This window comes from Emys orbicularis, chromosome 1 (assembly GCF_028017835.1).
Source record: "Emys orbicularis isolate rEmyOrb1 chromosome 1, rEmyOrb1.hap1, whole genome shotgun sequence".
In the NCBI taxonomy this organism is placed as follows: domain Eukaryota; kingdom Metazoa; phylum Chordata; order Testudines; family Emydidae; genus Emys; species Emys orbicularis.
The window spans coordinates 67019240-67085850 of NC_088683.1; the positions used below are offsets into that span (position 1 = coordinate 67019240).

General features: G+C 42.9%; 2 protein-coding genes across 3 annotated transcripts; both read right to left on the minus strand.

Annotated features, from left to right (window-relative positions):
- Window positions 1-31316: 31316 nt before the first annotated feature.
- LLPH (LLP homolog, long-term synaptic facilitation factor) lies at window positions 31317-33868 on the minus strand. 2 transcript variants are annotated; one of them, XM_065415019.1, is made up of 3 exons: window positions 33774-33868; window positions 33083-33273; window positions 31317-32236 (listed from the first exon to the last, which is right to left on the minus strand). In XM_065415019.1, the coding sequence occupies exons 2-3, from the start codon at window positions 33258-33260 to the stop codon at window positions 32073-32075; spliced, it is 342 nt and encodes a 113-aa protein (XP_065271091.1). In that variant the 5' UTR covers window positions 33261-33273; window positions 33774-33868; the 3' UTR covers window positions 31317-32072. The 2 variants fall into 2 exon arrangements, with proteins under 2 accessions (XP_065271091.1, XP_065271087.1); XM_065415015.1 differs by having other exon boundaries at window positions 33080-33273.
- Window positions 33869-35122: 1254 nt separating this feature from the next.
- Window positions 35123-46335, minus strand: TMBIM4 (transmembrane BAX inhibitor motif containing 4). The gene is made up of 7 exons (XM_065404833.1): window positions 46144-46335; window positions 44644-44752; window positions 42320-42425; window positions 39315-39348; window positions 38550-38667; window positions 38001-38046; window positions 35123-36466 (listed from the first exon to the last, which is right to left on the minus strand). The coding sequence occupies exons 1-7, from the start codon at window positions 46244-46246 to the stop codon at window positions 36260-36262; spliced, it is 723 nt and encodes a 240-aa protein (XP_065260905.1). The 5' UTR covers window positions 46247-46335; the 3' UTR covers window positions 35123-36259.
- Window positions 46336-66611: the final 20276 nt, after the last annotated feature.

Sequence of the window (66611 nt, forward strand, 5' to 3'; positions counted from 1 at the left end):
AGGGGAGGAGGAGGAGGAGGCAGAGGCGGGGACAAGCCGAGGAGGAGCGGCCCACTCGGGCCCCATGTTCCGCCCGTCCTCTGCAGCCAGGGCAGGGCCGCGCTACCGGCTCCCGCAGCAGCCACCCCTCCCACCCCCCAGGTGGGAGGCGATAGCACGGCCCTGCCCCGGCTGCAGAGGACAGGCGGAACATGGGGCCCGAGTGGGCCGCTCCTCCTCGGCTTGTCCCTGCTGCCCCCTCGGCAGTGGCCCATCCGGGCCCCATGTTCCGCCCGTCCTCTGCAGTCGGGGCAGGGCCGCGCTACCGGCTCCCGCCTTGTGGGGGGTGCCCGCTGCCCGCGGGAGAGCGGCAGGGACACGCTCCCCACTTAGCCAGGACCCAAGCCCCGGGATGGGGACTGGAGGACTGGGCGCTGCAGCACCCTCCACACCCCTAGTTCCCATGCTATGACGTATATTAATAGTTATATCAACCAATGAAAATGCACCTTTCTTCAGAAACTAACTGAAGTAAAAATGGAAAAGTTGATTAAAATCGATGATTTAAACCAGGCTTTCCTCTTGGTGAGCTAAACCATGATTTAAATTGCCTTGCTTTAAAAATCAATCCACCCTGATTCCAAGCTACCAGTGGCAAGCCAGCCCTGTGTGCTTCAGAGGTTTTCAAGCTTATGGTGACAGAGCAACACATCTATGAGTGGAGTGGGCTGGTGTCCTACAGAAGAGGGCCAAAAGAATACATCCTTTCCTGAAATGTGACTACCTATCTGGAATTCCTACCACCAGAAAAGTTTGCTGCTATCAGAGTCAAAATTTATGGTGGAATCAACAGGATGCTGTGTTAGTGACCACCTGGATTACTGACTCTCTACAGCTTACAATACAGCCTGCTCTGACTACACCTACCTATAGACTACATGCAAATGCACACGATAATAGAGATTCTCAAAGAACTGCATGGCCAGCCCCCATTCATCCAGCACATTTCTAGACTGCATACAAACCTCAGCCATATTTTGGACATTGATTTTGTTACCCATGCACTACACTGAAACTAGCCGAGAGGTTCAGCAGCCTAGTAGCCATGAGAAAACCCTCAAGTAAACTGAGGATCTGCATTGATCCAAAATCACTGACTAGAGCATTGGACAACCTACCTTATGAGAGTACACTCAAGGAGCTTGGCTTCTTTAGCCTAAACAAAAGAAGGCTGAGGGGAGATATGATTGCTCTCTATCAATACATCAGAGGGATAAATATCAGAGAGGGAGAGGAATTATTTAAGTGCCAACGTGGACACGAGAACAAATGGCTATAAACTGGCCATCAACAAGTTTAGGCTTGAAATTAGACGAAGGTTTCTAACCATCAGAAGAGTGAAGTTCTGGAACAGTCTTCCAAGGGGAACAGTAGGAGCAAAATACCTAACTGGCTTCAAGACTGACTTTGATAAATTTATGGAAGGGGTGGTACAATGAGACTGCCTACAATGGCATGTAGCTGATCTGTGACTGTAAGCAGCAAATATCTCCAACGGCCGGTGATGGGACACTAGGTGGGGAGAACTCTGAGTTACTACAGATAATTCATTCCCAGGTATCTGGCTGGTGGGTCTTGCCCACATGCTCAGGGTCTAACTGATATTTGGGTCAGGAAGAAATTTTCATTGTGTCAGATTGGCAGAGACCTGTGGGGGTTTTTGTATTCCTCTGCAGCATGGGGCATGATTCACTTGCAGATTTAAACTAGTGTAAATGGTGGATTCTCTGTAACTTGAAGGCTTTAAATCCTGATTTGAGGACTTCAGTAACTCAGCCAGAGGTTAGGGGTCTATTACAGGAGTGGCTGGGTGAGGTTCTGTGGCCTACAGTGTGCAGGCAGGCAGACTAGATCATCATGACAGTCCAGTCTATGAGGCTTTGTCTTCACTACCCGCCGATCCGGCGGGTAGCAATCGGTTTTTCGGGGATCGACTTACCGCGTCTAGTGAAGACGCGGTAAAATCGATCCCTGATCCCTCTGCCGTCGACTCCGGAAATCCACCTCGGCAGGAGGCGGCAGCGGAGTCGGCGGCAGCGCGGCAGCGTTCGACTTTCCCGCGTCCTCACCGCTAGGTAAGCCGACCTAAAATACGCAACTTCAGCTACGGTATTCACGTAGCTGAAGTTGCGTATCTTAGGTCGGAACCCCGCTGCAGTGTAGACCTAGCCTCAGTCTAAGTCACTCCCAGTGACTTCAATACCAGTGATTGAGGCCCTACTACCTGATTTATGCAGAACAAAAGTATTCATTGTTTGTGATGTCAAGAATAAGTTCTGGCATATTGAGCTAGATGAGCCATCCAGTCACCTGACAATATTTGCCACACCTTTTGGCAGGTATCGCTGGGTACAAATACCTAAGGGCATCAGCCCAGCCCCAGAGGTGCTCTGGTGCAAACTGAATCAGGCACTAGAGAAACTCCCAGGCAACAAGACTGTAGCTGATGACATTATTATTGTAGGAGAAGGCAAGATTAAGGAAGATGCAATCCAGAACCATGATACCAAACTGTGACAACTATTCCACAGGTGCCAGGAGTGAATCTTAGGCTGAATGCAGAAAAGCAGAAGATTGTAGGGGAACTGAGGTCCCCTATGCGACGCTGTAGAAAAGGAAAGATTACCATGTTTTCACTAACGTATCACCACGGATGTATCACCACTGCTGCACAATTGAGATAAATCTTATACAGTGTATGCCTTGTAAGGTATCACTGGAAAAGTTATAATCTGCTAAATATTATTATCCTGTTTAAATGTGTGTATCATCTTTGTATATGAAGTTGTGACACTTTGCTGTATGCTTTTTACTAAACATATTATGTTCCTGGGTAACACCCACAAGATATATTTACATCAAGACTAGCCAGCTATATGTCAATGGGCCATTAAGGAGAATCAACTTATCCAATGGGCCCCTCCTGAGAATGCCTCAGAAAGCATATGGTCAGTGGAGGCCCAGTGACTCAGCAGGGCACGTAGAACATGTGATCCCTGACTCCATGTTTGAGACAGTAACTTTCCATGCACATGGACAGGGAGGTATAAATTGGAGACTGTGATATCATCTCCCGGCCTCTTTCCTGCTCCACATCTCTGGACTGTGATTTCTAACAAAGGTAGCTTTGAACAATGGACTGAGGACTCCAATCTTTTGGATGTACTGAGAGACTTGTTACAAACTAGCAGATTTAACATCACTGCTATTATCCTGATCGGCTGACTCTGGAATCAACTGTAATGTATATGATTTGCTTTAATCATTTAACAACTCTCTTCTTTTCTTTTTTTTTAATTAATAAATCTTTAGTTAGTTTATTAAAGATTGGCTGCAGCATGGTATTTGGTGAGAGCTGGAAGTACATATTGACCCGAGGTGAGTGTCTGGTTCTTTGGAACTGAAAGAACCAAATATATGTGATTTCTGCTTTTAATAATCATTTATCACAGAAGTCTGGTTTGTCTGAGTGGTGTGTGAGGGGTTAGGGGGTTAGGGGGCCTGAAGGGGACTGTCCGTGGCCACATAATAACTAGTATAGTATTTTGGAAGCACACATTTGTTACTGGTTTGGTGAAATATTGTGATAGAATATACCACCAGTTTGGGGCACATGCCCTGTATTCTGGCAGTCTGACCTGAGATTGGTGCTCTTAGCTGTGTCCCACAGTAGGCAGCATCACACCCGACATTGGATGTCTTTTGACTTCTGAGGGATTCCAGTCAAACTCTGACAAACTGAGAGGCAATAAAGAAATGGGCAGACCGTAGGTGGGGTGATCTAATGGTCAGAACAGGAGTTTGACCTAGTGGTCGGAGCAGAATCAGAGGGCAGACCCAGAGTCATAGTCAGGAGACAAGTTAATGGTCAGAGTCAGGAGTCAAGAGTTCAGAGGAAGGTAGGGACTAGGGCTGGAGAGGGAGAAGGCATGGATTGGAGCAAAGCCAGTACAGGAGGCAGGCCTGGTGCAGCTGTGGGCATGGAATGCATTGAGCAGCTACAAGGCTTAAATGGTGATCTCTTGGGCCTTCCGTCCAATCAGGAAACACAGTCACTTAGTGAGGGTTTATTCGCCCCCGTTGAGCTCATTGGGTTGCTAGCCCACAGTTAGCTGAGGTCCTGACACAGACCAAAGGATGTGAAGGGAGTCCAGCAATCTCCAGGGACGCCCAATCATCTTCCCAAATTCTGCACACGTATCAGAAACCTCTGAACCCTGGAGACTGTTAACACACAATGAGGCATTTTAAAAGTAAAGAAAATAATAAGTGAAGCACCAGGCCTAAAGTACCACAGTACCCACAGAGCATCTAGACCTACAGGGCAATGCCTCAGAAGAAGGCTTAGCAGCAGCACTGATACACCTAGCATTCTCTAGTAGAGCCCTGACAGACACAGAAAGAGGATATGCTCAAATAGAAGAGGAGCTACTGACTATGCTCTTTGAATGGAAAGATTCCATCAATTCACTCTGGGCATGAGGTGGACGTGCAGTCTGACCATGAGCCAATAGAAAGCATCCTGAAGAAGCCACTGCTGAGTGCACCCAAAAAAACACAATGCATGTTATTGAGACTGTTATTGATGGGACAACAATGGAACAGGGAAGCAGATGTGGGGAGTTAGGTTGGAAGCAATTCAGCTACAAGGATAGAGCCGTGCACAGAATTTAAGAATGTTCCATTTGTTCAACTCAACCTGCAGTCAGCTTTACTCCTTGCTGATGAAACATGCTGGTAGCGTCTGAGGAGTAAGTTCTGTGAAGTGCAGCAGCTGGCAGCGTGAGCCACAGAACTCGGTCTGAAGGCCCCAGAAGCCTTGCATTTTGTGGACACTAAGCTAGCCTAGCAATGGCCCTATGGAAGGAAGCATTTGAGCTGTACACAGACCAGGCCATGCAGGAGGATGCCAGCCAGCAGGAAAGTAAAACTATTATTTGACCTTAGTGGGAAACAATGCACAAAGGCCTGGATCCTCTGAAACTCACCACTGCCTAAGCCTCCCAGCATCCTTAGGAGCCATGGGGACCCACAGCTCCCAAAAGCAGAACACAACTGTGGAATGACACAGAATTTTCACTGGAGACCAATCCAAAGGGGAGGGGACAGACCCCTATGCTACTGCCTTACTCACATTGGATGCTACTTGCTATTTTAGGGACTTGACAGACTCCCTAATTCAGGATAGGAGAGTCTGCAGCACTTGGGATCACTACCTCAGGGAGTGGCTGCCTCAGGAAGGTGATCTGACACTGGATATTTAGACATGGGGCGTGCAGCAGAAGCCTGAAGAGAAAGGATGAAAGCTCTAGGAGGCACAGCAACCCCAGTAGTACATGCAGTGAGACAACATCAAAGGTCAATAAGTGGCCAGGATTCCACACCCACGGTGAGATGCATTTACTATGGGAGATACCATGAGTCGGTAAAGAAGAAGTGCCCCGCAGTAGGACTTGCAAGAGGGGGATGGTACATCACACAGTGGGGAGACATCATAACTCTCTCCTTGAGTTTGAAAGCTTATCAGGCTCAGGCTCTCAGGACAGGAAAGCAATTAGGAACAATACCAACCTCAGTGCAAGCAACAATGTTAATAGGGAAATGCCCTGTGTGATTTCAGCTGGGTAGTGGGGTCTCCTGCAATTTGATTCCTTGGGTTAAATTGGACTGGAACACATGCATTACAAACATCAGGTACAATCTACCTAATGCAGCCTGTAGGAAAATGTGATCTCATAGTAACTAACCTGAAAAATAACAGATGTTACCAACGGAAGTTTGTAATAGTGGATGGTGACCACCAAATAACTCTCTGGGGGAATTCAGCCACAGAAGCCACGGATCTGATCAGGGTGCAGTGTCAGAATTTTACAGCTGCAGCACAAGAAGCAAAAGGGGAACAGTGGAGACAATTTTAAAAGCATAGGGGGATGTTTTCAAAGGTGACAAGTGCTTCAAAGGAAAGCTTCAAAGCTTCCACTCCCACAGTGGAACTGTGTGCTTCCCACAAAAGAAAATTCCAGTGGTGCTACATAATCCAGCATGCAAGGAGCTCAAAAGTCTGTAGAGCAGGAGAATCATGCCACCTGTAGAGGCCAGTACAGCCTGGGTAAACAGCATGGTGGTGGTAAAGAAGCTATCAGCTAAATTGTGCATCTGCATAGATCCAAAGCCACTGAACCAGGCATTGAAAAAATGCCACTAACCACTTCCCACAAGTGATGATATCTTGCCAGAACTTTCCAAAGCCAGAATTGTAGTCTGTGATCTGAGGAAATGAGTTTTGGCACATAAGCCCTGGATAAAGAGTCCAACATGCTGACAACTATTGCAGCATCATTTGTTCTACACGGATGTCTGCACATGCCGATGGGCATAAGCCCAGTGCCAGAGGTCTTCCAAAGAAGACTCACCCAAGTACTGGAGAGACTCCTTGGGGTGAAAATAATTGTAGATGATATCTTCATTATAGGTGAAGAGAGCAATGATACAGATGCTGAACGAGATTGTGATAGAAAACTACAAGCTTTTCTACAGCAATACAGGAACAAGAATATAAAACTCAATGCAGAAAAAAATGTGACTCAAACAGCATGAGGTGACATACATTGGACATCTGCACACAGCTCAGGTCCCAACAAGACCCCAACAAGATCAAGGCAGTCAGAGAAATGCCAGCTCCACTGGATGTGAAAGGGGTAGAGTGTTTCAGAGGACTGATACATTTTCTGTCCAAGTTCTGCCCACAGCTACCTGCAATAGCAGAACCCATACATCAGCTCACAAGGCAGGATGTTGAGTGGGACTGGGCAGGTCCCCAACAGCAAGCATTTGACATGCTGAAACAAAAGATAACAGATGCCCCTATCCTGAAGTACTACCAACCAAATGAGCCACAGACACTCTAGTGCAGTGGTTCCCAAACTTTAACAACCTGTGAACCCCTTTCACTAAAATGTCAAGTCTTGTGAACCCCCTCTTAAAAATAATATTTCCAGGGATTTTCTCCTTTACCTGAGTATAAATTATAAAAGCAGTGATCTTGGAAATATAAAATTTGTTTTTGTGACATGCTTATTACACACTATGTATTATTAATTATTATTTATCATTACAGTATTTTTATTGCATTATGAAAACACTCTTCCAAGATTTCACTTTCGTAGCTTGTATCACTTTGAATAAGCCTGTTATAAGACAAGGCTCCTATGTTTCATCAAGGAGTGTCAGATGTGAAACAGCAGGAAGGTATTTAAGAATCCAACTCAAAGAGTTCCTCCTACACAAGCATTCAGGTCTTGAGCAGTCCAGGCAAACAACGCATGTTACAACAAAGCTTAAACTTGTTAAGAACATAAGAACGGCCATACCGGGTCAGACCAAAGGTCCATCTAGCCCAGTATCCTGTCTACCGACAATGGCCAATGCCAGGTGCCCAGAGGGAGTGGACCAACAGGCAATGATCAAGTGATCTCTCTCCTGCCATCCATCTCCATCCTCTGACAAACAGAGGCTAGAGACACCATTCCTTACCCATCCTGGCTAATAGCCATTAATGGACTTAACCACCATGAATTTATCCAGTTCTCTTTTAAACGCTGTTATAGTCCTAGCCTTCACAACCTCCTCAGGTAAGGAGTTCCACAAGTTGACTGTGTGCTGCGTGAAGAAGAACTTCCTTGTATTTGTTTTAAACCTGCTGCCTATTAATTTCATTTGGTGACCCCTAGTTCTTGTATTATGGGAATAAGTAAATAACTTTTCCTTATCCACTTTCTCCACATCACTCATGATTTTGTATACGTCTATCATATCCCCCCTTAGTCTCCTCTTTTCCAAGCTGAAGAGTCCTAGCCTCTTTAATCTCTCCTCATATGGGACCTGTTCCAAACCCCTAATCATTTTAGTTGCCCTTTTCTGAACCTTTTCTAGTGCCAGTATATCTTTTTTGAGATGAGGAGACCACATCTGTACGCAGTATTCGAGATGAGGACGTACCATCGATTTATATAAGGGCAATAATATATTCTCAGTCTTATTCTCTATCCCCTTTTTAATGATCCCTAACATCCTGTTTGCTTTTTTGACCGCCTCTGCACACTGCGCGGACATCTTCAGAGAACTATCCACGATGACTCCAAGATCTTTTTCCTGACTTGTTGTAGCTAAATTAGCCCCCATTATATTGTATGTATAGTTGGGGTTATTTTTTCCAATGTGCATTACTTTACATTTATCCATATTAAATTTCATTTGCCATTTTGTTGCCCAATCACTTAGTTTTGTGAGATCTTTTTGAAGTTCATCACAGTCTGCTTTGGTCTTAACTATCTTGAGCAGTTTAGTATCATCTGCAAACTTTGCCACCTCATTGTTTACCCCTTTCTCCAGATCATTAATAAATAAGTTGAATAGGATTGGTCCGAGGACTGACCCTTGGGGAACACCACTAGTTACCCCTCTCCATTCTGAGAATTTACCATTAATTCCTACCCTTTGTTCCCGGTCTTTTAACCAGTTCTCAATCCATGAAAGGACCTTCCCTTTTATCCCATGACAACTTACTTTACTTAAGAGTCTTTGGTGAGGGACCTTGTCAAAGGCTTTCTGGAAATCTAAGTACACTATGTCCACTAGATCCCCCTTGTCCACATGTTTGTTGACCCCTTCAAAGAACTCTAATAGATTAGTAAGACACGATTTCCCTTTACAGAAACCATGTTGACTATTGCTCAACAGTTTATGTTTTTCTATGTGTCTGACAATTTTATTCTTAACTATTGTTTCAACTAATTTGCCCGGCACCAACGTTAGACTTACCGGTCTGTAATTGCCGGGATCACCTCTAGAGCCCTTTTTAAATATTGGCGTTACATTAGCTAACTTCCAGTCATTGGGTACAGAAGCCAATTTAAAGGACAGGTTACAAACCTTAGTTAATAGTTCCGCAACTTCACATTTGAGTTCTTTCAGAACTCTTGGGTGAATGCCATCTGGTCCCGGTGACTTGTTAATGTTAAGTTTATCAATTAATTCCAAAACCTCCTCTAGTGACACTTCAATCTGTGACAGTTCCTCAGATTTGTCACCTACAAAAGCCGGCTCAGGTTTGGGAATCTCCCTAACATCCTCAGCCGTGAAGACTGAAGCAAAGAATCCATTTAGTTTCTCCGCAATGACTTTATCGTCTTTAAGCGCTCCTTTTGTATCTCGATCATCAAGGGGCCCCACTGGTTGTTTAGCAGGCTTCCTGCTTCTGATATACTTAAAAAACATTTTGTTATTACCTTTGGAGTTCTTCATAATAATTTTAAAAACAATACTAGCTGCCTATTTAATTTTAAAAACAGCAAAAAATATCAACCTTCAAGACTCCTTATAAGAAATGGAAAGGGAGGTGAAGTCTCCTCAGTGTGATCGATCTGCTTGCTTTGATCTGCTTAGCTCTTGGAAGTCTAGGGGCTCCGGGCTGCTGGCCCCGTGCTACCTGGGGTCCCTAGGGACAGCTCTGTCCGCCATTAGGGAATTTTTCCCTGAGAACCCCCTGTAACATTTCGCGAACCCCCAGGGGTTCACGAACCCCAGTTTGGGAACCACTGCTCTAGTGTGATGTATCAGAGAAAGGACTGGGTGTAACTCCTTTCCAGGAGTAGTTGGTTACTGATGCCAGTAGAGCCCTGCCACAGACTGAACAGGGATACACTCAAATAGAAAAAGGTCTTCTGGCTGTGGTATTTGGAGTGGATTGATTCCATCAGTACACCAATAGCCACCCGGTAATAGTGCAATCAGACCTAGACACAATCACAGCAAAACCCCTTCTTAGTGCTCCAAAGATATTGAAGTGCATGTTGATGTGCCTCCAGCGCTACCCAGCAGAGATCATATATTGTCCAAGATGATTATTGGTGTTAGCTGATAGCCCGAGCAGGGCATATAAACTCAGCATTAGCAAGTTGGGGGATGGGGATCAGGACACTGAATTCATTAACATGCCACACTATCTCCCAGTTTCCACAGTGAAGCTGATGGAAATCAAAGAGGCTATAGAAAAATACATCCAACCACAGGCAATCAAGAAAGCAGTACTAACCAAAAGACTCTGCTTCCTATAAAGGGTAGTCTGCTGTAGCCCATTGAGGAATGATGGATAGGACACAGAAGCAGTTAAGAGACTATCAAGCTAAGCAGGCAGTTCGCTACAACAGAGGAGCAAGGATCTGAGGCTACTTCACATAGGTGAGCAGATTTGAATCCAAGCATCAAATAGCCACATAAATCAATGGCAAAAGGCAACAGTCCAAAATGTAGTGGGAAAGAGGGCATATGAAACCAAAGACAACTGCATAGTCATGGCAGATAGCCAGCACACCCAGACAAGCAGCGCTAATGCCAGGACCAGGAGAACATTGAAAGATCCTCAGCTATCAGCTGTCCTGATGTAGGAGAATCAGAAGAAATGAGGCATATGAGCAACAGAAGACCAACAGAACATCACCCAGCAGAATGAAGACAGCAACAGGATAGAAGCAAATCCCTCACCAACAGTGAAAATCAAAACAAGACATGGGAGTCTAGTTTGAAGATCAGCACACTTGAAGGACTATGAGGCCTAACAGGAGACAATGGGATGGCAGCAATGGCTATGACCTTACGGTGGGCTGGCACAAAAGACGCAACAACAACAAAAAGCATTAAAAGGAAAGATGTGTGTAACCTGCATGAAACTTAGAGAGAGAAGCACAGGTTGCAGGAGGGAAGAGTTTGGAGGAGGCACCAAGAAGCCAGTCTGCAAGCACAGGGATTGAAACTGTAGCATTTCGGTAAATAGTTGTCTTAATAAAGAGCCAGTTTAGTTTTAGAAATATGGAGCCCTCTCATGTTATTACCCAGCATGTGATACATGAAACGGGGACTGTGGTGGTTTAGCACATCAAGGAGGAGTGTCCTCCATACACACCCCTCTTTCTCACCACAGGCCTTACATTTCTAAACCACAATGATGCTATCAGAAGCAAAGTCAATAAAGACTAAAGAAGTCCTGAGGTCAGGCAACTTCTGAAGCTGTGAATGCAAGTTCACTTTTTTCCCCTGTTGCTCATATAACTACCCAAACTGCAATACACTTGTCTTATATTTTATCTGACAAATTTTAAAATATTTTTGAATTGTATATCTTCTTTTTCTTTGAGTATCTGACATCAAACTCAGTTAAGAGCAGGATATATACCCTTCCAGCTGCATGGCATGCTGGCTTGTTGGGTGGCAGAAGATGTGTTAGGGACAGCCTGAATAGCCTCCGTAAATGGAGTCTTCTGATGATAGCACCAGTCCTTGTGAGAAGAAAGAAGCAAACTTCAAATAACCTCAATGTGGAGAAGATTTTACCTCTGAAGAACACCAAGACTATCCTGGTGAAATACTGGCTCCACTGAAGTCAATCGTAAAACTTCCACTGACTTCACTGTGACCAGGATTTCACCCTGTGAGTCTACTGCAAACACTTTTTATAAAAATCAGCTTAGATAAGGTGCAGTAAGTGTCTTTGTGTAGTAAGGGTTATTTCAGGTTGCTTTTCCTGTATAGGAAAATGATTTTCCTTCTGTAAAATGTATATGTAAGTTTCTCACCTCTTTTTGTATCCTCTGTTGTTATTCATAGAATCTACAGAAGGAAAGGACCTATTAGGTCATCTAGTTTTTCCTGCCAGCACAGAATTGTTCTCTATCAAACATTTATTAGGGTCTTGTTTAGACTAGTTTTACTTGTTCCAAGCAACAAGGCTTCTGCCACTTCCCATGGGAGATCATTCCACAAGTTAATAGAGCTTTCTAGCAGGAAGTTTTTTCTTGATTTTCAGACTACATTTTCCTTCTTAATTTCATTCTCTGAGTTATACACCCAAATACCTAATTTTTTAGGCTATTCTATAGCGCCCATGTCATTACAGTATTCTCTCCCTCCTTGGTGCATATACCCTGCAGATCTATGTGCACAGTTATCATGACCCTATAACCGTACTTTGCATATCACACTCACTTTTTTATAGATCAGTTCCTGCAACCCCGTTACCATTTTGTCGCTGTTCTTTGAACACTCTCTAATTTGTTAATATCTTTCTGGTAATGAATCACCCAGAATAGAAATCAACATTCCCATGTGTGATCATACTAGAAAACGACTATTACCCACTTTGTCCCATGATGTGATGCTTCCTTGGATGCAGTCCAAAATTACAGTGGCCTGTTTTGCTGTCATAACTCACGCAAATTCATGTCTAATTTGCTGTCCACTATCTCCACTCTCTTGATGATCCTGCTTCTATATTTCTGCATTCCATTGAATGTGTTTCAGATTATTTCTCCCCACATATACTGACTTGTTTTTTCCCAGTTCATATTTCAATTATAATTTTTAAATGTTAGAAGAAATTTGCCTTTTAATTTTCTTCAGTCTTTATAATGAACAGTCAACTGAGAAACAAAGCATTCAAACACAACCAAACTCATAACAACATGCTATTGTGACAGCTGGGGATTGAAACAGAGCTAAATGCAACAATTTGAACCAAAGTTCTGTAGCTTGGCCCATAACAGACTCATATCCTCTGTGGATTAGGCACAGAGAGGGTAGGGTGACCAGACAGCAAGTGTGGAAAATCAAGACAGGGGGTGGGGGGTAATAGGAGCCTATATAAGAAAAAGACCCCAAAATTGGGACTGTCCCTATAAAATCGGGACATCTGGTAACCCTATGGGCTGGTCTACACTGGGGGGCGGGGATTGATTTAAGATACGCAAATTCAGCTATGAGAATAGCGTAGCTGAAGTCGACGTATCTTAGATCGATTTACCTCATGTCCTCACGGCGCGGGATCGATGGCCACAGCTCCCGCGTCGACTCTGCTTCCGCCTCTCGCTCTGGTGGAGTTCCAGAGTCGATGGGGAGCGCGTTCGGGGATCGATTTATCGCGTCTCGTCTAGACGCGATAAATCGATCCCCAATAGATCGATTACTACCCGCCGATCCGGCAGGTAGTGAAGACGTACCCTAAGAGGGGGATATGTAACACACAATACTAGCAATAGTAGCAACTTTTGAACCCAGTCCTGCTGACCTTGCTCATTTGAGTAATCTCAACTTCTTGCATGGGTAAGGACTACATATTTGCATGCATAAATTATAGGCTTGGGACGTTATTCTTAGTACATAGAAGGAACAAGGAGACAACCCTGAGCACCAAGAATTTTATACAAATAGAACAATTAGGTGTAAGTATTAAGAAAAACAACACCGTTTTAACCTCTCAAAGTAACTTTCTCTCTTGTCATGGTTAAATGGTTTTTTTGCCAGGAGTAGGCAGATAGGACAGGTATTATAAGAAACCTTTCTGAAGGTTACATTTTATGAAGTATTGTTTTGTAGTTATAGAGTGGAGAGCAATTTCTGCTGCTCCAAGTGAAAATAAAACATGAAATAAGGGTGGGAGGAAAATGAAGTATATCTGTATCAAATTAAAATACAATTACTGAGTGACTTTGAAATAGCACTTCACAACAGTGCTCTATGAAACACAGTGGATATTTTCACTCAAGAAAAATACATAGAAGAAAGATGTAAAGAAATTATTTTCTTCGTCCATTTTACAATTAATCATTCAGAACCCCAAAATTCACTACAGCTGTTTACAATAAAAAGAAATGCAAAGTCAAATTTGGCAAATTGAAAGTACATGGGAATTGAGACAAAAGTTAGACCAACAACAACAAAAGGAAGGGAATCATTTCATCAACTGAGAAGACAGATGAGGAATGTGAATACCAGAATTTTCCCTAACTCCTGAATGTTGATGGCTCCATCATGCTTTAATAATTTTCTCCCCCTGTACATGCCCTCTTCTGAAAACTTCCCACATAGTTTAACTTCATATCAAAATGTGGTCCTTCTCTGAAATATGACTGAAAACATTTCATTGTGGGGTTCTATGTTTCATGTTTATCAATGATTTCCAAACTAAACTGTTCAGTTACCAAGTAAAAAGCAGGATTTTTAAAATTTTGTTTCTTAAACATCCAGCTCAGGAAATCCAGTCTGCAATCTGAAAAGCAAGCTGGGTTCTTTCTGCTTCACCTATTTCCAACAATAGAGATTCTGCAATTGGGATCTGGTTAACAATGATGTTGATGAAGCAAAAGCCAGAATTGCAGCCAGCTCACACTGTGTGCAAAGCCAACACAGCTAAAAGGAGTCAAGTGTAATAAGAACTTATTTTAATCAATAAAGAAAATTGTTATGACTCTGAATAAACAGTTGAGTAAGAAGGTGCCATTTATATACAACTGCTTTTCAAATAGATCCTCACATTGTCCCCAGTTCAGGAAAGCACTTAAGGTGATTAACATTAAGTTGCTTATGTCCCATTGAAGTACAATTTGATTTTCTTGAATGAGGACAAACTTAAGTGTATGCTTAGGTGCTTTCCTCATCTGGGAGTATTGATATTAAATTATTAATATCGCTGCATGGTTTTTTTTAATTTTTATATATTTAATACACATATACACAGACAGTGAGAGTATTTCATGGCTTCTCAACCCTGTATTTCCTAAAGGCAAGCCTTAATACAACAACAATTAGCACAATATTGATATTTGTTAAAGGTACTTAAAAGACAAAAATGACTTATTAAAAGCTCCAGTTTAACAAAGCACATAAGTATATACTCATATAGCTTTAATGGAATTTAAGAATATACTTAAGTGCTTTGCTGAATAAGGCACCAGTCCTGCAAACACTTATGGCACCGTTAAAGATACTAAAATTAAGCTCATGCATAAGTGTTTTCAGGATCAGGACCTTGGGAAAGACTTCACATGATTAAAGTTGCATGTGCTTAAGTGCTTTTTCTGAATCAGAAGGATAATTGGGTTGCATTTTAATAACATTTAGTGGCAAGATATTTAACTTTATGAAGCATAACTGAAAATTATTTAGGAACAGAAAAACTTACTTCACTAATGAGTTGTGCAACTAGTTATTAAGGTATATGCTTCCACCTAGTGACTCATAGCAATAGCTTATACATTTTAGAAGACTGCAGAAGAAGCAAATAAATGTATAGAAAAACAACATTCATCATCTATTAATGGAAAGGACCACAGTACTTAACTACATTTTGTTACTGCCACAGTATCTACTTTGAAAATAGGGTGAAAATGTATACTCTTAATTTGTCAGCAATTATTCAAAGCATTCGTTCTGCAAATACCGTGACATCAGTGCTCAGCACTGGTATTTTGGGAATACTGAGATTTTAGTCACCTCTTTGTATAAATCACTGCACCATTAGTCTCTAGTTGTGCCGCTGCTGATCCTGCCCCTACAATGGAGCTAACACGTGGCAGAGCAGGAGCAGCTCTATTACTATGGGAAGAGGCATTTCTGATGCCAGGCTAGTAAGGGGAGCGCTAGTGGTGACACCAGGATAACAGATACTACTAAAAATATCAGAGGCAATTTTTGTTTTTAAAGGAGAAAGCTTTAGCTTTTTATTTCTCAATAATGCAAACACATGCGTATCTGCTCCAGCCTGCCCTGTACTAGAAACAACAGCAGCTTTAGAGCCCAATCCTCCTCCCCTTACTCTGGTAAGCAATCCCACCAAAGCCAACATGACTTCTTGTATGAGTAAGGACTACACACTTGCACATGAAAAAGTTACCAACACGAGTCCTTAGTCTCTATGGTAATTAAAGGCTGTGAGGTACTGAGCATCCTGTGAGGTGCTGAGCATTCTGCCCTGATCCAGCCAAGCACTTAAGTACTTGCTTAATTTTAAGCACAATTAGTCCCATTGAAGTCAAAAAACTTAAAGTCAAGGAAGTACTTAAGTACTTTGCTGAATCGGGGACCAAAATATTCCTCTCACTTATGGTTTACTGAGCCAAAATGATCATCTATAGTAACCTCCCATTATTGTTAGATCATTGGTCCGAATCCAGCCACAGTTGGAAATGAGTAAAACGTCATTACCATCTGACAGCTCTTTGGTGTCCCATGTAATTTAGTTGGTTGTACTGGCAGCAGTGTTGGCAATCCCAGGAGAGCCCAAGGAAATGAAGGGAGCGTCAAAATGAACTGCACTATCATCTCTACAGCTGACCTCTCCAAATATACTGTAGAGCAATGTGAGGAAAGCTTGCATTGCTGGCTTTGTGGGTAAACAGAGGGCTCCAGTCTTTAGCACTCTCCATCCAGTATCTTTCAGGATCACAAATGACATGAAGGTGCAGAACTACTCCTCAGTATCAGAGCCAAGGGTCATTATAAGATACTGGATCTACAGAAACAAACAATTCATATCAGTTAGTCAACTATCTCTTGTAGAAAATAAAAACTATTTTCCAAGTTCCTTTTTCGTTTCTTAGGTTTTATTATGCTCTAATTTTGTCTACATAAATTAAAACACAGTTTTAAAAAATGATTTGTGCAATGGTAAAATATGTGAATGTTTAGATTACAGTTATTTTAATATAAATAATAAATCATAATATAATATAATATACACAGAGACATTATGGTTTTACACAAATTAAAATTATAATCTAAAACTGAAATATTTTATCATACATTAAACATCATAAAGCATATTTTCTTCCTTTCCTATTCCTGTTAATTTCTCTCTTCCTCTGCTTATGTATTATTTTATGCTGGGACTTGGTTTGTATAAATGACACTATATATAACAGAATTATTTTGTACTGATTTAGCTTCCTTTAGTGAAGTTACTGCTGCTCATCAGCGGGAGAACTCAGAACTCAGACTGAATTTTAAAATGATTCAATTGATCAAAAGTACAGTCACCTTCCACTGAATAATAAACATTTTGTCATGAAAAGAATTAATACAATAGAAAAATATCTATTTGCAAAAGAAAATTAATTCTTCATGTGTATAGTTAATACTGCACAGTATTGACACTCACAGTAGCATATAAATTGTAGCCTACCTATTTTAAAATGTTTCATAGTATTTCCTCAGAATTTTCAAGCTTTTGAAAACTGTGGACAAAAATTCCTCTTAGTTGAAACTCTCTATATAAATTCCTGCTCTAGCACTGATTTGGCAATCAAGGTTGTTACCATATGACAGATGGCTAGAGTCAAATACAAAATTGGTTTTAATAGTTTCGTTTGCTTTTGCTTTCTTGATATTAGATTTGTAAATCACAATAGTGATTTATGCAGAGTGGTACCTTTTTGGTATTAAAACAGAAAAAACAATTGTAATAAAACCAATACATTAATTAAAAGCTTACATCACACGACCATGTTCTTTTTGCCTCTAGTTTTAAGGAAGATTCAACTTCATTGAAGTGTATGAATGAATCCTAAAGCAATTGCAGTCTCCTTGATTTACACTGTAATCCAATACAAACCCTTTTTCAAAATGTATCCAGATTTATTAGCAATGACCAGATGGGATCATAATATAACCTCAGGGAAGAAAACTAATGGGTTTCCCATCAAGTCATATTTGGATATGATCCAATCACCATTAACATATCCAGATTCATTAGGAGCCTCTGAATCCAAGCACAATTCAACTGAGAAGTTACTGAGAAAGATAATTTTGGAAATTATTTAATTTCTTTCCCATAGCAAATTCACATTGCAGCTAAAGTTGACGTAGCTCACCATATGAACATCTGAGTGTTCTTTGTTTGCCATGCAACAATCACTGGGGTTAGCAGGGCTGGCCAGAAGCTGTATTCCTTAGTTTGCTTCTTGCACTTGTGAGGTCTTCAACAGAAACAAGGAAAACCCAAAACTCAAGTCTTCAAAGGAAATGTAGGGAAAAGAGGAAGTCATCTGCAAATACTTTGTTTCAAATATATTTGCAACTTTTAAATCATCCTATGTACTCAAATCTGCAAAAGTTTTGGGTCTAAAAAAGATTTTGCATGTGTTTTATTTACATCTTTTCATGTAATCTTTAAACAAATCTGGGGTTGCATTTAGGATTTAATCCTTGCACTTATAAAAGCCAGTGGCAAAATTCCTGTTGATTTAAATGGTACAGGATCAGACCCTGAAGTGGATATATGTCCCACAGTGCCTATATGTCCAATTACTTTGTAACTGTACATATGCATGTAAATTAATTGTGTGTGCCTGTTATTATTTTATCTTTCTGTGTGTAAGTATATTTCTCCATGTTAAACAAAATTAGTTTTCTTTTATTAAAGTTAGAAAACAGTTCCTCCATTTTGAACACTAGTTCATAAATTAATAGAACTGTACAATGGTGTAATTGTTTTGTGGATTATTACTATTTTTAGAAGTAAAATCTTGTTCTCGAAGATTTGAATTAAAGGGACATATTTTTGTACATTTAAAATAGTTTTTATCTTTACCTTTATATTCCCTTATGTATAATACATTCGTGGGAAATTAAAAATGAAATTACTTTTCCCAATTAGCATCAATAATAGAGTAAGGAATGTGTGCAGCTGTAGCAACAGTGTTTGCTAGATTCCTGCTATTTCAATAACAGTCCTGGAAGCACAAAAGTTTTGTTTTCTGTGGGTTCTTGAAAAATGTGTTTTTACTATAGAATTAGTAGTCTGGTTAGAATTCATTTTTAAACAACAAATGTCCTTTCCTAATGACTAATGATACCTTAAGAATTTTAAAAATCCAATTTACTTTTCATCATCTATGCTGCTGATTTAAGTTATTGCATATATCTACATTTGGACAATGAAAACAGCCCAGACATTTTTACTTACGTTTCTGGTCAGTTTCACTTTCTGGTTTTCCTGCCAGAATATCTGAGCTGCAACCCACCACATGGGACTTTTAAAATCCAAACAAGACAAGCAAACAAAACAACCCTCTTTTCAGTGATTTTTTTTTTTTTAATTTCATGGGAACATTTGAAATGATTGATATTAGAGTCTGGCAAAAACTTTTCTTTAAAAAACAGAATACTACATTTTGGGACATGCTTCTTTTACATTCTTCAGTGATGGAATGATATGTTTTTTTTAAAAAAGGCAGTGTGGGAAAATCTTAAGAATTTGGAAGGCATTCCTAATAAATAATAATTTTAAGATATTTTAAAATTTGAGCATGAAATACCAGTGACTAGTGTGATTTAAGTGTGTTCTGCTATAGTTATAATTATGAAAATAGTAGCAAGGCTAAACAAACAAAACAAATATTGTAAAACTTTTTATTCTTTTAGATAAGTGACTTTTATAAAGTTAAAAAATGTTGATTGAAAATTAGTGGTATATTTAAACTAAAAAAGTTTTAATTTTCTTTAATATTAGAAATGTGATTTTTTCCCCCTTGAAACAAAATTATTTTAAAAGAATTTGACTAGTTCATTTTTGCAGCATATTAAGAAAGTTGGATCAGAATTTTCCTCTGTTCCCAAAACTGTATCTGATACTCATGGTGCCATCTACTGGACAATATCATTAAAGCAAACAGTGTTCACCAAAATAAGGATCAGTGTTTTTATTTACTCACAGGACTGGTACAACACAGGGCACAGCAGTCCAGACTTTCTTAGACTGGCTCCTGATTAAATCATTTTTTGGAGTGAGAATGTAGTTCATTCTTCATGGCGTCTTTACTCAGAATGTCAATAAATATTCTATTTAGTGCCAATTGTGACATGTTTTCTAGGAACTAGACTGAGACGAGACCACCAACTCATTCTACTTAGGCCACTGAACAGCCATCAGACACTAATGATTGCCACTAGGATGAATTTGAAGCAGTTTCCTAGAGATGAAAAAAACACCATCTCTCATTACCAATCACTCAGGCCGTCCAGTCCCTTTCTCTAGACAGTTTGTTTTTGTTTTTGTTTGTTTTTTTAGTGGTGGGAGGATAACAGGAAGACAGATCAGAGGGAATCTCTCATTTCCTCTCCCTCCCACGACCCCGGGGGTTGCAACTCAACTTCCAGCCACGGAGGGATTGACCCCATTTCCTCAGGAGCATGTCAGTGCTGTATGGAGTATTGGTCAGGGAGGCTTGCTCAGGAGTTACACAAGGCTGATAAATGTACTACCTCCAAACAGCCTTCAAAGGGGAGCAGTGGGGGCAAAAGACATATCTGGCTTCAAGACTAAGCTTGATATGTTTATGGAGGGGATGGTATGATGGGATAGCCTAATTTTGGCAATTAATTGATCTTTGACTATTAGCGGTAAATATGCCCAATGGCCTGTGATGGGATGTTAGATGGGGTGGGATCTGAGTTACTATAGAGAATTCTTTCCTGGGTGCCTGGCTGGTGAGTCTTGCCCACATGCTCAGGGTTTAGCTGATCGCCATATTTGGGGGTCGGGAAGGAATTTTCCTCCAGGGCAGATTGGCAGACGCCCTAGGGGTTTTTCGCCTTCCTCTGCAGCGTGGGGCACGGGTCACTTGCTGGAGGATTCTCTGCACCTTGAAGTCTTTAAACCAAGATTTGAGGACTTCAATAGCTCAGACATAGGTTAGGGGTTTGATACAGGAGTGGGTGGGTGAGCTTCTGTGGCCTGCATTGTGCAGGAGGTCAGACTAGACAATCATAATGGCCCCTTCTGACCTTGAAGTCAATGATTCTACCTTCCAGGTAGCAAGGGACATGCTAAGGAGATGAACTCTGATCCCCTGCATTTCAGCAACATGCACAGATTGTCAGCCTGGCCCTAATGTCTAGTTCTTCAGTTTGTCTACACAAAATTCCAGACAGTCTGCCAAATAATTTTTAAAAAGTGATGCAATTAGACTTCTCAAATGTTGGACAATCTGAGGGCCTGCAGGGCTCAGATTTTTGTTTTTTAAAACAAGCAAAACAATAAAATTAAAAATCCACAAGCAGTTTTCCCCTTGGGGACAGAAAAAGAGAAGGAAAGACCCACGATTGACAAATACTAATCACATTGCTTAATGCATTGTTGGAAGATGCTCAGGTTTCACATTTAAGGACATGGATTAAGAACCAGAGTAGAATACACTAGATTAATCATATCTAAATTTAGGGTGTTTTCACAAGATGTCTTACACAAACACAAGAATGTTTAGGCTGTTTCGGAGAGGAAGCACGGCCCAGTGGTTAGAACACTAGCCTAAGACTTGGCAAACTTTTAGTACAATTTCCAGCAGCGCCATAGACTTCCTGTGAGACCTTGGGCATTATGTACTTCAGTTCCGCCACTATAAAATTAGGGATAACAGTACATCTCTACCTCCAGTGGTGGTGTGAGGATAAATTATAGCAGAGCATTTGCTCTGTTATAGTTAAGGTTGAACATCACTTTCTGCATCAACTGTTGTAAGTTTTCTAAAATATGCATGCTTACTTGGATCGTCTTGAAAATTTGCTGTCTCATGAGGGTGTAGGGTAGGGGTGGGCAAACTTTTTGGCCTGAGGGCCACATCGGGTTTCGGAAATTGTATGGAGGGCCAGTTAGGGGAGGGAGTCATGGCCCAGCCCCCACCTCCTATCTGCCCTCCCCGGGTCTCCTGCCCCATCCAACCCCCCCATTCCCTGATGGTCCCCCCAGGACCTCTGCCTCATCCACACACCCCGCTTCCTGTCCCCTGACCGCCCCCAGATCCCCGCCGCCCCATCCAACCCCTCCTGTCATTCCTGACAGGCCCCCTGGGACCCCTGCCCCATCCAATTACCCCTTATCCCTGTCCCCTGACTGCCCCGGAACCCCTGCCCCTGACTGCCACCTGTCACCCCATCCAACTCCCCCTCCTTCCTGACTGCCCCCCCGGGACCCCTGCCCCATTCAACCCTCTATTCCCCCCCGATCCCTATCCATACCCCTGTCTCCTGACCACCACCCCGAACTCCCCTACCATCTATCCAACCCCCCCTGCTCCCTGCCCCCTTACCGCGCTGCCTGGAGCACCGGTGGCTGACGGCGCTACAAGCGCGCCGCCCGGCTGGAGACAGTCACGCTGTCGCCACTGCGCAGCACAGAGAACCGGGTCAGGCTGGGCTCTGCAGCTGCACTGCCCCAGAAGCTCACAGCTCCGCCGCCCAGAGCATTGCGCCAGCGGCAGAGCGAGCAAGCTGAGGCTGCGGGGGAGGGGGGCAGCAGGGGAGGGGCCGGGGGCGAGCCTCCCGGGCCAGGAGCTTGGGGGCTGGGCAGGACGGTCCCGCGGGCCGTCGTTTGCCCACCTCTGGTGTAGGGTAATGTTAGTGGTCCACATTTGGGTCATTTAAGCACAGGGTTAAGATACAGCCCCCGCCCCAAACCCCCCAGCATTTTACAGAATCACCTGGTTCTTTAACTGATTTTTTGGACATAGCTAGAGCTCAAACTATGGTTCCAATTCTCTCCAAACAAATCCCAGTCACTCAGGATTTTCTTAGCTAGTGCACTTCACCAAATGCTCCTTTGGGGAAGCAATATTGAAAAAGTTAAGGGTAAAGTTTGTAACTCCGGGTCAAAATTACATCTAAAAGATGACATGCACATATGGAGCAAAACTAGAGTTCTGTCCTTAGTTCTATCTACAAACATACATAACTATACCCCCCTAAATTTAACACACTTTATTCTGATCAAAAAATTAGGAAATTCAAATAAAAGGTTAAGGTAATGCAAACATAAACTTATGAAGAAGCATGAAATATAGTTAAAGTACATGCCACTCCTTCACTGCAATCTTAACTCTAACCCCTGGGGCTGGCAATAGCTCAGTAAGGGTGGTGCCATAACCAGAAGTAGAGTGACAAAAAGACATGCCATTGTTTGCTGGAATTTAAATCGAACACCACAATTATCTGCATGCACGTAGCTGCTTTCATCACATTAGGTGTAGGCGTATTGAATGGAGGGATTAGTTGGAACAGGCTGGAACAGCTGTCACTGTGATTTGAGGTCAGGTGCACATGTACTTTGAGACATCAAGCGTGTCCCATTTCAGCACTGAGTTCTGTAGGTCACGTCAGTAGTGATGAACGGGAGTGTTCTTGTGATGAGGACTGTCAGCAATCTGGTGAAGGAGCCATAACATTTAACAAGTCTGGGATGGTTTGCATGGAGTACGCTCAGTGTTTTGAGTGAAGGCCAGGAGTAGATAGCTCCTGTTGCTATACCTAACTTAAATGCAAGCTTCATCTTAGCAAAGAGGATCTAGATATTGTTCTACAGTGCTCATATGCACTGTTCCCCAAGCGTTCTGTACATCTGTAAAGGTAAAATACTAGTATGGGTTTTATTGGCTAGTAGGTGCATCACTCATAGGGCAGAATTAAGGTTGCATTGCAGGGATGGTGCTTATGCATCCGAAGAAGTGGGTTGTAGCCCACGAAAGCTTATGCTCTAATAAATTTGTTAGTCTCTAAGGTGCCACAAGTACTCCTGTTATTTTTGCGGATACAGACTAACACGGCTGCTACTCTGAAACCTACCTTAACTATGTATTTCCTGATTTTCAGAGTGTAGCTGAACTTGATGTTCTGGAAGGGCACAAGGGATGACCAGGCAGCCTGTTACCTATCAGCTCTGTGTTCTTGGGGAACCAGGGCGCAGTGTCCAGCCTGTCTGACTCATGAAAGCCCTCCCTGCCCCCAGCCTCTGCTTGAACCAAAGCCAATCAGAAGGAACACTTACAAAAGGCGGTGGAAGACACACCCAACCCCCCCTGGACAAGGGTGACAGGATTAAGGAAACTCCCCTAGCCTCGTTTGCATTGAAGATGGGACAGGGAGGCATCTCCATTAGAATACAAAATGGAGAACAGAGATTCCAAGGCAAGAACTGCACTGAACTCTGGGACCAGAAAAGCAGGGAAGCACTGCATCATGGGGGATCTCTGCTCCAGATGTTAATGAACCCACGCCTGCACACAGCCAGCTCAGTAGTTATCAGACCAATTCTAGTAATAAATTCTTTATTGGTATACAAAATACTGAAGCTGCTTAACTACACTGTGAGCTCCCTCGAAGGAACACCGCCCATAGCCACGAATGATCAGTTCTTATTGTCTAGCCTGAACAAAACTTTGGTATACTCCCTTGAGCCATCTAGTGTTCTCCCTTGAACCATTATTCTTTCCCTACAAAAACCCCTAACCATGCTGAAGTAAGTGTTCTGATGCCTGTATCCAAAATTTGCATCAGTTCCATTGGGACTTCATTTTCTCCTGAGTGATCATGCTGGGGGCTCTGCCTGTTTCCAGCACTCTGGACCCTCAGTTACCATCACCTCCTGGGAACCCTGATCTATTCAAGTTTTGCGGAGTGCTGAGAACCCAACCCTCTCTCCCTCTCTCTCGAGGTATAGCCTTCTGACCCTGACTTGTGTGATCAGTCATAGTTTTCTAAACCTGACTTTTATAATCAAATTTAAGTTAGATTTAATATTATAACTGTTTTGTTTGTTTGGCTCCCCTTGTATGGTTACTAGCTGGCAATAACAACTTTCATGGTTAAGCTGGTTGCTTCTCTCGCTCTCTCTCCCCCTCATAGATGTTTTTTGACTTCCCACTCGCTCTGCAGTAACACTCCTTGAACCTAAGCTAAAGATTCCTGCAGCGCCCAAAAATCCTGTGGGGTTTGCTCATCGAGTGGGTTACTACCAGAACAATTGTAATATGAAAGTGGGGATAGGGACGTGCTGAATCTGGGGCATATAAGGTTGGCAGCTTGGAAGTGCTGCTCAACCCAGCCTGCTGAGTCCAGGGGCATATAAGGGTAGCATATTGAAAGTGCTGCTTGACCCAGCCTGCTCAGGCGTACTCTATTCTGGTGCGGTGCCCATGGCATATGAGGGCGACAGCTTGGAGGTGCTGTTCAATCCAGCCTGCAGAGTCCAAAGGCATATCAGGGTGACAGCTTAGAAGTGCTGCTCGACCCAGACTACTGAGTCCAGGGACATATAAGGAGTCAGCTTGAGAGTGCTGATTGACCAGGTCCTCTCAGACACGCTCTGTTAATGTGTGTGTGTGTTCATCTGATTCTGGGGCTGGAAGAACCCAGCCCTGGGGAACCTACGTCCTGCAGGATAGCTCCATTGGGAGGGAACTTGCAGAAGGGAGCAGAGCTCCGTATGAGAATACAAGTGACACAAGCAGTACATGGATAGAGTTACAGAACACACACACCCGAGCAGAGTAACCCTAATAAATGAGCGTACCACAAAATAACAGGCAAATCTGGTAACAAACCTTAACTGTGTTAATGTGTTTTTTGTCTGTGAATAAATTAACGATTGAGATGCACTCTTATGATGGTGACACGGACCATATAAATACTCAAAATTGCACTTAGTGATGAAAGAAAAGCACCATGAGTATTTGATTTCCAACACATCGTTGCCATTTTCTTCATAAGAGTCTGCAAATCTCATACATTGCATAGACTACTGATTTTTGTTAGGAACACCTGAAAGACACTAACTTGATAGCCAGTAACCAGTGTCCTGGAAAGAGGAGATTCTTGTACAAAAATGAGCCTCCTGCTATAATGCTTTCTTCAACTACTGTCTCCAATGCCGATGCTAAAGAGAACATTAAATGGAATATTTTAGACAAAGGTGAAGGAGGCAAGGATTCCAGGAAGAATTCTTTCAGTCCCACCTTTCTGTTTCTATATCATTTCAGGAAAAATTATACAATCCTACAGGAAATGGTTTACCTTGAACAAAAGTTCCTATGAAACATCCTTAGTTACAAAGAGACTACTACAGTTAAGATTGTGAGCAACTTTCCATAATAAACCCCATTTTTAATGTCACACACACCTGCATAGAAAGTGGATCAGACAAAGCCTTTGTGAGACATGACGGTTTGAAAAGTCATAGGTTGTAACATTTTCCATACTGTCAAAGCTCAAAAGAGGTTTGGATTAGACACTTCCAATTTGTTTTACTTAGGGGGTCTCCTAAAAGATACCTTTAAATATTTTCAGAAAGCCCTGGTGTTTCTCTCTCTCTTCCTTAGGTACTTTGAATAAACCCACCTCCAACTAAATTTCTGGAAGTAAAATCAACACTTGGCCACGGGGGCTATGGGACAGATTTTCAAAGGTATTTTCATACCTAGGCACCTAATGGGGTTTTCCAAAGCACCTAAGCAATTCAGGCAGCTAAATCTACTTAATTTCAATGAGACACACCTAACCTGTTTAGGTGCTTTTGAAAATCCCACTGGGTGCATCTGCATCTTTAGGCACCTTAATACTTCCTAAAAACTGACCCTATGCCCTTCCCCTAGCCCTGCAGTAGTGGGAGTGAGACAAAGTCACTAATTTCAACCCAGAGAATGTGGTATTTTTTTTTAGAGTAATAAAATATTTACCATTCAATATATCATTCAGCAATGAGGTGTTTAACCACATTAGAGATGGAAAGATCTATTAGGTAGACCATTTATTCACCACCTCTCCCCAGCCAAGAAATAATTAAGTGATACTTAAATGTAAAAGTGAACTGAAAATAACATTTCAAAATTCCCCATCTGCTGGAACTAAAACATGAATTCAGTTCATTACTACCTAAAATATTCCCCTACTCTTTTTTGGTTCCCTGAAATTGTTGCTATAGCACTTATTATGCTGCAGTACCATGGCTACAGTAGCAGGAAATTCCAGTGGAACTGATGCACAGGAGGTTCAGATAAATTATTTTTTTAAAACCCTATTTGAAGTTCTTTTACAACAGAAACAACCTCCTAAACACTTCAAAGCTCACAGTGTTGAAAATTATAAAAATGCAATCATAAGATTACCTAATAAACTATCACTTGGTTGACATGAGAGATCCTCACTACTCGTCAATTACAATGAAAGTATTTTTTTTCCAATCAGACCATCTACTTATCAAAATCTTCCTCTGCATTTCTCGAACAGAGATATTTAAGATAAACCCTACTTTGTGTTTTCTCCCAGACTACCCTTCATGCTTACGAAGAGTTTTCCATAAACAGCCACAACATTATCCTCCTCCTCCTTCAAAACTCTTCTTTCCCATGATGTCTATAAAAAGGTTAGTAACCACTAGACTGCTGTTGTACAGACCATAGCCTAACATGTTGTCCAACACTATCTCAATGATTTCTTGTACCCCCTTGTCTAGCTATATCCATCTGTTGTCTTGTCTTACACTTAGACTTGGCTTGTAAGCCCTTTCAGGCAGGGACTCTCTTTTTGTTCTGTTTGTACAGAGCCTGGGGGGTCATAGCCAATATGGTAACAGAAACAAGAAAAATAATTTATAACAAAGATGCAAGAGCTGAAATTTTTCCATCATTATAACACATTATAAATCTTGTGCTGCAACAAACCTTCACTTGATTACAATTCATAGAATCATAGAATATCAGGGTTGGAAGGGACCACAGGAGGTCATCTAGTCCAACCCCCTGTTCAAAGCAGGACCAATCCCAACTAAATCATCCCAGCCAGGGCTTTGTCAAGTCTGACCTTAAAAACCTCTAAGGAAGGAGATTTCACCACCTCCCTAGGTAACCCATTCCAGTGCTTCACCACCCTCCTAGTGAAAAAGTTTTTCCTAATATCCAACCTAAACCTCCCCCACTGCAACTTGAGACCATTACTCCTTGTTCCGTCATCTGGTACCACTGAGAACAGTCTAGATCCATCCTCTTTGGAACCCCCTTTCAGGTAGTTGAAAGCAGCTATCAAATCCCCCCTCATTCTTCTCTTCTGCAGACTAAACAATCCCAGTTCCCTTAGCCTCTCCTCATAAGCCATGTGCTCCAGCCCCCTAATCATTTTTGTTGCCCTCCGCTGGACTCTTTCCAATTTTTCCACATCCTTCTTGTAGTGTGGGGCCCAAAACTGGACACAGTACTCCAGATGAGGCCTCACCAATGTCGAATAGAGGGGAATGATCACGTCCCTCGATCTGCTGGCAATGCCCCTACTTATACAGCCCAAAATGCCGTTAGCCTTCTTGGCAACAAGGGCACACTGTTGACTCATATCCAGCTTCTCGTCCACTGTAACCCCTAGGTCCTTTTCTGCAGAACTGCTTCCTAGCCATTCGGTCCCTAGTCTGTAACAGTGCATGGGATTCTTCCGTCCTAAGTGCAGGACTCTGCACTTGTCCTTGTTGAACCTCATCAGGTTTCTTTTGGCCCAATCCTCTAATTTGTGTAGGTCCCTCTGTATCCTATCCCTACCCTCCAGCGTATCTACCACTCCTCCCAGTTTAGTGTCATCTGCAAACTTGCTGAGCGTGCAATCCACGCCATCCTCCAGATTATTAATGAAGATATTGAACAAAATCGGCCACAGGACCGACCCCTGGGGCACTCCACTTGAAACCGGCTGCCAACTAGACATGGAGCCGTTGATCACTACCCGTTGAGCCCGACGATCTAGCCAGCTTTCTATCCACCTTATAGTCCATTCATCCAGCCCATACTTCTTTAACTTGGCAGCAAGAATACTGTGGGAGACCGTATCAAAAGCTTTGCTAAAGTCAAGGAATAACACATCCACTGCTTTCCCCTCATCCACAGAGTCAGTTATCTCCTCAGAAGGCAATTAGGTTAGTCAGGCATGACTTGCCCTTGGTGAATCCATGCTGATGCTCTTTGCGGATGCTCTTCAGACTAAGACAATTTTCCTGTGGCACCACTGAACCTCTGAAAAACACTCAATCCTTCAGCTCATGCCCACCTGTGGTGATAGCAACAGAGGCTCAGATGGAATGTGGGGGAAGAGGTTAAAGGGAGAGTGCCAGGGCACAGCTGGCAAGGTAAATGAAGCAGCTGGAACATGCCCCCACTTCTGGTCCTGTCAGAGTAGGAAAGAAATTGACAAAGCACTTTATAAAACCTAGTGCAGTTGGCAATCATCGATTCCTCTCCCACAAGTACGGTATGTATATTGGAGCTTGAAATTACCCTGATTTTGTTATCTACTTTCTTTTTTGCTGAAGAGCAAACAAACATGACACAACTCTAGGCTCCCTCTGCTAGTCCTAGAAACAGCCAAATTCTGTCTTCAATTACACCTGAGAAACCCTTAAACCTCAACAGGGGCGAACACATACAGGACAGAATGTGGGCCACTGAACGAAAATAGTAAAGAAATACAAAGTGACTTATTTCTTTTAATTTCTCAGTAAACAGGTAATTCTTTTGTTTCAAAAAAAATCACGGGATATTCTCTTCCTTATTAGCCATTTAAAGATAGGGTTCAAATCTAAAGGACATTTCACATTTAATATTCAAATAGTTTAATTAAATGTATTTTCTGTTTTGCAGTATGACAGCTGTAATGAAATCAGCAGATGGATATTTTCAAAGTACAAACGCCAAATATATATTAACTGTACAATACTGGGTAAGTTTATACCTTAATCTACTTAAGTAACCAGGTCAAATTTGAAGTCTCATTATAGGAAACAGACACACAAATTCACAATATTCAAATATATTTTATGCATACATTTCCCCAATTGCCTCTTAGTAACTTATATGCACTTACTGTTCTGTCCTGCGGGACCTTTTCACCTGATTTCACTTGAGAACTGAAAGGGAAAAGAAATCCCTCCTCCCACAACTCATTAATAAAAAAAAAAAATTCTCTTGGAACCTGGAAAAATTTATGTAATAACAGGGCCGCCAAAAGGGGGGAGCAAGTGGGGCAATTTGCCCCAGGTCCCGGGCCCCGCAGGGGCCCCCACGAGTATGTTGGAGGCTCTCCCCGCCTCCGTCTTCCCCCATCCCCCAGCGTCTCAGGTAGTAAGGGGGCGGGGCTGTGAGCTGCGGCCGCGGGAGCTCAGGCCCCGCTGGAAACACCACGCCGCTGCAGCGCTGGACACGGCGCGCTGAGGCTCCGGGAGAGGGGGTAAGCGGCATGGTAAAGGGCAGGGGCCGGGCACCCCCCCCGACCCCATCCCCCCCAGCTCCGAGCCTAGCCCCTCTGAGCCGGACACCCCCCGACCCCATCCCCCAACAACCCTGACCCCCAGTTCCGAGCCCAGCCCCTCTGAGCCGGGCACCCCCCGTCGCCCTGACCCCCAGCTCTGAGCCCAGCACCTCTGAGCCGGGCACCCCCCCGAACCCAGGCCCCCCACAGCCCAGACCCCCAGCCCCTCTGATCTGGGCACCCCCCCGAGCCCAGTCCCCCCACAGCCCAGCCCCTCTGAGCCAGGTACCCCCCTGACCCCATTACCCCCACAGCCCTGACCCCCAGCCCCTCTGAGCCGGACCCTCCCGACCCCATCCCCCCACAGCCCTGACCCCCAGCTCCGAGCCCAGCCCCTCTGAGCCAGGCACCCCCCGACCCCATCCCCCCCACAGCCCTGACCCCCAGCTCCAAGCCCCTCTGAGCTGGGCACCCCCCAACCCCATCCCCCTCACAGCCCTGACCCCCCTTTTCAAGCCCAGCCCCTCTGAGCCGGACACCCCCCTGACTCCATCTCCCCACAGCCCTGAGTCCAGTCCCTGTGAGCCGGGCACCCCCCAACCCAGAGCCCAGCTCCCCATCCAGCCCTGGGCAACAGCAGCACCACCCCCAGGCAGCGACAGCCCATTGGCACCAACCATCACCATCACCCAGCAACAGCCCATTATGTAATTGCAAATGTATACATACCACTAAAGCATTTAATGTTTTTAAATAATGTATTTAGTGTTTTTTCAAATTACAAATTAATTTTTGAATGTATTTCACTAGTTATTTTTTACATTTCCAAATACATGTTACTATAATATTGCAACTTTTTTTTATGGAAGGAGCCCCCGAAATTGCTTTGCCCCAAGCCCCCTGAATCCTCTGGGCGGCCCTGTGTAATGACAACACCAAGCTGACCAACATTTGTTTGTTTTTAACATAGTACCTTAAACTGGTATCTCTTTATTCTAAAAAGCATAAATCTTATTTCCTTTGTGTTGCAGTTACCACATATTACACATACCGACATGTAACCATTGGGCAATCAGAATACTTAGGTCCCAGTTCTGGAATACACTTTACATGGGTGGGGATCTGTGGGTAAAAGATCCTTGAGTGGGCAACATATTGCATGAGTGGGATCTTAATTATATCAATTTTTGAAACAAGAGCCTTTCTTGTAAAGATATAGGGTAACATCCTCATATCTGTCAGTATGTACTATTGTTGATTAATATGCAACGTTTAACTGGATGTAGTTAAATAGCATTTGCTATGTAATCACATGATACTTGGGATCTTGTGTCTACTCCGTAAAGTAGGATACAGGAATACCAAATTAAGGAGATATTTGTCTACTTTAAAAAAATCACACGTGTATTACCAACATGTTTATTTACCTATATTACAACTGTTCAGAAAAATGTTTAAAGTATAGTTTATATTCTTTTTTTTATTTTTACCCTTTATGCCTTTGAATTCTTTCAGATGGACAATGAAAATCCATTAAGTCTATTTTACTTTCAATTTCTCAGTGCTGTAATGTTTGGGTTGCAAACACAAGGTTTCTTTGTTTAAAAATAACCATTTCTATTCGAATTTTTAAAAATAATTACTAGCAACGTTTTTATTTGTCTTGGATTTTCAATGTTTCAATTTGAACCAAATTTCAGTTTATAATGTCTATATAAAGTCACATAATATGTTTTCATAATTTAATACTTCAATATTAAAACAAACATCAGAACTCAAAAAAAAGTTCTACAGGAAAATTAGAGGGACACTATCAATTTACAGAACATGCTTCTGTAAAAATATTTTACCTCCTACAGTGCATAGTTGGTTCCATGGTTTCTCCAGTTGTTCCTGTGTTCAAGACCAACACAGCAACAAGTGAGAAAAATATTTAAAAACGCATAACCACAAATATTGGTCAGAGGACTCAAAGGCAGGTGAAACACTTAACTCATTTTCTTTTAAATTAACTAGATATAAAATTGATGTCCCTTTCATCAATTTCTGATCTAATAGAGTCTCCAGACTTAATGATAATTTACACTTGGTAGCTGGACCCAGCCTGAGGTGGCCTCCGTTTTCTACATAGTCTCTTTTCCATCCTTCAAACTTCTTCGAAGCTACCATGCTAATCCCTTGGCCACCTTGGATTTGTTTTTTCCTTTAACCCGTTTTGCCTTAAGCTTCTTCCTCTGTCTGGGATTCATCCATACTGGGTACTGTCCATGTTGGTCTAAAAGATTCTTTTTGTTTCTTTTAATCTGTGTGTCCATCTTAACTTCGTCTGAAAAAAGAAAGCATTTACAAAAGTCAATAAAAACATCTGAATCAGCTTCATACAAGATAGTTAGAAGCACTAGATTTACAAACAGTAACCGAAATAATCTCTCTTCAAACATGCCACAATTTTTTTAGTCTCGGTATTGACAGTATCAGGAGTTTCCATAAGAGATTTGTTTGTGCCCCCCAAAAAATGCAGCACATTTATCCCTTCTAAATAATGCTGTTTGCCATGGCAAAGGAGTGGGTCTGGAGTGTGCATTTGGTCAGATGCTCTTCCCCAGGCCAAGTATCGGTTGCTGAGAGCAGGTGATAGCTGCTCGATGTGGGAGGGAGTGTGCAAACCCATGGAACTTAGGAGCAGGAGCTGGTAATGGAGTCCGTTGTTAGGAGAGAGGAACAACATGGACTATGATATTACAGTTCAAAGCTACTACTGATTATAGATATTGTCTTTTCTCTAGTGTTGATGGGTGAAATGAAGGGTCACTAGTACCAACTAGAATGAAAAACAAGTTTTAAAAAAAGCAATTCCCCTCCCCACCCCTCTTGCTACTCCATTCCAGGCTTGAAAACCAGAAAGGTGGCTGTGGGGAGGGACATGAGGGAGGAAGTGGTTGCAGGGAATCCACGAAATAAAGGCGGATGGGAGGGTAGCACACACAGGGAGTTCGTGGGAGGAATGGAGGGATGCAAGTAGCCCCATGGGTGTGCTCTGAGCTCAGCCAACAGAACCCATGAAGTGTCTGATCCACGGCATAAATTCACAGCTGTATGTTTCAGAACCTAGGCTGTTTTTTCCTCTGGAGACTAATAAATAGCGCTGCAAAATTAAAACCAAACTCACCACCTTGATCTTTGACTTTCTCGGGGGTGACGACCGTTGCTATTTCTTTAACCTCCTCCATTACAATATCAGCATTTGCTTTCAGGATGTTTTTGAGTCGGCTGAGTTCCTTCGGTGCATTCTTCTTCCTTTTCTCAGCTCGCATCTTTCTCTTCCATTTACTCCTTAAACTCTTGGCCATTTTTTCGTTTTAGCTGAGATGAGGGAGAGGTGACCAAAAAACAACAAACTTAGCTTCCAAAATTGGACACTTCACATTTAAACCAACCACTTCCCCTCGTCCCCCAACAAACCCCGGACCCCGAGTGGGCGAGGAGAAGCCCGGCCCCTAGCCCTGTGCTGAGATGTGGGTGGGCTCCAAGCAGCCCCCCTCACTCGCTGGACACAGCCGTGAACTGGCCCCGCCCCCGGGCCGCGTGCAGCCCGCGTGCCACGGGTTTCCCAGGTAAGAGCGGGCGCGGCCCGTGGGCTGGAGCGCGGCTCGAGCTGGGGGAGTCGCTACAGGGGGGAGGTCTCCGCCCAGAACCGCCTCGAGACACTCACAGGCGGCCGCGCGCTCCCCTCCCCCCGTACGGGAAGGCCCCGGCGGAGCACGCGACCGCCGGGCTCGGACGCTTCACTGGGCAGGGGCCGCACGTGGGCACCTCCCGGCTGGGCTGGGCCGGGGGCCGCGCGCGCTCCATAATCCACTCACCGAGAGTCGCACGAAGCCGGCTCCCCCACGCGCCCAACTGCCAGTTGCTCAACAGCACTTGCCTTCCGGTGTTCTGTGCGGCGCGTGCGTAGCCCTGGGGGGCGGGGTAATGGTGGAACCCGTACACGTATAGAGCCACATTCAGGGGGCGGGGCTTGTGAGCTGCTGAGTTAACCTGTTCAGGGCGGGGGCGGCTGTAGCAAACGTCTAAGAAGTGAGGTTCTTACCCAGGAAAGCTTATGCTCCCAATACTTCTGTTAGTCTTAAAGGTGCCACAGGCCCCTCTGTTGCTGAAAAAGGGAGTGCGCGTGGGGCCAGGCACGTGGTGACCAGCGCGAAGCTGGGGTCCCTAGCTGGCGCAGGATCAATCTTGGCTGGGCCATGGATCCTCGCTGCAGTCAGTCTCCCAGGGAGCTGCTGTGCAGCAACAGCAGCCCTGCGGCCAGACCCCTACTGGTCTTGGAGCAGAACAGCTACGGAAACTGATGCATTACCCTGTATTCTACAGTCTCTAGAGCAGGGGTTCTCAAACTGGGGGGCCAGGGCCGGCTCCAGGCACCAGCTTAACAAGCAGGTGCTTTGGGCGGCCAAGCGAGAGGGGCGGCACGTGCGGCAATTCGGGGGCGGTAGGTCCCTCACTCCCTCTAGGAGCGAAGGACCTGCAGCCGAACTGCCGCCACCAATCGCGGCTTTTTTTTTTTTTTTTTTTACTTGGGGCAGCAGAAATGCTGGAGCCGGCCCTGTGGGGGGCAGGACCCCTCAGGGGGTTGCGAGCTTATTACATGAGGGGTCATGAGCTGTCAACCTCCACCTCAAACTCCGCTTTGCCTCCAGTATTTATAATGGTGTTAAATATATAAAAAGTGTTTTTAATTTAGGGGGGGGGGGTCACACTCAGAGGTTGCTAGGTGAAAGGGGTCACCAGTAAAAAAAGTGTGAGAGCCACTGCTCTAGAGTCTAGAGAGTGGATCACTGTTTGCAAGGCACTGCTGCTTTGCCCAGGAGTACAGAGACAGATCTGAGCTGTTGAATTAGACACTAGTTTACTTAGAGGAAAATGCTTTATCTAGTAAAAAGCCCACTGATGCAGGTTGAAAATACCTAGGAGAACTTGGTCCTTCAACAGTGTTAATAAACGTACACATTAGCTATACTGGAGGATGGCTAAGTTAGTCTTCCTGGCTTTTGTTTCACGATTGATCATATTCTGATACTAAATAATGTGTTCAACACATCCAACATTTTATTTGCTGATAAAACCCGAGGAAAATAAGGTGCTATTTTCTAGATAAAACTAACAGTAAACACACACAATGTAAAAGTAACCCCAAAGACTGAGACATCTGACCTTGTTACTGAACATTTAAAATTTTATTATATTTCTTAATACAGCTCAAATATAAGGGCAGGTAGAACATTCATTTACAGTCCTCCTTGACCAACATCTCAGCAAGCCAAATGCATACCTGGTCTTAAACTATCCCAGTTCTTTATTGCTAAAAACAACTTTCACTTTGCCTCCCCTTACTGGCATTCCAAAATTTCACCAGCCTGGAAAAGAGAACCCACATTCACACCAGTACCCAGGTCTCCCAAGTTACAAGTACTGCTACTAAGCAATGGTTTACATTTTTAGTTCTCTCAGCTATGTGATTTTTGGAGCTCTCCAATTCATACAGCTAGATGAACAGATTTTAGGATTACGATTTTCCAATCTTAATGCATGGAAATATTTATAATTCAATGCTGAGTCAACATTTTTATACGCGCAAAACCACATTCCATCTTTCAATGATATTTATGTTAATCAACAGCTGAAAGATAGATTGCTCAATAATTTATTGCCTAACTCTCTATATTGTTCTGTTTATACTTGACCTTGGTAATAAAATAATCTCATAGCTCTAAACCAGAGTAGATTAAAATATTTTAAAGGAAGTGTAGTTACGTTTTACTAGTTAATAATTCCAAGTCTTTCAAATCAAGAGCCCACTAATATACATTTTTAGAATGACAAAATTTTAGCTTATGTAAAATATCACTATACACTAACAAAATGAAGAGACTTGATTTTATACTATCCAGACAGACTTATGATTCCAAAGGAACCATCCACACCAATTATAGGATAGCAGAAATAAAACGATGGGATTTTCTGACTGTTCATGTTAGGGCTATCAGAAGTTGACAAGCATTTTCATCAAAAGCTACCTTGGTCACAAATAAAGCCTTTACAAAAGTAACTGAAATGGCTGCAGCGTGCAATTAAAGTAAAATATATATTTTGAGCAGAAACTCATCAGTTACATAAAACCCTTTCATTTCTAAGAAAAAGATTCAGTAACCATGGAATGGAAAAACAGGAAGATTCAGTCTCAAAATATACTGCAGTTTGTATATAATCAAAACCAACCCTATTTAGACACAACCCTCTATAAACCAAATTTAACTATTTGAGGAGGAGTTTCACTACAGATCGCCTACAATTATTTTTTATTTAATGCTTCTAGTAGGCGCAGCAGGTGCAAGAACAGATTGATGATATCTAAGTAGAGATTAATGGCAGCCAATATATACTCTTCAGGGGACAGTCTGTGCATCAGCAAATGAGTGTCATAGATGATAAATCCGCAGAACAGCAGCGCTCCCGCAGCAGCAAACAACAGCTCTATAGTCTCACTATAGAAAAACAGCTATAACCAAACGATAACGTGAGAAGGGAAAACATTTGTAAGTTCAAATTTCTTATACAAAGGCACTTTAGTATTAAAACAAAATTACAACTAGACAATTGTAAATATTTTGCCCTTGTACAGGAATATACATATTGCTAAAAGCCAGTAGTAGAAGAGGAAATTCCAAACTTTTGTTTTCCCCACTCAAATTAACACCCCCACCCTTGGGGTCTTAGGTCAGTGTCGCCATTCTTCTGGGAGATGTGAATTAGATATGATTTACTTCAAAGCTCAGTATATTTACACATATACTACTGATTCAGTAAGACTACTCACGGTAGTGAAGTTAAGCATGTGCATAAGTATTTGCAGGATAAGGGCCTAAATGAGCTGGGGGGTTGCTACTGGGTGACGCAAAGTACTGCCCAGGGGCTAAGCACACTGCTTTTGCAGTATTCCAAACTCAAGGAGTAAGACAATGACAAACTGAACGTGTATTTTCTGCAAAAAAGTGCAGGCTGTATGCTAGAGCCAGCTTACCAAAAACAGACAAATTCCTACCAGGCCTTCAATGTTGTCTATCCCAGGGGTTCTCAAACTTCCATTGCACCACAACCCCCTTCTGACAACAAAGTTACTACATGACCCCAGGAGGAGGGCGGAGACCGAGCCCCGCCACCCTGGGTGGGGGTGGAGTTCGGGCTTCTGCCCTGGGTCCCAGCAAGTCTAATGCTGGCCCTGGTGACCCCGTTAAAATGGGATCCCAACCCACTTTGGGGTCCCGACCCCCAGTTTGAGAACAGCTGGTCTATCCCTATCATTCCAAATTTGTGTCATTAGAAGCAATGCCTCAGAGGAAGCTGTACTTTCAGGACAGTAATAGTGAAGGACAATGAAGAAAAAAAAAAAAAAAAGTGGCCATCCTGCCTGCATCCAGTCAACCCAGAAATCTAGTTTGATTAAGTTCTTTCCCAATCAAACATACTCCCAATTTTACAGTGCCAAAAACAGCATCCTACTGAAATCAATTTGAAAAATGTGGTCAAAAGGTTACAACATAACCTGTGCCAATAACGTTCATAGATTGCATCAGCAAATACCCACCGCTTTTAATCTTACAATATAAATGAAAGATTTCTACAAAATGGTGACTGAGCAGTACATTTTAAGTTTAATTACAGATAATTCATCACTACATTAACTTGTAGTCAATTCCCCTTAGAGTTAGCCAATTGGAGACACATACATGATACATTGGCTTATTATAGATCAAGGATAAAATTATCAACAGCACCCAAGTGGCTTAGGAGCCCAGGTCTTATTGAAAGTCAAAGTCTATTGAAAAATCAGACTGATGATCCTAAGTCACTTTGGCGCTTTTGATAATTCTATTCCAAGATTTGTATAGATTTTACTCTGAGTTCTCAAGCATGTCCTATTCTAACAATTGTACTCTTTTAAAAATATATATATAATTAGGTGCTAAGTATTTTGTTTTAGTTACTAATTATGTCAAACAATCACTTCTAGCCCTGAACACAATATATCTTACCCTCAGGAGACTGGAGAGGATGAAAATCCACAAGCAAGCAAACAGCCTGGAAAAAAAAGACATTTGTGTGTTAGTTATATTACTATTATTTCAAAATTTTCTTCAAATTTTTCCATCCCACAGAAAAATACCTTGAATAGTCTAACATTTATTCGCATATATATGTGAATACACACAAACAGCCCCTCACACCCACCCACCTTTAAGATGCCAACCCTAACATTAAATCTCTCTGTTGCAGGTAGCAATGAAAACTGCTGTTAATGATTTGCTATTTGAAAGTTCCCTGATATTTCAGTGAAAAATACAAATAAATAGTTTGCTAGTGTAATACTAATATTATAGTTTTAAAATTGTTAACATAAATAACAAAACTGCAAAATAAACTATTTGCCAAAGGAGGGGCCTATATAAAAACAAAAATTAAAACTCAGAACACCCATAAGATTCCCTTAAATCAATTACACAACTCAGCTTTCTGTAGGCCTGACTTTTATTCCTGCATCTGTAATACTTGTGCTTTTAAAATAGTCTGATAAGGGAACCTACCCTGCTCCAAATTTGCTGAAATCTCTCTTGGACTGCAAAGTATACACAGTCAGCCCAAGAAACACAGCAGTAGTCAGAATAAAAGCTTGTAAGACAACTGATACATCATAGAAAGTCACTGTAAACAGAAAAATGTAAATTATCATTTAAAAAAATAGTACACTATGCATATAATAGAACAAGATTTTTGATTTAATAAATGCTTAAACATCATGATGAGTTTTTTATATTTATAGACTGTCAATGTGAGAGCTGGTTAGATTTGACCTAACAATCTTGAGACTCATACGTACAATACGCATGTAACATATGCTTCTACGTTTGCTGGTTCTTAACATTTCTGGTATAGGGTTAGCTTTTTTAAATGGGCACGTCAAATCTTTTGTACCTGTGCTAAAAAACACTGTCAGACTTGTGCAAGGAAAGCCCGATCCAAGAGCAGAGAGAGTACTAATCCCATTCCTGCAATGGGAAAGTGGCATCTTTTCTTCTACTCTTTAACAGTCAAGTCATAGGGGTACAAAGCAAATGTAGAACTTCTATTTTTTCTATTTAACAGGAAGAAAGGATGACAATCTGATTTCCTCCCTCTGCTCCCGTGACTTTGCTACACATGTTGAAATCGTGTGCAAATCCAAAATAAGAGCTCCGTCACCAGCCAGGCCACATTTGGCAGTTTTAATCAGCAATGGGTGCAACGTGTCCGATTCCTTTCCCTATTTCTGTCTGAAATCAACAGGCAGTATTAGAATGACTAACGTTTACCTGTAATAGCAACAGTCAACGCTTCCAAAAGGGTCTATGAGAAGAAATAGAAAAAAAAAAAAAAGCATAAACTAAAGATAGTCATATGAAAACACTGTACACATTCGCCAGTTTGTAGTTTAAGTATTTTGCTACATAATCTTTTACTATATGCAGAATGTACCATGTGCTATAGAAACATGTTAGTTTGTTAAAAAACTTTCAGTTTTAAAAAATAAAACTCTCAGTAAGACAAAAAATGGAAAATACAGTACGTCTTGCTATCCAGGAGAGAGCATAATTGTTAGGCTGTAAAATAAAAATTACATGTATCTCCTTCCTTTCTCCATTTATGCTAGATGACAATTTTAAGTAATGTGCCTAACAAATTTCCCTTAAATAACAATAAAAAGGTAGGTAGGTTTATCAGAACTGTTATTATAACCGAACTGTTTTCAGTTTCTCTGTCTGTATATTTTTCAGTATTAAAATACTTTCTTAGGGGGAATTTTAGGACTACGAGGTGGAAGTATGTACTTGTGTCCTTAACTTCTTTCCCTTGACCAGTTAGCTTGAAATCAAATCCACTACTGTTGTATCGGCACAAGACTGAAACAAAACTTGGAATTTTCCTTCGTTTTAATATTCATTAAAGAAACATGAGGGGGGAAAAAGTTTTCAGAACAGTACCTTGGCTGTTTTTATCCTGTTTACTCTTGGGAGAATTCTGTGGTACTGCATGCCTGCAGAAAATGCAGCCCCCCCCCCCCCCCCCCCCAATTCCTTTGCGTCCCTGCAGAAAATGACAGGGAAGCAAAGGGAAGCCAAGGGCGGGGGTGTGGGGATGACCATGGGTGCAGTTTTGGGGGGGTATTGCTCCCCCCAAACAGAGATGAGGTATGGGGGGCACTCCCCCCACCCCCAATTTCTGCAAGCGCAGAGCTGTCCAGCTGAAGGAGGCTGTGCCTGGGCTCCAATGATTCTGCAGCTGAATGCTGCCTCCTGGGTCCTAGTGCCAGTCATGCTCTCCTATGTGCTGGGAGCCTTCCTGTTTTCTATGCAACAGTGAGTGTCCACAGTGGGGCTGGGTAAGTGGGGGGTGGGGGAAATGAGGGGAAGAGGCAGTGTGGAAGGAAGGAGGGGTGGAACAGGGCAGGGGGAGGAGGATGGAGGAGTAGCAGTGGGGGAGGAGGAGATGGGGAAGAAAAGGGGATAGGGGAATCGCGCGGGGAAGCAGGAGCCCAGCACGCGGCATCCTCTCGGCAGCAACTGGGGCTCCCCTGTTAAGCAGGCCCATTGAACCCTCACCTCGACAAGCCCCAGCCCCCTACACCTGGACTCCCTGATGAGCCCCCCCACCAGATCCCCACCCCACTGAGCCCCAACCAGCTGCACTTGGACCCCCACCCAGCCCCACTCCCTCAGCACCCAGACCCCCCCGCCAAACCCCATCTCCCCATACGCAGGCCCCCCCTTCCCCCGCTGAGCCCCAACCACCTTCACCTGGATCCCCTGCAGAATCCCATTGCCCCTGCACCTGGAACTCCCCCCAACGAGCCCCTGTGCATCCAGATCTGCCAGTGAGCCACCCGCACCCAGATTGCCGCACACAGAAACCTCTCACCCCACACCTGGATCCCGCCCCCACTAAGGCCCTCCACACTTGGATCCTGCTTGGCTGAGCCTGCCTACCCACACCTGGTATTTCTGGGGCTGGCCCAGCCCTTGCCACTGCATCAGGGTTGGGTGCAGCCTCACTGCCGAGTCCCTGTACTGGAGGAGGTGGGGGCTTCGGGGTGATTCCCACCTCAGTGCAGCCAGTGACCTGTGCTCCCCACTGCCATGCTGGAGCCACATTTATTTACTGACAAATAAAATTTGCAGAATTTTAAAATATTGCGTGCATAATTTTTAATTTTTTGGCACAGAATTTCCTTGGGAGTACCTGTTCTGAGCCCTCACTTTCTTTAAACCTATTATGTCCCAAACTTACAGTTTTGTCCTATCCTTTCTGCAGTGTGTAATGTTTAAACTGTTGAGGAAAACTATTGGAATGCAACATTCCATACTGTACTTGGATGCAACTTTGACAAAAATTATTTTAAACAACTGGAATAAACCCTGAAAGTTTTCTGCATCACAAGTTCAGAAACAGACAAATATAAATCTACATTCTAATTAAGATAACTGACCCCCTGCATGGTTTTTGGAGAAAACATCTTTGTGTCTTATAAGACAGGAGAACCTGGTAGCTATCTTCAAATTTGAAGAATACAATTTACACCACTTCTTCCAAGATGTCAAAGCCAGAGGAATGCTAGTGGTGCAACCAACGCGCCTCTTTTTGGCAGACTGAACTGTCCCATTACTTGGGACAAGAATTCCTTAGGCTGTCGGAGGGTGACTGTAATAACTACAAAATTCTACATATGGGCTGACTGGTAGTTATATACTATCATGTATGGGATCAAAATTTGAGATTAGCTCATTCATATGCTCTTTGGATTGGAAAGATGCTCAAAACTCTTAACACCAAGAAGGAGAAAATAGATTTTAATCTTCTACAGTAGAAGCCCCTACAGGTCCCTGTCAGCAACTGTGCTTGATCTCAGTTATCAACTATTTAACGGTTTAGTACGTATGGTAACACAGAAATTTCCTTGAGTCCCATGTTTCCTATTCAGCATCTTATAGACAAAAAAAGGCCTTAAAGTCAAGGGGGATATTAAAAAAGAAAGAAGACCAAAAAAAAAGAAAAGAAAACTTTGCTGAGGCCTGTTTAAAGCCCCAAGATAATGTATTCTTTCCATAAGGAAGCTTGCAGAAGACTGAGTGGAGGATATCAGGGAATAAGGTGTGGCCGAAGCATACAAAAATTCAAACGGACTAAGAATTTTATACTATACTTTGCAAAAAGGTACAATGAAATAAATTAGCAACCACTGGTTTGTTTTAAAAAGCTGTTTGCAAATAACATTTTCATTAAGCATTACTCTTGTAAAGAATGAAGTTATAAGGATACTTACAAATCCAAAGAGTAGGTATAAATTAACAGGATGCTGATGTCTATACAGGGTTAGTGCTAAAATCATAACCAAAGATCCAAGCACAGATACCAAAAGCAAAGCAGGGCTGTAAAGTTTGACACAGGAAAGTCAGAGTTAAATAAAAGTAGTAACACTACTTCTCAGGTTTTCTTAAGAAGCTAATACTTACACCATATGTCTACAGTAACACTAAATTGAGGGGTGTGAGAGTTCCTTATACCAAAAGATACAGGCTGTTCAGAGATCTATTAGCTGGATCTAAAACAGTGATCTATTATTGTGTTTGGACGGGAAAAAATAAGCCTATTACATATGCAAAATGTAAGAAGATATTTTTAACTGTAAATAAAAAAATCCATAATACTTGTACACGTGGGCTCTGATTCTGCAAACACATACGAGTAATTTTATGCTCTAATCACACAGAATTCAACAAAAACATTAACTAGTAATTTGTTGCTGAAATGAAATGGATAAAGTAGTTCCCCAAGCAAAACATAGGAAGTTTCTGAATTAGATGGGGGGTTTCCAACTATGGCCATGTCTACACTACAGAGCTTATAGCACTGTAGCGGTGCTAGTGCAGATGCTCTAAGCTGATGAAGGAGAGCTCTCCTGCCGACACAGCACTGTCTACACCTGTGCTTAGGTCAGTATAACTTATGTCGCTCAGGAGTGTGTTGCTTATTCACACCCCTGAACTACAGAAGTTATACCGACCTAAGCTGTAGTGTAGACATGGTCTATAAATATAATCAAGTAAATATTTTATACGCAACAGAGGGTCCTGTGGCACCTTTAAGACGAACAGAAGTATTGGAGCATAAGCTTTCGTGGGTGAATGCCCACTTCATCAGACTTCTCAGGAAATCAGTGGTGTCACGGAGATAGCTGGGAGTGCTGGTGGCGTAGGGTCTGAGTAGGGAGTCACGTATCCAGACAGTCCTTCAGTGAGAGTGCCAATGCCCGAGATGATGGGGCATCCAGGATTTCCAGGTTTGTGGATCTTGGGTAGTAGATAGAATAACCCCGGTCGGGGCTCTAAGGGTATGTTGATTTGTTCCTGGGTTAGTGTAGGGAGTGTCCTGAGTAGATGGTGCAGTTTCTTAGTGTATTCCTCAGTGGGATCTGAGGAAAGTGGCCTGTAGAATTTGGTATTGGAGAGTTGTCTGGCAGCCTCCTTCTGGTAGTCAGACCTGTTCATGATGACAACAGCACCTCCTTTATCAGCCTCTTTGATGATAATGTCAGGGTGGTTTCTGAGGCTGTGGATGGCATTGCGTTCTGCACGACTTAGGTTATGAGGCAAGCGATGTTGTTTTTCCACAATTTCTGCCTGTGCACGTTGGCGGAAGCATTCTATGTATAGGTCCAGACTGTCATTTCGACCCTCAGGAGGAGTCCATGTGGAGTAGTTCTTCCTGTCTGATGAAGTGGGCATTCACCCACGAAAGCTTATGCTCCAATACTTCTGTTAGTCTTAAAGGTGCCACAGGACCCTCTGTTGCTTTTTACAGATTCAGACTAACACGGCTACCCCTCTGATATTTTATACGGTATCCATTATATAGCATTTTGTGATGCTGTTTTATTGAAATTGGAGAGAAAAGAAAAGTTAAGGCAAAATTACAAGAGCGTATGTGGCACAGTGCCTGAGAGGGAAAGTTCTAGATAGAATCATACAGATGGAAAAACAACTCAAATAGGATCAGTTGTGGTGAAGGGACACTAGTAGAAACAGTAAGGAACATTGGAGTGCAGTGGATACAATTTCTGAGGCAGAAAGAATCAGGTATGTGAAGAATTTCAGGGTAATTCTCAGTGAGTCAGCAATGGCCAGGAAGCCAGAAACGGTGATTGAGGATGGGGCGAGATATGGTCCAGCTTCCTGGGACACGAAAGTGACAGTTTGACTATAGAGCATCCAAACACTGAGTCAAAAAGCAGGGATTTAGGAAGACCATAAGAAAGAAAACGGCATTAGGTGAGATGTGAAATGATTAAGGCATGTATCTCAGCAGAGAGAGGATCAGGATATGTAAGAAGATAGGAAAGAGAAATATGGGAAGAAAGTAAACAAGATCTAGTCAAATTCTAAGATTTCTAGAGAGAAATACAATTAAAGAGAATTATAGAACCAAAGACAAAGAAGGTGTTTTACTCAGAATATATCTGGGAGATGTAAAAATATTAATATAATTAAATATCCTCTCTCCCTTCCCTCCCACAAATTCCAAAGTGACCATTGCACTAGCTACATTTTACTTTTTGAAAAGATTTCCCATTTCATTTAAGAACTTTACCTTTCATGCACAAACGTCTGAACTGGAGTAGAGTAGAGAAAAATTGCAGACGTCACTGTGGTCAAAAGAACTTGAATTGAAAGAATACTGTAGACTTTTCGTAGAAAAGCTGGGATAAAGAAACAAAAATGACATGTCACCTTTGAATACTCATTGCTGAATCACATTTTAAGACTTAAAATAGACAGCAAATTCAATCTGAGTTTGCAATGTGACATGGAAGCAACAGAAACTGACAATTATTGAACTGCATAAAAACATGTCACAAAACAAAGCAGTAACAGTCCTTTCACCATACAGCTCTAATGCACCTGCACAGTATGTGGAGATATAACTAGATGCAACGGGATGAAAGAAAGAAAATTTAGGCTATTAGATCATAAAACAGTCTCCCAAGATGGTAAAAGACCCTTACTTGGGATATTACATAAAAAAGACCACTGAAAAATCCTGTATTGGCAGAGACACGGTCCCAAATGATTTAATTGTATTGAATATGTTTATAAACACAGACCCACACATTTAGAGCAAAAAAAGTCTCTTCACCTTGTCACCATCTGAATTCTTAAGATCAAGAAAAAATATCTGTTTTTCTACACCTATAGTAGCTATTTTCCCTTCATTCAAAACCTCCAGTCTCCCTGACTAACTTTTTAAAAGTTATTCTAGTTCTAGAAGCCAAATTTGACATTTATGTTTCCTCCATAACAATGCTTGAAGTTCAAACTGAATACTAGAGACTAAATCACCTAGTGAGAAAAAAAGTCAAATCTGAATAGAAGAGTTCGCAGCCTTTTTCCTGCGTTCTGATAAGAGACAGTACTTCAAGTAAGGAGGGTGAAATTCACCCTTGTGCAGAATGCCAGTGCAAGGCCTGTGTCCTGCTTAAACTGGATGTAAGTGGTGCACTGACTTTCTGCTGATTCTGCATAAAGAGAAATTATATTCAGAAAATTAAGAGAGTAACATATAAATTAAAGCTATAACCATCAAGTGATCGATTAAGCAGATGGGATAGCAGGAAATTCCTCTTACATGAATCTTAGAATTATCTTTGAATCCACTTTTGATAATAAAACAAGTTGACCTTCCCCTGGACTGTACTCATCCTGGGTAAGTGCTTGGTGAATTACCCTAGATTGGGTACTAGGCGAAAAAATAGCCACCCGGTGTTTTTAGACCTACTGAAGGGAGCTGGGTTACAATGCCTGCCCCTCGGATTGCAGCACTCGGAGTGTACGCAGGAAAAAACAGAAAGTGAAACACTGGCAAAGCCAAGCAGACTAGGACCGGTCTGCCCCAGCTGAGAGCGAAAGCAGCAGCCGGGGGTTTGTGGGGCAGCGAACCCAGAGTGTCACCGCCTTGGCTACCGGGGGACCGAGGGGTAAAGGCCCCGCGGGGGAGGGGAGGGGGGAGTCCAAGCTAAAGGGGGCCCCGGCAGGCCCCGCAGGGGGAGCCCCACACGCTAACGGGGGGCTCCGGCCCGAGTCCGGGTCTCACCCATGCGGATGTGGACACTGGCAGAGGCCACGTTGCTGCCGTAGTTGAAGTCATCCTCGATGGAGGACCGGGGGTACCGCGGATCCGCCACCGCCGCCTCCATCGCCACCGTCACCAGGCCGGGCGCCTCCGTCCGTCCGACTGTGGCTGCAGCAAAGCAACCGACGTTCGCTCCGCGGGCTTCCGGGTGAGACAATCAAACTCCGAGACAGCGAGCCAGCCACAGAACCGCCGAGAGCATCGATCGCGGGGCAGCCTGGCTCCCGCCCCTCCCTGCGGAGCGCCCCTGCCAGGGATTGAGGCAGAGCGAGCAGCTCGGGGAGCTCCTGGTGGGACAGGCGGGTCTGGGACGTCAGCGCCCGGGCAGCCCGCGTGCGCCCCGAAGGAGAACAAGACACACGTTGCTCCCGTCGCTGCGAATACTAGTTCTTGCCTCCGTGGCTGCGGACAGCGCCCGACTGCACGTTGGCGGTTCCCGTTTAGCCGGGCGGGGTATTTCCTCCACACTAATTTAACCCTAAAATCCTTTATTAAATCCAGAGCCAAATGGTGTTTATACAAGTGCGCTAAGCCTGCCCCCAAAGCCTAACTAATAGGCAGGCTACTACACCCAAACGGTAACAAAACATTTATAAGCATTTGATCAAGATATTTACAAATGGGCTAAATCCATTGGTTTAACCCAGGGATGCTTAGACCCATATCAGTCCGCTCCAACATGGTCAGGCAGGTATTAGCAATGAACCCTTTAAAAGTTTACTTTTTTATACGCTTGAACAAACAAGCAAAGCCATTGCCAGTCACTGACTTCAGCTAAAAACCAATTTAAGACAGTTCACCCTTCTTTTGACTCTGAATCCATATAAGATTTTCAACCTCCTTTCTCTCTAAAGCCTTTCTTCCCTATCTCTTCCCCTCCTTACTGACAAACAGTTTTTCCTTTGCACCTGGGTTCACATAGGCCCTAATTTTTAAAATAACACTGGTATGTGGGGTGGGAAGAGCCATGTGGACTTATTTTAAGACAAATTCTCTTTGTCTTACTTAAAACCATCTGCAGTCAACCCTATATCAGTAAGAGGCCTTCTTTTTAAAACTTCCCCTTATTACATTAGCTATTCTTTGAACCGGACATCTTCCCAATTTCATTCCTTCTGGCCTTATGACTCATTACTTTCAAGGTCTTTCTTGCTAGTTAGGGCCTTTCATTACAACACATATTTCTTTAACCTAACTTTAATTATCTAATTATATATTTAATTCAATATCTCATCTAGTAATTACACCTCCAGCTGCATTGCAAACCTACCTGTCTGTAGCATCAATGGGAGTTGAGGGTGCTCAGAACCTCCAGGGGTTGCTCAGCACCTGGCAGGGTTAAGCCCTAACTCACCATTTCTATTAAATAAAGTTCCTTTGTGATATAGCAACACTGAATTTGATTTATAATAGATTTTCTTTAGCATGTGGATAAATACGTACCATGAGAATCTACGATGTATTTCACATTAAGAGCTGAATATAAAGTGAATATTTAAAAAAGGGGGGGCTATAAATATATGTAGAATTAGTGTTTGTAGGAAAAGTTATTCACTATACTGACACAGGTCTGTTCCACTCACTGGGATGGTTTTGTGAGGCTTTAGATTTGTTCTCGTCTCCTGGAAGCCTGTTTTTTTCTGTTTTAAAGCCTGAAATGTCTATGGGGAAATGTGAAGGTTGAAAAAGCAGCTTCTCCAAAATGGTTTGCCTCAAAATTATTATGTGGTAGTACATCTCTTTCCTCATTGAGTCAAAGTAAACAACAACTATGTTCTGTAGAAGTTTTCAGAAATTATTAATAGAGGTAAAGGTGGCCTTTGGCTCTAGAATTTGCTCCTGGTGTATACCCCTCTAAGCCTGAGTTGTGCCACTTTAAGGCTACAATATAAAGCAGATCTTTGTTGAGGCTTTCTCCTAATAATGGGATTGATCCTGTAAGATACTTAGTACCCTCAGTTAAATTCAGTGGAAATTGAAGGTGTTCAGCATAATTAGTATGCCAAAGATGCTGATATACTGTAGTGTTAGACACCTTAGAAATGCTTTAATAAATACATGTAATACATACAAATTAAATAAAATAATGTTTAAAAATTAGAAACAATTGAAATTGTAAAAAAAAAAATTAACCCCAGTGGCTTCTAATTGTGTACGTCTCCCATGAGAATCTAAATATACCAATTCTACCATGCTGTGATGAAATGATTCTAAGCAAATTTTTCAGTTATTCAGTTGAGTTGGTTCAAGTTCCTACATGGCAGTCTCAGCGGAGAAAATCTTATTTTAAAATTAACATTACTTTCTACTCTGCAAAATTATTATGGTTCTATTAATGTCATTTTGGATTTTTAGACACTGTGGAGCAAAATCATTCAGCTTCATTCCTGGATTCTTTCAGCCTCAGAATTAGTGAGGACTGGACACTTTCACAATTGGAAAGCTAGTCCAAAGTACACTTACAAACATATACATTACATTAGTACTTGTGGCACCTTAGAGACTAACAAATTTATTAGAGCATAAGCTTTCGTGGGCTACAACCCACTTCTTATGCATCCGAAGAAGTGGGTCGTAGCCCACGAAAGCTTATGCTCTAATAAATTTGTTAGTCTCTAAGGTGCCACAAGTACTCCTGTTCGTTTTTACAGATACAGACTAAGGGTATGTCTACACTACAGGATTAATCCGAATTTATATAATTCGAATTTAGGAAACCGATTTTATAAATTCGAATGTATTCGGCCACACTAGGCACCATTAATTCGGTGGTGTGCGTCCAAGCTACCGTAGTAGCATCGATTTCCAGAGCGTTGCATTGTGGGTAGCCAATAACATTGAATTGCCAATAACTTCGAATTGCGGCCACACTAACCTTAATTCGGATTAACAATACCGATTTTGACGCTACTCCTCTCGTCGAGGAGGAGTACAGAAATCGAATTAAAGGGCTCTTTAATTCGAATTAAATGGCTTCGTTGTGTGGACGGGTCAAGCGTTAATTCGAATTAAAGCAGCTAAATCCGAATTAAAGTCGTAGTGTAGACCAGGCCTAACACGGCTGCTACTCTGAAACATATACATTACATTGTAACTACAAAATTTAATGATGTTCTTATGAGACAGGAAGTCAGCACAAAGAAACTCAAAGACAGATGTGCCACTGCTGCTCTAATATCCTTGATCGTGATTGTGACAATCCACAAATCAGGGGACGAGAGTTTATCTTCTTTAATACTTAGAACTTCATGAAACAAACAAACTGCTGGTCTGGCCTTTGCAATCAGATTACCAGGCCAGCCTTTAATTTTTCTAGGATGAAGTACTTCTCTGAATGTTTCCTTTAGCTGTACATACACCTTAGCTTTACTTGCTGAGACAGTACGTTGCTATTCATCTTATGTCCTGTCTACACTACAATATTTGTCATTGTATATAACCAATGAACTGTAACTGGGTTGACTTCACACTTTGTTCTTGAACACACATTGTTGTGAACATATATTTCATACTGTGGTTCAACCTTGCTGGCAAGCAAGACTGTAGTTCAAAATAGGTCTGTTGCAAGCATAAAAAATTGGGACGGGGTGAGGGATAATAGGTGCCTATATAAGAAAAAGCCCCCAAAATCGGGACTGTCCCTATAAAATCGAGACATCTGGTCACCCTACTGCAGCAGCAGCAGCACTACCAGCTGGGGGACAAATTTTTATCTATTGGAAGCAAGGAGGGGCGCCCCTCATCCTTACTCTCTTGTTCAAATAATGGTCCTTCTGTGAGAAAAATATATTTTAAATCAGTTTAAAACACATAGTTGGTTACATATGGTATATTTTAATGACTCAGTGAATAAAATCTAACACTCATAGATGAACAAACGTTTAATATTTATTAATACCTGCCAACCAAATCATTGTAATGCAAAATGGGCCCTTTTCAGGTGTGGTTTCTTGATTCCTGGTTGAAATAAATAATCTTTCACAACTCTTCAGCAATTATTTTGAAGCACTAGGCCATGTCGCAAGACAGCAATAATTCTGTGGAGAGTATCACTTTTTTGCTTAGCAGAAAATTACTGCTGTGACAGAATTTTGGTTAATCTTCCCTAAGGAGCCTCTCAAGAGAGTGACAAAATTGACAGTGAAAATGTTAACATAATTAGTCTAATAAATTTAAGCAGAGGAAAGTCTAGCATTTCATATCCAAATGTTCTTTTCTCTTCTTTAGGAATATCCTTAAATTCTTCACATGGACAGAGGCAGCTCGTGGATGGATTTCAAGACATCAATTCCAAAGTATTCCCTAGGTAACGCTACTGTGTCTGAAGTCCCAAAGTAATCTGATATATGGCAGGACTGAAATTTCTGAGGCCTGGTCTATACTACACAGTTAGATCAACATAAGGCAGATTATGTCAACCTAATTATGCCAGTGTCTACACTACAGCGTTGCTCCTGCTGATGTAAGTGCCCCACTACACCGCATAATTACTCCACCTCCACGAGAGGCTTATGTCAGTGGAGTTAGGGCAATGCAGTGTGTGTGTAGACACTGCATTCCTTATATCGGCTGTCTTGTCAATTTCATGGCAGGAGCTGTGAAATTGACAAGAAAGCCCAGCTGCTAGAGCCCAGTTGACCCCCCTGCTCCCCTGGAGGCTGGGCAGCCTTGGACATGCTGCCAGCTGGGAGCTGAAGCCCGGGTGGCCTCGGACACCGCTGCTGGTTGGGAGGCGGAGTGCTCTCCCCAACCCCTCCAAGAGCCAGGCAGCCTTGTCAATTTCATGGCTCATTGAAATTGACAAAGCTCAGGGGAGAGCAGGTTGGGGGCTGGGGATAGGGTGACCAGATGAGGGAAAGAAAAAATCGGGACACATGGGGGTGGGGGGGAGCAAAAAAAAAAAAAAACGTTGCCGGCGGATATCGGGACAATTTGCGATAAATATCGGGACACTCCCGATTTTATCGGGATGTCTGGTCACCCTAGCTGGGGAAGCTGGACCCCATTCCCTGGGGATGAGAAGCCCCCAGCACTCCTGGTGAGGACATACACCCCCAACCCAAGGAGGGTAGTGTGGACATGCACCACTGCAGTAATTACTGCAGTGGCTGTAAGTTGACCTAATATAGGTTGACTTAGGTTTGTAGTGTAGACATACCCTTACTCTGTATGGCTGGGCTCCAGTCCCAATGAATCCAACAAGCAAAGGAAGTCAAACTCAGATGCCCTGCCCAGTACCTCTGGGATAGCTACTCAGATAAAAGCAGACTATCCACAAACAAACCATACTATGTAGGGCTTATTTCCCAGATCTGCCCAAGTAGACTCCACAAGCTTTTGGGGGCAATGGGGTAAGGGTCAGTTATCCAAATTTAGGTTGTTTGAGCTATGGGTTTCTGAGATGCAGGCCCTCTAAAACTCATGTGACATCAAAATTTTGCAGCTGTTTTAATGCTTTTTGTAGTCACTTACAGCTCAAGCTATGGCTCTGATCCTTCCCAAGCTGATGTCACTTGTTTGGTTTTAATCTTACTAATGGCTGGCATGCATTGCCCCTTTGGGGAAACAATATTTTTAAAGTTATTCTGGCAAAAAGTTGCATCTCCAGTGTGGCTTGAGCTGTGGTGATATGCCAGAAAAAGTCATTCGCACTTGTGCAGTGGGATCAGAACTCTATTAGCCTGCCAGAGAATTTGTGAGGAGTCTCACATCAGAGTAAATGGGAGTCTCACATCGGAGCAGAAGGTGGCATGGTGTTGCCACTTAACCCAAGCTGCACTCTTGTCCTGTGAGTCTGAGTCCTGTCTTGAGTGACTGTGTGTTGTGCATGTTACTCACTCTCTGCCAGCATTCTGCTTCAGCTGATGGACTGCATCTGCAAAGCTCCTAGCTTGAGATGACATTTCAAAGTGCTGCAAAATCCACAGGCATACTCAGAATGTTTTGAAAATTGCTGTACCTGATCAGTGTCAGGGAAAAAGTTAGCAGTGCAAGTCTGGGGTTATACAGAGCGCTTCTCTCTGCCTTAGCCCAGGAAGTGGTGCAACAAGTCTGGGGCTCTGAAACACCTCTCACTTGTTGCCTCCACCTGGCAGCTCATTACAGCCCATTGGTTACCATCTTCCTTCCTCCCCCTAGTTCCCTGCAGCTCTCCTGGGGCCATGGAGGGGCAAGGTGGAGAGCAGAATTCATAGCTCAGGTGTGACTACAGTTTTTGTACTTGTTTAACCAGTGGTGCAAGTACGGTGGTACAGTACGCTGTACAGTAAGATATTTATAGCCAGTACGGTATACCAGAGAGATACAGGAGGAGCCTGCCCCTTTCCACGCAGCTGCATCTCCTGAGTCCTCCTGTCTGGGGTCTGTACAGCAGCCCCACCGGAGGACAGGGCTTGGGGGGGCAGGGCTGGGGGTGGTACAGCAGCCGCACTGGAGGACTCTCCCGGGAACCACAGCAGGGAAAGGAGCAGAACGTGGGGCCGCCAGGCAGCCCATGCCGGCAGCTCCTCCATACCATCCCCAGCTTGGTTCCCAACCCTTCCATGCAGCTGCATCTCCTGAGTCCTCCTGCCTGGGGTCTGTACAGCAGAAGTCTCTGGCGCAGTGGCAGGAGGACAGACACCCCCCCCCAGGTAACATGGGATGGATGTGGATCATGGGGAGGGGACAGGGAGAGTGTGTGTGTGTGGGGGGGGGTCACGTGGGGAGGTCACATGCCCCCCCCTTTGTTTCCCTCCCATGAGTGCAATGTACCAGCAAGAAATTATTTCTACTTGTGCCACTGGGTTTAATTATGTTAGTGGGCTGATTTTTTTTACTGAAATAGTTATACTGGTACAATCCCTACTATGGATGCAGTAATGTCTATAAGGGTGCTGTATTCCACTCCCTCCTGTACAGGAATAACCTATACATAAGCTTATAAGACACATAACTGCATCAATGCCAGGGGTATTGCAGCATGACTGGTGCTCCACACACGATCACCTCCTTGCTCAGCCGCTGCACAAATTCTGACTATAGATCTGCTTTGAAGCTATTTCTTGCTTTCTTCTTCATTGGCCTAACCATCTGGAGATCTGTCAGGCCACTGAGTGTTGGGAACCGATGCGGGTCGGATAAAGCACACGACCAATGTGGTTGCAAGCTGACTCAAGCTGACTCAAGCTCTGTTTATTACAAGCTTTCTTTTATAGTCTTTCTTAACATTACATAACACAATTAGGCTATAATTACACATCTTCCGATTGGACAAGAAGGAGAATCATGTGTTCATCACATGTATAGCCCCACACCGATTGGTTCAATTGTTCCTTACATAAGGCCTCATCTTATATAACCACCAGGGGGCCTTACATAAGGCCTCATCTTATATAACCACCAGGGGGCCTTACATAAGGCCTCATCTTATATAACCACCAGGGGGCCTTACATAAGGCCATGATTTATTACCTTGCAAGTGTCCCATCGTGACCCTTACCCTCTCATGGAACTTTACATCCCCACAACTGAGGAAACCCTATATGTGAGAGCAAGGAGCCCTTGGAAGAAAGCGTCAAGATTTGGCCTGAGGTGAATGTAGTGCTGGTGAAAGTGACCAGATTAACAGCACTCGTCACTGAAGTTCTATTTATGAAAAGAAGAGTTAGCTGTACAGAAAGACAGTGCCAATGTAAACCAGACCAGTGCCAATGTAAACCAGACCAAACCTATATGCCTTAACCCTTTTTAGAGGGATCATTGCTAGGGTGAGAGATTAGTAGTGTGAACACTAGTGTGACATTGCACTGCATATTTTTATAAAAAGATGTTTATAAGTGTGGATATGATGTAACTGGAATATGCTTTATACGAAAGGTCTCTTGTAAGGTATCATTACAAAGCTTATAATCTACTGAGTGTATCATTCTTATATCTGAAACTAGGAATATGAAATATAACTCTGAGGTCCTATTGTAATTATGCAAAGTGTGGGCCATTATTGGTGATTTGGAATCTTGATGGCTCCCATTAATCAGGACAATTGGTTGTAAATGGCTCTGTTTACTTGTAAGATTTCCTGTATACGTGTGTGCCAGCGAGTGGGTAATGAAGTCTCACAGGACTTTAACCTGGTGCTTTTCCATTTAGAAGGAGGGGTGGGAACCCAGAGAGAGAGACAAAGGATTTCTGCCTTGTGCCAAAGCTATTAAAGGGGTGGAACAGAACAAAGTGGATGTGGAATCCCCTGCTTTTCACCTAAGATGCCTGCTGGAACTAACAAGGTCTGTACCAGGGAAAGGATTGGGCCCAGACTAGGAAGGAGTCTAGTCTGTGAAAGAAGCTTATTGGCACATCTCTGAGGGTGAGATTTAACTGTATTCCGTTTATTAAATGTATTAGGCTTAGACTTGCGTGGTTTTGCTTTATTTTACTTAGTAACTTACTTTGTTCTGTCTGTTATTACTTGGAACCACTTATGTCATAAACAGACAGTTAAGGGTTAATTCCTCTTTTACCTGTAAAGGGTTAAGAAGTTCACATAGCCTAGCTGACACCTGACCAGAGGAATCAATGGGGGGACAAGATGTTTTCAAAGAGGGAGGAGGGAAAAAAGTCCTTTGTCTGTTCAGTAAGTCTGTACAGGAGTGAAGGATCCAGAAATCAGCCATCTAACATTTCTTAAAAGTAGTAAGTGTTTAGAGAAGGAATGTATTAGATTATGTTTATTTTCTTTTGTGACTTTCTTTTGCATCGAGGGAGAATCAAATTGGGTTTCTTTTGTGTAACTTTAAGATTTTGCCCAGAGGGACATCCTCTGTGTTTTGAATCTGTTGTCTGTGAGAGTAGCTTGCATGCTAATCTCACAGAAGTATTCCTTTCACCCTTTTTCTTTAATTAAAAGTCTTCTTTTAAGAACCTGATTGATGTTTCCTTGTTTAGATCCAAGGGTTTTTTGGATCTGGGCTCACCAGGAATTGGTGGGAGGTGAATCAGTCTCAATCCTGCCAGGAAAAGGGGGATAAAGACTGGGGAAATATTTGGGGGGGGAAGACAGAGTTTCCAAATGACTCTCCCATAAATGTTTGTTTAAACTATTTGGTGGTGGCAGCTACTAGATCTTAGCTGGTAAATAAGCTTAGGGGTTATCTCATGCAGGTCCCCACATCTGTACCCTAAAGTTCAGAGTGGGGGTGACACCTTGACAACTTAAATCCTACTTTTTAATCTTAATAAACTCACTTTTGTTTATTACTATTGATTAATACCTGGGGGAGCAAACAGCTGTGCATATCTCTCTATCAGTGTTATAGAAGGCGGACAATTTATGAGTTTACCCTGTATAAGCTTTATGGATTTATTTGGGGTTTGGATCCCATTGGGAGCTAGGTGTCTGGGTGCTGAAAATAGGTTATCTGCTAAATGGTTTTCAGTTAAAGCCTGCAGCTTTGGGGGCATGGTTCAGACCCAGGGTCTGTGTTGCAGCAGGCTTGCATGTCTGGCTCAACAAGGCAGGGTTCTGGAGTCCCAAGCCATCAGGGAAAACAGGCTCAGAGGTAGTTTCAGCACATCAGGTGACAGTCCCAAGGGGGTCTCTGTGACCGAACCCATTACAACTAGTTCTTAGCCTCTGTCTTGAGACTGCTATTTAGGGCTAATTGTAGTAGTGGTTTTGAAAATGTGGATACCTATAGACAAGAAATTTCTGTAGGCCAATGAACAGCTTTTGATGGAACAAGTATGTGCTTTAACTAATATTTTTAAGTGGGCTGCACTGTGCTATACTCTGCAGAAGAATTACTGTACTACACAAATGTGAACTGTGATGTTCTAGTGATGTGCTGGGAAGGATTATTGAACAGAATTACTTTTTTTCTCCATCAGGAAGTAGCTGATGACAGGGTGGACAATGTAATGCCTATGCCTGAATCTTAGTACCTGGGTAAGAATATATAAGTGTTCTTTGATTATAGTTTTTAACAGCACTAATGTAGGGTCTGCTTTTCCTCCTTAACCCCAAATATATTTGATTCTCATTCACATGCAAATTCTTTCTGTAAATAGATTGCTGCTGGGAATGTAGCTTGAGAAGCTTGCAAGCTTTCCTGAAACTTATGCTTCCCATGATGATAGTAAATTATGAAATTCATGTTAAAGGCCTACTAGCTCTCTCAGAATATAAATGTGAACTATTTATTCAGAGAGGTTTACAAAGAGGCTTACTGTCATCTTGCATTTGTGGGATTTGTTACATCTATACAGAGTAGAAAACAAATATAAAATGGTGCTAGAACTTTTTTATCTTTATAGCTATCTTGATCCATCAACAATCTAAAAGAACAGCACGTAGATCAGAAATGTTATCATAGATAGTATTTTAAAGTACAGATTAATTTTAACACCATTTGGCTAAGCTGTGGTACAGTTCAGTTCCTCTCAATATGAGAAAATCCATCAATCTAAATGCCTACCATGATTTAGCTACTATATTATGATGCATCTTGCTCCCCATCCCACTAGTACCATTCTCCTACAAAGCTACAATGACAGACAGAGTTTTTGTTGTTTCAGTCATCAAGCCATTATCAAAATGTGGCTGGGCATTCACCCAGCAAAACTGCTTCCTCAAAAGCTCTGCATCAGCAAGCTCCAAAATAAGTTTTATGACAATAGATGAAGTGGTCAGATCTTTCAAAAATAATTATTGGTGCTGAATGTTAAGTAATACATTTTAAAATTAATTAATGCATTTTAAAATGGCAAAGCATCATTACTATAGCATAGAGTCCTTAGCAGAAGAATTAGCCTCCCTTGATTTGATGGGGGTCAACTAAGCCTTTCCCATCACTCTGTGGGACAAGTTGGAAAACCGCTTAGCAATAGCTCACATGAGATTTCACTGGTCCTCAGCTGAATTGGAGAAACATATCTACTACACTTTGAGCAACGTAAAAACAGTACAGTAATAATTAGGGCTGTTGATTAATTGCAGTTAACTCACATGATTAACTAAAAAAATTGTCCTTCAAGGAACATATGAATCTTTAGCGCATCTGGCATGTAAATATCTTGCAACGCTGGCTACGGTTACAACAGTGCCTTGCGAATGCCTGTTCTCACTTTCAGGTGACATTGTAAACAAGAAGCGTGCAGCATTATATCCTGCAAATGTAAATAAACTTGTCTGAGCGATTGGCTGAACAAGAAGTAGGACTGAGTGGACTTGTAGGCTCTAAAGTTTTACATTGTTTTATTTTTGAGTGCAATTATTTTTTGTGCATAATTCTACATTTGTAAGTTCAACTTTCATGATAAAGAGATTGCACAACAGTACTTGTATTAGGTGAATTGAAAAATACTGTTTCTTTTGTTTTTTACAGTGCAAATATTTGTAATAAAAATAAATATAAAGTGAGCACTGTATACTTTGTGTTCTGTGTTGTAATGGAAATCAATATACTTGAAAATGTAGAAAACATCCAAAAATATTTAAATAAATGGTATTCTATTATTGTTTAACAGCGTGATTAATCCCGATTAATTTTTTTAATCGCTTGACAGCCCTAGTAATAATGCTTTGCTATTTAAAACACAATATTCAGCAGTAATAGTTCTTTAAAAAGATGCATTACCCTCAATTCATATACTGTCATAACATTTTTCTTGGGATTTGCTAATGCAGAGCTTTTGAGGAAGCAGTTTTTGCTGTGTGAGTACTCGTCACATTTGACAGCATGTCTTATAGCAATGTTTCTCAACCTTTTTGATACCAGGGCCTGGCTTGTAGCCTAAACTGTCATGAGAGGGAAAAAATGAATAGTGTTTCATTGTTATTCTTGCTGTTTTTTCAATATTGCCAGGCATTTCTTTTTTGTACTATCTGCATGTAAGGCATTTCTTTCTTGCTCACCAACACAGGGCCACTACTCCAGTTCTGTTTATTGGTTAAAGTCCAGTTCAACCTGTTATGGGATATGAAAATGTTAACACGATTTTTAAACAGTGTTTCAAATGAAGGGTACCGATAGTTTTCTCTACAACTGTATACCTCACTTTGTGCACTAGAGATAATTCAACTGATTTAGTTTTTAAAATAATAAAAAAAATCAGATGGATTCACTCACCATACTGTTAATGAGATGTTTGTGCCTGTCTTGTAGACACAAGTCTTTCAATCTGGGGATGAATGTTTGAAAAGCACACTCGGAGCATCTTTCCAATGCAGCCAGTTGCGGTATTTTGTTTTCGTTGCAGTCATAGCTGAAAACCAGTTTCACGGAGGTACGTGCAATGGAACAGGAGCAAAGTTTTGACAGGAGTTCATGGAGTTGTGGGTATTCACTATACTGAGGACATCATTAAGCTCTGGAGACAATTTCTTGGCTGCCAAGACCTCTCAGTGAATAAAGCAGTGTGTTGTTTGAGCAGTCGGTGCAATTTCCATCTCTCTTGCCACTACACCTGAATGTCTGCCTGTCGTTGAGGCCACTCCATCAGTGCAAATTCCAACACAGTGATTCCACTGAAGTCTATGTCCTCTCACATATTCCTGTAGGATCCGGAAGATTTCAGTACCTGTTGTGTTTTGTGGCAGTTCTTCACAGAGCAGATCTTTGTGAAATGTGCCTACATAAGCATAGCTTAATAAGAACTGCTGCGTTAGAAATGTCTGACTCATCCAACTGAATTGCAAAGCAGCTTGACACTCTCACCCTTTCTATCAACTGAGCTTCGATATCTTCTGCAATATCAGTGATTCCATGTGAGACGGTATCATTTGACAGTGGAATGCAACTAACTTTTTTGGCAGTTGCATCAGGCATCTATTACTGAAGGCATGATTAATTCTTCACCAACTTTAAATATATATTTGTATTTAGCTATGTATAGGGAGAGCAGATGTGATGTTTTTAACATACCTTCATTTGATGTTACGGCAGTGTACAGTAGTTTCTTTTGCTCCTACACTACATCTTGCTTCTGTTGGAAGAATTCCACTGGCTTTACTTTTAAATTCGGATGTTTGGTTTCAAGGTGTTGAATCATTTTTGAAGGTTTCATAGCATCATTGCTCAAAGTCATGCCACACACACAGGTCTGGGCATTCTACGTCCTCACTTGCAACAAACTCCTACTTAATGTAAGATGAATAATTTTTTTGACTGAAGGCTCAATGTTTCCTTTTCTTTTCCAATCCTTATCTCATTCTGAGGGCTGGTCTACACTACACAGTTAGGTTGACATAAGGCAGCTTATGTCAACCTAATTATGTCACTGTCTACACTACAGCCTTCCTCCCGCCGATGTCAGTGCCCTACCACACCGACATAATAACTCCACCTCCATGAGAGGCGTAAGGCTTAAGTTGGTGTAGTTAGGGTGACACAATGTCTGTGTAGACACTGGATCCCTTACATTGGCCATCTTGTCAATAAAATTAACAAGGCTGCCGGGCTCCCAGCAGGTAGCGTGGGGTGGAGGGGCTGAGAGGCTGGGGCAGCTGGACCCTGCTGCCCGGGGGTGAGGAGCCCCAGAGCAGCTTCCCCCATGCTTCTGGTGGGGAAAGGGAGTCGGGGGGAGCAGCCTGCCAGGAGCCTGTGGGACAGCCAAGCTTCTGGTCGGGAACTGCCAGCGGAGCTGAAAGATGGGGCTCTCAGCTCCCCACACTGCCTCTCTTAGGTCAGTGGAAGTGCTCCTGGTGAGGACACACACCACTGACCCAAGGAGGGTAGTGTGGACATGCACCACTGCAGTAATTACTGTGGTGGCTGTAAGTCGACCTAATATAAGTCAACTTAGGTTTGTAGTGTAGACATACCCTGAGTCACTCGCATCTCAGTTTTTCTGAATTTTTGTTAATTTAAAGAAATAGATCCAGAGCTAACTGCTTTGAGAATAACATTGTCTGGTTTAGCTAAGTAAAAATTTTACTAGAACTTAAATTTCGCTTACCGCTTTTTGTAAACTACTTCCTTCCAACAATTGCATCCAAACGTGCTTTGCATATCAGCACCATGGCAACTGATGTCAACCCAGTTGGTTTATTTATTTATTTTTTTATCAGAAACAATTGAATAAATACAGTGATTTAAAATGCAAGTACAAAAAAGTTTACGTTTTAAATATTAATATTCTGTGTCAGGGAAATCTCAAGGACCAGCAAGGAGGCTAACACAGACCAACACTGGTCCACAGACCCGTCATTGAGAAACCATATGTAACCCCTAAGGAGATTACATAGATTCCTGGGACTCTGTCTGCTGGCAGCTCAGGGAGAGGCGCACTGTCCCTGCTAGGGAGGGGGAGCCAAGGCAGACTCAGAGTCAGCCCAGCAACCAATAGGGAGTGACAGGCCCTCCCAGGGAGAAGCCATTTTGTAGTCAGTCTGGAGCCAGCCAGGAAAAGGACAGGACTGGTTGTGTGAGGAGCTGGTGAGTCCCAGGCCTGCATGCAGGGTTCACCCTGAGCAGGGCCGGCTTTATGACCCGCGGGGCCCGATTGGAATACTTGGCAGCGGTCTGGGGCTTCGGCAGCACTTCGGCGGCTGAGGGTCCGCTCCGGGTTTTCCGCTGCACCAAAGGACCCCCCGCTGCCTCAATGCCACCGAAGACCCCCGGAGCAGACCCCCCTTAGGCGCGGGGCCCTCTTCGGTGCGGGGCCCAATTCCGGGGAATCGGGTGAATCGGCTTAAAGCCGGCCCTGCCCCTGAGAACAGGCCTCTAGGGACAGCCAGGGCCAGTGCTACCATTAAGGCAAACTAGGCGGTTGCCTAGGGCGCCAAGATTTGGGGGCGCCAAAAAGCAGTGCCCCCAATTTTTTTTTTACAGCGTTCCTGGGCTGGGCTGCTGGCGGCATGCTGATATGTGCGGCTCAGACTCCCTCTCCCAGCGCAGCGGCCGCTCCATGCAATTATTGTCATTGCCGGCGGGGGCGGCATGCTCGGGGAGGGGGCGTAGCAGAGGTGAGTTGGGGTGGGGAGACCTGCTGCAGCTCCCCCCCTGCTCTGAGACACACCCCCTCCGTGACAGCTCCCCACCCCGCCGGCCCGGGGAGCCGTGCGGCAGCTCCCCACCCCAGCTCATCTCTGCTACGCTCCCTCCCCAAGCGCGCGGTCGCCGCTCCACTTCTCCCGCCTCCCAGGCTTGCGGCGCCAATAAGCTGTTTGGCGCCGCAAGCCTGGGTGGGGAGGAGAATTAGAGTGGGGGCGGCGTGCTGGGGGAGGAGGCAGAGCAGAGGTGAGCTGGGGTGGGGAGCTGCCGCACGGCTCCCCGGGGGGGGGGAGGTGCCATGGGGGGGCGCCTCAGGGCGGGGGGGGGGGGCGGGGAGCTGCTGCAGGGCTGGGGGGGGGGGCACAAGGTGGAAGTTTCGCCTAGGGCGCAAAACTTCCTTGCACCGGCCCTGCTGACAGCAGATCCCTCAGCTGGGTTTTTTCCTTCCCCACTGATGATTCCCAATTTGTAGCGTTTGCTGGGAAATTTCCCCAGCCAGGCTGAGTTCGCCCTCCAGCTCCCTAGGTGAGACCAGTCACCACATGGTCAGCTCTGCTCTGTCTGCTAGTCCGGGGAAGCTGCCTGCAGAGTGTGTGACTGGAGGCTGGGCTACGAGACTACAGTTTGGATGTTAGTGTAGTTGTATAACCTACACCTTGAGTCCTGCACCCCTTTGTGGTGAGGGGAAATCCTGGGGCCAATGCAGCCTGATTCCTGCCTGAGGAGGATCCCTGCCAGGAGACAGCAGCCCCTCTGCAGTGACTGAGGAGTCCAGCATCATCTTCGAACCTGAGGATCATTCATGGAGTTTGTGAGTGCACCATCTTTTAGTTAGTTAGTTTAGTTAGTTGTTTTGGGGACCCCCTACTCCCTGAACTGTGTCCTCAAGCCAGGGAGTGAGGGTTTGAGGATTTTATAACCTGCTGCATATTAAACCTGTGGAGGGATTTACCACCTCCTCCCACTTGTGAGTCCTTTGGGCTGTACTGAACCCAGTCAGCCACACTGCTAAACCACTGCAGAGAAGAATTTTGTGGTTATAGGTCATCAATGGCCCCAGCAAAGTACGCGTACCAACGGGACACTAATTTTACATTTGCTACATCAAGTCACGGTTATTTTCAGTGTGGGCACCAGTGACCCTAAAATAGTGTTTCACCCTGTTATGTTGTATTTGTCTCCTGTTTAATATAATTGTGTTGAAAATATTTTTGTGTTTGTGTTATTTCTTGGAAGTATCCAACTATCTGGCAAGTAAGTGGGGATTACTCTGTAGTTAGAATTTTCTGCCCAAGCTGCCCTGGTGACCCTTCCAGGAAGAGCGAGGGGGGTGGAGGCACCACCAAATGATTTCATAGGAAAAAAAGAAAGAAGATACACCCTGCTGAGTGGGTGGCAGGATCCAAAAAAACCCAGACCTGTCCATCAAAACCTGTAAGCGGATTGACATTAAAGGAGGTAACCAGGTGGAGAGGGGCGCTACACATATCATATACTGTAAAGGAGTTTTAAAGAGGTCAGAAGTGGGACCTCAGTATTATCCCCTAATTTAGGGGGCTCCTTTTGTGTGGAGCTGCTGGAGCAGCCCTATGCTGCGCCATTTCCAGCCCCTGGATTAGGAGTTGTGTAAGGGCAAAATTGGGTGGGCAGTGGAAGGAAAGTTGTGTGGCCTGAAGTCAGTGTGCTCCAGCTCTACTCTGCTTCCTAGAGCCCCTGGGGGATTCTGGGAAAGAGTGGAAGTTAGAGTATCCCTGAGGCTGCTCTAATTGATGCTGGAGGCCATGTATGCCCCCAAATAGTTCCAGAATATAAATGGCTTAAAGCCCCTTTTAGGCCCTTCAGCACTGTTCCTGCACTCAACACGGCATGTGGGTAAGCAAAAATTCACAACCAGTAGCAGCAGCACTGATCTTAGAATATGGGTAATTGTTTAGAATTGTAGTATCTGGAGAGATGGATAGTCCCATGCAAGGAACCTCACATTTCTGTCTGCGCAGTACTGTTAGACACTGACGAGCATGATATGACATTTCTGTCTCATTCTGCTGTCACCTGTCATTTGTGTTTCTATGGACACCAGCAGTGAGAACTCGAGGAAAACGGGAATAACCACAGGTATCTTAATTCCAGAAGTGATTGACACACAATATTCCTGTTCCTAGGGAAAAGCCAAAACATCACAGAGGAAGAGAAGATGTCAAAGACTTGATGATTGGAACAGGAGAGTTCTCTAAAGTGTACAAATTATATTACTGAAACAGGTATGGAATAAAACAGCTGCTCCAGTATGGAAGCAAGATTGTTTAGTTGCTAATGTTTCAATGCATATTTCTGATCCTTTTCTCCCCCCTACCCCTTTGGAACAATGTTTAGCTTTCTTGGACAATGTATGTCTTAGATATTACATGAATACACTACAGCTTTCCAAAATAATTTTTGGGTCCTGAGGATATTTATAAGATATGATACCAATTACTCTATCTAGCAGTCATCTTCCTTGCCTACAACTGCGAGCTGTAGGAATTTTGAGGCACTTAACATAACAGTCTTGCACTGGTCGAAGCACTGTTATGGCAGAGTATTCCTGCAGTTAGCACTAGATAATATCCCACCAATGTATATTCAGTGCAAATGTAAAGATACATAAGAAAGAAGATTTTGAAATAAAATAATTTTGCCAATGCAATATAATTTTTTGAAAGTTTTGGAAAGTCAGTTCATTTTAATCTGCTTGAGTGATATATGGCCTGTAATAGCAATGGGGCCTGAGTATTATTCCCATGTGCTCCCCCTTCTCAATGTCCCGAACAAAAGATTTTACTCTTTTCTCATAATTCCACTTGATCATAGAATTCACTTCCAGCCTTGTTCTTTTGCTGACACACAAAAATATATAACCCTGGAGAGTCCTCCAATTTAGAATTCCAGACATTTCAATAAGGAATGGTTTGATTGCCTTGGAAACAGCATATATTTGAACCATACCGTTTTAAAAGAATCTCTTTTCCTGTCCATATTCAGATTTAGGTTTGTTTGTTTGTTTGTTTTTAAAGACTTTTCCTGGAGTTTTAAGTGAACAGAAGTATTTATTAATGGCATCAGATTAAAAGATGTATTTTTCTCCTGATGTGCATACATAAATGCCATTAGTCTAGTTCAGTGGTTCCCAAACTGGGGTTCGTGAACCCCTGGGGATTCACGAAATGTTACAGGGGGTTTTCGGGGAAAAAATTCCCTAATGGTGAACAGAGCTGTCCCTAGGGACCTCGGGCAGCACGGGGCCAGCAGCCTGGAGCCCCTGGACTTCCAAGAGCTAAGCAGATCAAAGCAAGCATATCTATCACACTGAGAAGATTTAAACTTCAAGACTCCTTATAAGAAATGGAAAGGGAGGTGGATATTTTTTGCTGTTTTTAAAATTAAATAGGCAGCTAGTATTTTAAAAATTATTATGAAGAACAAGTTTAAGCTTTGTTGTAACGTGCATTGTTTGCTCAAGACCTGAATGCTTGTGTAGGAGGAACTTTGAGTTGGCTTCTTAAATACCAAAAAAAGAACAGGAGTACTTGTGGCACCTTAGAGACTAACAAATTTAAAACTAAATTTGTTAGTCTCTAAGGTGCCACAAGTACTCCTGTTCTCTTTGCGGATACAGACTAACACGGCTGCTACTCTGAAACCTTCTTAAATACCTTTATGCTGTTTCACATCTGATACTCCTTGATGAAACATAGGAGCCTTGTTTTATAACAGGCTTATTCAAAGTGATACAAGCTATGAAAGTGAGATCTTGGAAGAGTTTTCATAATGTAATAAAATACTGTAATGATTAATAATTAATAATAGTGTGTAATCATGTCATAAAAACAAATTTTAAATTTCCAAGATCACTGCTTTTATTAATTTATACTCAGGTAAAGGAGAACATCCCTGGAAATATTCATTTTTAGTGAAAGGGGTTCGCAGGTTGTTAAAGTTTGGGAACCACTGGTCTAGTTATACATGCAAATCAAGAAAGAGACTGTTGGTCTAATTCAGTGATGAGATAAGCAGATGCACCTAAGCTGAAGTCAAAGGACTTATGCCATTGTATTTAACTGTGTATATGTACAGTATTTGGGTATAGCTAACGGAGAGCTATAAAAGGCTAAGCACATATTAGCGGGTTCTGACATTAGGTTTGTTATATCATGAGAAACCTGAGATGTTTGTATGTAAACTTTATTCATGATTGTTTTGGTGTTATGTTTGAAGTCTGTTATGTGATTTTAACAAGAAAAACGTTAAGTGATTGCAGTAAAATACTACTCTCCGGGATACATGCGGGGGGAGGGGGGAAAGGACAATTTAAACAATTAAATTTGCCTTTAATGTCAAGACCAGTATGACTAACTCATTGTTGGGTCATGTGACAGAGACATCAGACGATGGGGTTATCTTTACATTATTTGCATACAGTAATCTTGTGAAAGTTTGTTCTTGGATTTTTTTTTTGCCATGCAATACTATATTTCACAACTTTTAGGTCTTTGCTGAGAGACTGAGCCCTCTGCCATTGTAGCCATAAGATATACAATTTCTTTTGCTAGCTGACAATGGGATTTTTGCTACAATATAGTACTTGTATTAATTACATACACATTGGCATGAGGAGTAGTTCATTTGGACACTGAAAACTGCTGACCCTAAAATTCCACACACATTCACTATGGATGACATGCACTTTACCTATATAAAGGCTGACTAACTGGGCTTTATGCAGATGAAGTGCGAGGGGTGAGAAGACTTCAACCTGGGTCTCATGGTGTGGTGCTGCAATGTACCTTTCCTGCTTGAGCCTACATACGGAAATAAAAGTGGAGTCTATTCAGGCCATCTCTGTGGCCCGATAGGGATGCTGAGTATTTGGTGTCCCTCTTGGTCCATATCCATCAGTGACCTCTGTTGGGAAGTTTTCCCCTAAATGTATGTTTAATGATGTTGACGTTTATGTTTGAATTAATATATTTGCTGTAATGATTAGTATTTGCTGTAAATGAATTAATTATGGAACAGAAATCAATGGAGTCTATGATTCAAGAAGTTGTGGTGCCATAATAACTCAGAGTCCATGTTGTTGCTCTTTCTTGTCAGAACTTTTGCACCTTTTAAAACTAGTGGCGGGAAAAGAGCAACGGACTCGTAGGGGGCAGTTAGAACAAGCTCAGACTGCTAGGTTCGCGCCACTGAGCCTATAAAAGGGGCTGTGTGTCTGAGCATTCTTGCTGTCCATCAGAGCGGCAGCCAGGTTATCACATTGATTTGCGTGGACGTCGAGGATCTCCTCAGGGACTTCGGACCCACACCATCAGCCAAGAAGACATCACTTACCATCACTCACGAACTATAACATCTACCTATATCCTGATTCCAGCACAGAGGTGGGCAAACTACAGCCCACGGGCCCCTCCTGCCCGGTCC

What these genes read in the sequence shown, in the direction of transcription:
- LLPH (XM_065415015.1), bottom strand. Translation starts at nt 33,260, where the DNA reads ATGGCCAAGAGTTTAAGGAGTAAATGGAAGAGAAAGATGCGAGCTGAG. An exon ending in GAAAGTCAAAGATCAAGGTG is followed by an intron (nt 32,237 to 33,079) that starts GTGAGTTTGGTT and finishes TTCTTTTTTCAG; the next exon opens with ACGAAGTTAAGATGGACACA.
- TMBIM4 (XM_065404833.1), bottom strand. Translation starts at nt 46,246, where the DNA reads ATGGAGGCGGCGGTGGCGGATCCGCGGTACCCCCGGTCCTCCATCGAG. An exon ending in TATACCTACTCTTTGGATTT is followed by an intron (nt 39,349 to 42,319) that starts GTAAGTATCCTT and finishes TTCTTCTCATAG; the next exon opens with ACCCTTTTGGAAGCGTTGAC. An exon ending in TTCAGCAAATTTGGAGCAGG is followed by an intron (nt 38,047 to 38,549) that starts GTAGGTTCCCTT and finishes TTTTTTTTCCAG; the next exon opens with GCTGTTTGCTTGCTTGTGGA.